At 36.1% G+C, this 72,089-nt stretch overlaps 4 protein-coding genes and 1 non-coding gene across 5 annotated transcripts; 2 read left to right on the top strand and 3 right to left on the bottom strand.

The window, feature by feature from the left end:
- Positions 1–30,472: 30,472 nt before the first annotated feature.
- Positions 30,473–31,133, top strand: LOC127108476 (histone H3.2). Its single transcript, XM_051045947.1, has one exon. It carries the CDS (start codon positions 30,542–30,544, stop codon positions 30,950–30,952), a length of 411 nt encoding a protein of 136 aa, XP_050901904.1. The 5' UTR covers positions 30,473–30,541; the 3' UTR covers positions 30,953–31,133.
- Positions 31,134–35,602: 4,469 nt separating this feature from the next.
- LOC127108475 (pentatricopeptide repeat-containing protein At3g54980, mitochondrial) lies at positions 35,603–38,845 on the top strand. The gene has a single exon (XM_051045946.1). It carries the CDS (start codon positions 35,821–35,823, stop codon positions 38,296–38,298), a length of 2,478 nt encoding a protein of 825 aa, XP_050901903.1. The 5' UTR covers positions 35,603–35,820; the 3' UTR covers positions 38,299–38,845.
- A 236-nt stretch (positions 38,846–39,081) lies between these two features.
- TRNAK-CUU (transfer RNA lysine (anticodon CUU)) lies at positions 39,082–39,154 on the bottom strand. Its single transcript has one exon. It is a non-coding gene; the product is annotated as a tRNA-Lys (tRNA).
- A 281-nt stretch (positions 39,155–39,435) lies between these two features.
- LOC127104739 (uncharacterized) lies at positions 39,436–41,829 on the bottom strand. Its single transcript, XM_051041906.1, has 4 exons — positions 41,685–41,829; positions 41,353–41,435; positions 40,162–41,227; positions 39,436–40,016 (listed from the first exon to the last, which is right to left on the bottom strand). Exons 1-4 carry the CDS (start codon positions 41,827–41,829, stop codon positions 39,436–39,438), a joined length of 1,875 nt encoding a protein of 624 aa, XP_050897863.1.
- Positions 41,830–56,317: 14,488 nt separating this feature from the next.
- Positions 56,318–64,789, bottom strand: LOC127104738 (WAT1-related protein At1g43650-like). The gene is made up of 7 exons (XM_051041905.1): positions 64,575–64,789; positions 61,561–61,629; positions 58,253–58,369; positions 57,932–58,166; positions 57,690–57,848; positions 57,441–57,592; positions 56,318–56,480 (listed from the first exon to the last, which is right to left on the bottom strand). The coding sequence occupies exons 1-7, from the start codon at positions 64,784–64,786 to the stop codon at positions 56,318–56,320; spliced, it is 1,107 nt and encodes a 368-aa protein (XP_050897862.1). The 5' UTR covers positions 64,787–64,789.
- Between the last annotated feature and the right edge of the window lie 7,300 nt (positions 64,790–72,089).

Genomic DNA, 72,089 nt, shown 5'->3' with positions numbered 1-72,089 from the left:
TGGACATGAATGAGACCTTTCTAACCATCTCACACCTTCAAATCCCTTATTTTATGCACAGTTGACCACATTTGACTTTGCTAGGGTTTCAGTTGACTGAGCCATGATCTGATGAACTTCAAGCCTCTACCACTTGAGATCTTGACTCCAAATGATATTACAATTCATATGAACTCTTGATGACTGATCATGGTGCCCAAATTCTCAAGAATGGCCACCATCTATGGCTCAATGAATGATTTTGACTGTCTTGACCTAGTGTTGCTTCATCTGCAAGTAACAAGGTTAGATGACAATATTTTTGTACTTTTGGTTAGTAAACAAATGAAAAGCAATGATATACAAATGCTAGACATGCTTGGTGATCAAGAACCACACTCACAAGATGACCCACCCACAGGGAAGGAGGCAAGGTGCACAATGATCCTTGAGGCAATGATATGATATGATATGATGCCATGAGGGATCTTATGGACAAAATTGGGGTCTTACAGATGCCCCTATTTAAGGTCATTCTAGCCGGAGAAGTGAAGTTTAGAAATCTTCATCTCGACGCGGTAGAATGGGCTTAAATAACAGTAATGAGACAAATTTTGGTCCCTAAGAGACCTCATGATGCAGATGTATGCATGTAAAAGACGCAAACTCTGTGGGGATATGATTCACACAGAAGAAAAGACGATCCATCGAAGTAATACACTCACCAAGAACAGAGACTCTAACAGGACTCTTATGGGGATGATAATAAAAGAAAAAGAAATGCGTGAGCAGGACACGACTCTGAGTTGGGGAAAACAGAAAACAGACTGGAGACTTTACTGGGGAAGTAAAGGACTCAAACTGAGGTTCAGACGAATTCCAAAGGATAACACATCCACTGGAAAGACACAAGCTGACTCAAACTATCCACAAAGGATACTTCGGATAAAAATCCGGACTCGGACCAGGAAAAGATTCACAAAGAATCTCCCTGCCGGGGAAAATTGCATATATTGGGGAAAACGCCAATACAACAAAGGGGTAAAATCACAACAGGAATTCCACTGGAGAAGGTCTAACAAAGAGACTCTCACGGGGAAAAGCAACAAGATGAGATGTTACCGGTATAAGGGTAACAAACTCAGGAAGAATGAATATCTAAGACCGGTATAAGGGTGAGAGATATCAATCAACCAACATCTGAGAAAGACCTGAAAAAGGTACATCAACTCAGGAAAATATATGACTCCACAGGGGACCAAGGTCATAATAGGGAGCAGACAGGAAGGAACACCAGGGATACCGAGGTATATAATAGGTGACCGACCGAAGCGTGAATTGGTATATATGCCAAAACACTCATCATCTGAAAGAAGGGCTTGAAAAAGCAAATCGACTTACAGGATGGGCATTCGAATCTAGAATAGGAAGACGAATCTTACTCAACTGGGGACACAAACCCAAAGAGTGCATGAGATATAATATCCATTACCGTCAGAACGTGGATAGAGTACTCGCATGAGATATACTATCTATTACCGTCAGAATGTAGATAATATGCTCGCATGGTAAGAAACACCAGAGATACCAAGGTATATAATAGGTGATCTACCGAAACGTGAATTGGTATATATGCCAAAACACTCATCATCCGAAACACAAACTGGTTAAAGGATGGATATTCGATTCTCCAAAGAATACGAATCTTACTCTATTGGGGAAAGAAAGATCAACAAAGGACTCCAACCAAAGAGCGCATGAGACATATTATTCATTACCGGCAGACCGTGAATAATACACTCGAAAGGAAAAGACACCAGAGATACCGGTTAGGGCATATAATAGGTTACTAACCAAAAAAGAGGGAAAATCGATACCAAGCATCCGGGTAAACGAAAGATAACTCAAAGGGATAAGTTGCAAGCATCCGGCAATTATCCAACAACAAATATTCGACTCCGCAAAGGGAAATAACGAATCTTACTCGACTGGGGAAACACAAAAGGCTTCGACTGAAGAGTGCATGAGATATATTATCCATTACCGTCAGAACGTGAATAATATACTCGCATGGAAGATTATCCACAACCGGTTACTGGGTTAACAAAGGATAAATCAACCGAAAAGAAAGGCATCTGGATACCAAAACTAGGTATATAAAGATGACCAATCAAAGGGAGCAACAATCATTACCAAGCAAACGGGTAAATGAAAGAAGACTCAACTGGGGATGAATTGCAAGCATCCGGCAATTACCCACAAGGACTAGCTGGGGATACATTGATAAACAATCAATGATTCGGGGAACAAATCACTAGCAAATGGTGACAAGACCCACTGGCGACTTCAAAGGGATAAAATTGCAAGCATACGGCAATTATGCAGAAGACTTGCAGGGGATACAATTGCTAGCATACGGCAATTGTCCACAAGCAAAGGGAGGAATATCAACATCAAATATTGAATGAAGATAACCACAAAGAGTAACCATCATCGGTTAGGATGAACAACAAGGTTAACTCTGCAAAGGGGAGAAATTAGGGTTTACAACTACCGAATACGGGGTAGAATACCAAAAATCTGGCTGGGATAAAATTGAAAGCATCCGGCAATTATCCAACTGTACCACAAGGTACAAAACTCCGATGGGGGGAAAAACACCGCGAAAGGATTTACAACTACCGAATACGGGGTAGAAGACCACAGACTCCACTGGGGAAAGGGTGAATGAAGGCCAAATACTGAGCACTTATTCAACTTATTCCACAGGGAAACACAAACTTTGTTGGGGATAAGACCACAACAGCACAACATCCACCATCAACCAGAACGAACCACAAAGATTACCTCTGATAGGGGAAAGGAGATAGGACTTACGACTACCGAATACGGGGTAGTAGCCATACTCTAGTGGGGATAAACACGAATTAGGGTTTACATCTACCGAATACTGGGTAGAAAACCAACAACTCCGCGTGGGGATGAGAAGGATCATAAATCCGCACGGGAACAAATAATAGGGTTTATAACAAACCACAAACTCTGCTGGAGAGCAAGCAAACAGGATTTACGACCACCGACTACTGGGTAGAAAACCAACAACTCTTGCTGAGGAATAAAAGGTATATAACCATAAATTCCGCCAAGAAGCAAGAACATAGGACTTACAACTACCGGTATAAGGGTAGAGGCCCACAAAACTCCACTGGGGATAAGAGAATTATTGCCGGTTACTGGGCAGTTCATTCGTTTATTCCACAGGGAAGCCCAAGAACAGTTGACAAAACGCCAATTCGGGATTGATCCGAAAAGACAGACTGAATCAAGACTCGTCCTATTGAGGATATAACTCAAAAGGAATAATTCATCCCAATATATGTGTTAGGAGGAAACGGAAGAAACCGTCATCCACGAGGATAATCTCAGTGGGGAACTGCAGAAGGAAAAAACAGACACTTTCTGCTTATGGGCTGACTCTATATGGAGAGATTAACCACCCGACATCTGCTTAAGGAGATCTATAAAGAGATTTATATCACCCATAGCAGGAGAACAACAAACAAGCGATATATGGCAAAAAATGCAATATGAATATCTGAATGTTTATGAATATGCATGAATATGCGTGATTTATGTTTGATGGATGTTGACAAAACAAACATATCTAACACAACCAGGTCCAGGAATCACACGCCCGGTACTATATTTCCAGGGAGAACCAAGGAGGTCCAACTGGAAAGCCAATCTGCTGGAGATCTTCAAGCTGAAAAGCAAAGATCTGCGGGGAGGCAAAAGATCGGAGATATCACAAAATCTCTGAGTGATGGATCAACAAACATCCCAACTGGAGTACAGAAAGTCACAACAGGCAACAACAGCCACAAAAGACAAATTTGTTGGGGAAGGAGAGTAATCCCGAGGTGTCTGCAGGGGATTCCAGTATCAAAAAGTTCACTGCTACGAAAGCGCATCCGAAAGGACTTCACTGGGGAACAACCCACTGGAAGAGAAAAGATTACACAAGTAGGTTCTGCAACAAGCCACTCTACTTGGGGGATCAAAAGCATCAGGAAATCAACCAAATCTCTAGATGATAGGCCACCAACACAACCTACTGGGGAACAGAGGTTTCAACATGCAAAACTGCCACAACAACTCCTCTGCAGACTAAACTGGGGAGAAATGGACGAAATGTTGGGATATCAACCCAATCAACCACTGAATCTTCCAGAAAACCCCAAACAACCGCTGAGTAGGAACAATAAACACTGCTCTGCTGAAGGGATTAAGCACTCTGATGGAGAGCGAACAACTCTGCTGACGACTCCGAGGAGAAGGGTAAAGTACCGGGTGTTAACCCACCAACTTACCGAATCTTCTCGAAAGGAAATCGACTGCGCTGAGGATAGAGACAACTCCGCTGGCAACTGTACTAGGGAGTGACGGGGTACCGGGCTTCAAACCACTGACCACAAAATCTTTTGAAAAGGGAAACAACCATGCTGAGGAGAGACTACTGCTGGAGAAGCAACTGAGTCTTCAACAAACACTCTGCTCTGGGAATCAAAATATCAACAGAAGCTCTGCTTAGGGAACAACCCTAACAACAATCTCTGCTTGGGGAGCAACCCCAACAACAAAATCTGGAGAAAAGGATACAAACCCAGCCAGGAGTATGAACAAACGTCTTACCTGTTGGAAATCATGCCACCCTCGGGAGAGCACTGAGAAGCTCTTAAGTATCCTTTCATCATTGTGAATGTTCACTTTGTTTAAAACAATAGTTTTGAAAATTCTTTGTTTTAGAACAATGACATTTTATCAATTAAAACATGCAAAACATTTGTTGAATTGAAACAAATAAGAGTGCAAATAATTGGATAAAAAGGCTCAAATTTATTTGATGGAATGGTAGCCTGCAAATGGCAAGACTCCATAGATCTGTACAAATTTGAAATCAGTGATATATATTGGAAGAGGGCTACATTGAACATAATGATCCTTTCTCTACCAATTTGAATCTCGATGTATGCGAAGCCTCAGTTGATGACGAATCGAGAATCCCTGACGAACAGACAGCTGTGAAACCGAAAGCCTTGTCAGGACGCAGTTGTAGCACCTCAAATTTGCACCTGTCATTGTACATACATTTTCATATTAGGTCATAGCATAACATGGTCCACTGCATAGCATTGCATTGTCCCTTTGCCACAAGTGCAAGCCAATCAAGAAATTAGGTCAAACTGATCAGGAGATCAGTCAACCAAGCAAGCAAGGGTGTTTCTCAAGGAGCCAAGTCCTTAGGGTTGGTCCAACATGATCACATGACTTGGAGGTCCATTTGAAGTGTTTAGGTCAAAGATTGGGGGCTCAGAGGTCATCAGTCCATGCACAATCAGTCAGAAACCCTAAGAAGTCAAACTTGGTCAACTGTGGCTGATTTTATGGTTTTGATGGATGGATTTGGTTTGAGAGAGCTTATTCATGTCCCAATAGGCCTCATATATCATGGCAAACAATATCATTGAAGAATTTGAAGCCAATCAGAGAATTTCCAAAAATAGAAACTGGACCTGTAATTTTAACTGCCAAAAATGGAAATTTCTTGAGCCTAAACTTACATCATGATACAAGCTTCAAATGAATTTTTGCCCAACATGAAAGTTGAAGATCTTGTTCTCCCATTTCCAAAAAGTCCAAGAACTCTCAATTCCCATGTATGGTTGTCAAGATATGATCAAATCATTTTCACAAAATCTTGAACTTCAAAAGGCCATATCTCTCAAACCATTTGGCCAAAATTGGTGGGGTTTTTTCCAACAAACCATATTTAACCTCCTCTTTCCAAAAATGTAAATTTCATGTGCCAAAACATTGCCAATCAAGATGGCACTTTTGAACCTAGCATGCTTAATTTCAAGAATAGTGAAAAGTTGACTTTTTGAATTAGGCATTTTTAAACATTTTGGCCAATTGGAATTTGTTTGGAACATCATTTGTGACTTGTGCAAGGCCCAAACTCGGACAGACCTTACACCTCCATGTGCATTTGGTTAAAACTTAGCAATTTGGCATTTGGCTTCATTTAAGTTAAACATGTTTAGCACCTTCATTAGCAATGTTAAACAGCAAATATATAGTAACTTTTCTGCACAATTGAACCCTAGCTGCAGCCTCAATCGAACAGAAAATTCTCATTCTCTCTCATTTTTCATTTTTACATCTTTGCATTTTTTGCTCAAAACCTCCAAAGCACTCGAGCAATTCTTGTTTGCTTCATCATCTGGCCAACATTTGAGAGCCTTTTCGAGCACAAAACACCAGCTGGAAGTCCATTTTTGAGTTCTGTTTCTTCAAGACATTTCCATGGCAAGTTTTGATTTAAGTTGGATTTGGGTTTGTTGAGCTGAACTTCTTCAAGTATTCATCATTTCCAACCATAAGGAGCACCTGTTTGAGCTTGTATCATCAAAACAACAACTGTCTCCTCCATTTCTTCCAAATCAAGTAAGGTTTCGAGTTCTATTATTCTCAAAATGTTGCCATGTTTTGTGTAGCCCTTGCCTTGCTGAATATTGTGAACCTTGAATCACTTGAAATGGTTGAGTTATGCATGAGAAATCTGGATTTTAATTTTTATGCTCAAAACATGCTTTTGCTCGATTTGCTTTGCTTAGGATGATTTAGTGAAAATGGATGTCATATTCGTGTTGTGTGTTGTCTGATGATCACATTGATGTGCTTGCTGTTGATTTCTGGGCATAAAATTTTTTCGAGCTGATTGGAAGGGATGAAGTTACTGTTGCTATGTTGAAACCCTAATTATTTTCCAGAAACCTGATTTTTCACGTATGGCATGCGTTCGGTTACTGTTCTATTGGTGACAACCAATCAGAACATTTGGTTTTCCCTCCCTAAGCGCAGCGTTTTGGTTAATGAGGGTCATATTCACAAAAATGCCACTGGTCAACATGTTGACTTAGTAAACCATGTTATTTTGTTCATTTATTCCAAATTGATACCTCATCTTACAAAAATCATAACTCGTGCATTTCAAATCCAAATTTCATGAAAATTTTTGCATCATGTCCTGTTTGATGTCTACTATTTTATCATGATTTTTAATGATTTTTTGGATGGCTGGATTTTTAATGGCATTAGGTTTCTTGACATGTATGCATATTTTATACCTTTTGCCAAAACCATTGTGAAATGATGAGGATATATCCAATGACCCTGAAATTTTTTGTGGTTAGTCTACACTCATCCATGGTTATTTTGATGTAGAGTTCATGATTTTATCTTATCTGTTTGTTAAGATATGAATTTTTGAAGTAGGGTGTGACAATTTGTGTCACACCAATGATATGCAATTTCATGATTTTTGTTGACATACTTCCTGACCTCCAATTGATGTGAAATTTTGCATGAACCTACTTGTATATGTCTAGTTTATGTGTGATTTTTCTTGGAATTAATTATGCCATTTCCTAATTGTTTGAGATTTTTCTCCCCTGCCTAGTCAATTGTTGACTTTGTGTGACACATCTTGCCATTCCATTTGGGAAATTCTCATACTTTATTGGATGATCATGAAATTTTACATGTGCATACTAGACATCTTAAGCTTTGCATTGGTGTTGATCCCATTCATTTCTCATCTGTTGTCATTGAGTTATGATTTTTTGAAGTTGATACATGTTTGTTTGACTTCCTTAAGCATGTTCAAAATTGCTTTGACTTTCTGATTTTCATTGACTGCCTTCCACTTGTCCAAATGTGATGAAATTTTACATGCTTACCATGCTATGTGTTAGGATTGATCATGATTTATTTGGTAATTTTTGGAAATGTTTGAGTTGGCTTTTGATGCAAGTCATTCTGTTGACTTCTTTGAGCTATCCCTTGCCATGCTTTGACTTCCTTTGCTTGTGAATTGATGATGATGCATGATATGAACATGAAACCAATTGGGATTGCTCCTTATATGTTTGAACTTGGTTTTGATTGGGCATTGCTTGCTGTTTTGGTTTTTTCATTCTCTTTTGACCCTAGGCTTGCCCTAGTGGTCCTGGTACTCACTTTTTAGTTTATGTTTTCAGGTTGAACACCAAATGACCAATGAGATCAATTTCTTTTGATTGAGCTTGCTTGAATATCATTGTCTAACCTCTTGGTTTTGTAGGTGGCTTGACTCATATGATTTGAGTCTTGTGCTTTGCACATTGGTCCCTCTGTGTTGACTGTTGATTCTTTTCCTTTTGCTTTGACTGTTGAACTGTGTACTGATCTGTTTGACCATTTCAGGTACCATTAGTTGCTTAAGTTCTTTGAACTTGCTTTGCTTTGCTATTTAGCAACTTGCTTGAGGTATAATTCCTTTTTCTTCATGTAGTCTGGAAGACCTGGCCTGTTACTTGGCCAGGCAACTGTCTGGAGTCCTCCTTAAGAGGCAATGTTTGTGTATGTTTAATTTGTCCTTGTACAGAGTCAAAGACCTCCTAAGTGAAGAGGCAATTGGCAGAACCAAGGGATAAGCAACCTATCCCCTGCTATTCAGTGTGTCTTCTGTTTTGCTCACACCACTGTGTTGATGCATTACAGATAAAAACCCAAGATCTTGTGCAATTGCACAGTTGAGTCAGTATCAAATGTGTAGAAGGGTTCCCACTTTCTGAACCCACACATTCTTGTCAAATGCTCTCCCTGACCAGGGATAAGAGCAATGAGGCACACCCCTCATCTCCTTTCATCTGCTTCACCTTGGCTCTCAATGTCAAGGTTAAGAGCACACTTACCCAGTTCCAGAGGTTTGTTTGTTGAGGTTGATGTGACCCCTCGACTAAAACCTAACCCATGTTTGAGCCCCCTTGTTGGTGTGTTTACTTTATGCTGTATGTGTTTGTGTGGTGTGATCGTATCCCCTAGGTTTGTTAGACTCCGCGTAGTCTCGTTTGCATGTCAATTAAGGTAGCACGGTTCCTTCGTATAGGACTTCCTTTCTTGCTTGGCTTTCTTAAAACACAAACAAACATCATCCCCTCTTAAGGATACGTTAACTCCTTCTACTACAGATGAGTAAGTCTCCAAAGGTCGAGCATCAGGTAGATTGCGCAGTGACGTTGTCCACTTAAAAAACACAAACCAACAGTAATAGTTTGGCCGAACTACGGCAACTCTGATTCTCATGTTCAGATGAGATACGTAGGCACGAGATGCGATGTCTTGTCGAGTTTGACTAACCACTAACGCTAATTCTTTTCTCTCGCCCTCGTTGCGATTGAGACCTCCCCTTTCTCTTTCCCTAGTTGCAATCGAGACCCTTGCTTCCTGTGCAAGTTAGGTTAGTTGTGGCTTGCTTCCTGTGCAAGTCATGTTTAGGATAGGCTTGCTTCCTGTGCAAGTTAGCTAGAAACCTTAACTTAGGGACGACTTTGCATGACAACATCTAGGCTCGAGTCGTAGTCTCCCTAGTGTTGTGTCTCCCTCTGTTATCTGGTTAGGCTAGTCCTTTTTCCCTGCGTAGGGGAACTACATCGCCCTGATCTTCATACCAGATGAAGTATGTAGGCGGGAGATTGAGCTGATCTCTCCGGGCGCCCTTTTTTCTTCTTGTGTGTGTCGTTTGACAGTTGCTAGGCTCGAGTGCTTGACTCCTTAGCAATCTGTTGTCTGTTTGTTTGAGTGTGTGCTTGACAGTTATAGGCTCGAGTCCCCGACTCCCTATTAACTTGTTGTGTTGTTGTGTGCTTGGAAGCTGATGTAAGACCATCGAGTGGCATTCGGGTTCCAGTGTGGGTGTGTTTTGGTTCGGATGCTGATGTAAGTCCAGTGATTGGCATTCGGGCTCCACGTTTGCCTGTGTGTGTCTTGTTTGTTTGTGTGCGTGTCAGCCGAGCTACGAATGCTCTGATTCTTCTCTCATCCGAGGAGATACGTATGCATAGGATACGATATCCTAGCGAGCATGTGTCGTTTCCCCAGTCCGAACTACTTCGACTCTGATGTCTATGCCTGATAGACTAAGTAGGCCCAGGATACGATATCCTGCCGAGTCAGTTTCAGTCAGCTTCTTTTGTCTCTTTTCAGCCAGTGTGTGTGAGTTTGAGCAGTGTTTAGCAACCAATTTTTCCTTCCTTTTGTGCGTGGATCCCGTCGAGTACGACGGATGCGTAGGGGTGCTAATACCTTCCCTTCGCATAACCGACTCCCGAACCCATTCTCTTTGGTCGCGAGACCATGTTCTTTCCTAGGTTTACTCTGAGCGTTTCCTTTCCCTCTTTTGGGATAAATAACGCACGGTGGCGGCTCTGTTGTTTCTTCTTTTCCCGCCAGTTTTTCGCGTAATGCGACAGCAGTTACTTGCCAAATCCCTAATTTTTGCCTAGATTGCCTCGGGGTGAGGTACTCAATCTAGCGGGATACAAATATACTTTTTTTTCTCAAGTCTCTAATTTTTGCCTGGATCACCCTTGCGGGTTCTCCACCGAGACGCTCATTTTTGCCTAAGCCGCCCTTCCGAGTTTTCAACTTAGCGAGCTATTCTGTTTTTCATTTGCATATACCTTTTTTTTAGGCAAAGTATTTCTTGACTGCATCTGAATTCACAGGACGAGTGAAATCCTCCCCATCCATTGTCGTAAGCATCAAAGCTCTGCCTGAAAAGGCTCTCTTAACAACATATGGACCCTCGTAGTTTGGAGTCCACTTGCCCCTGGAATCGGGCGCGAAAGACAAGACTTTCTTGAGCACGAGGTCACCTTCTCGGAACACACGAGGCTTGACCTTCTTATCGAATGCTTTCTTCATTCTCTGCTGATATAACTGACCATGACACATGGCAGTCAATCGCTTCTCTTCAATCAAATTCAGCTGGTCATAACGACTCTGAATCCATTCAGCATAAGTCAACTTGGCTTCCATCAAGACTCTCATTGATGGGATCTCCACCTCTACTGGGAGAACAACTTCCATGCCGTAAACAAGAGAGAAAGGGGTTGCCCCTGTTGAAGTGCGTACAGATGTACGATATCCATGCAAAGCAAATGGCAGCATCTCATGCCAATCTTTGTACGTGACAGTCATCTTCTGGATAATCTTCTTGATATTCTTATTAGCAGCTTTAACAACCCCATTCATCTTGGGTCTGTAGGGAGAGGAATTATGGTGTGCAATCTTGAATTCAGCGCACAAATCATCCATCATCTTATTATTCAGATTAGATCCATTATCAGTAATGATCTTACCTGGCACACCATAACGGCAAATCAGCTGGTTCTTGATAAACTTCACAACCACCTGCCTGGTCACATTCGCATACGAAGCGGCTTCAACCCATTTGGTGAAGTAATCAATTGCTACGAGAATAAACCTGTGTCCATTGGACGCCTTCGGTTCAATCATGCCGATCATATCAATTCCCCACATGGAGAAAGGTCATGGTGATGAAATCACATTCAGAAGTGTCAGAGGAATATGAATCTTATCCGCATAAATCTGACACTTATGACACTTCTTCACATACTTGCAGCAGTCAGACTCCATTGTCAGCCAATAGTAGCCTGCTCTCAACATCTTTCTAGCCATGACATGTCCATTGGAATGAGTACCAAATGAACCCTCATGGACCTCAGTCATCAACAGGTTTGCTTCGTGTCTATCCACGCATCTGAGCAAGACCATGTCAAGATTTCTCTTGTATAGCACTTCACCACTGAGGTAGAAACTGCCTGACAACCTTCTCAAAGTTTTCCTATCTTTCACCGATGCCCCTGGCGGGTAGACCTGGTTCTGGAGGAAATTCTTGATATCAAAATACCAAGGCTTGTCATCATTCACTTCCTCAACTGCAAACACGTGAGCTGGTTTATCCAAGCGCATCACGACAATATTGGGCACTTCATTCCAATATTTCACAACAATCATCGAAGCGAGCGTAGCAAGAGCATCTGCCATCCGATTATCCTCTCGAGGAATATGATGAAAGTCAACTTCTGTGAAGAAAGTCGAAATCCTTCTTACATAATCTCTATACGGAATGAGACCTGGCTGATTCGTCTCCCATTCACCCTTGATCTGATTGACAACCAGAGCCGAATCACCATATACATCAAGGTGCTTGATTCTCAAATCAATGCATTCCTCTAGTCCCATAATACAGGCCTCATACTCAGCCATATTATTTGTGCATTTGAAAGTTAGCCTTGATGTAAGCGGAATATGCGTGCCATGAGGAGTAATGATTACTGCCCCAATTCCATTTCCATACTGATTTACAGCGCCATCAAACACCATCGTCCATCTGGAACCAGGTTCCGGACCTTCATCAAGTGTAGGCTCATCACAATCTTTCATTTTCAAATACAGAATCTCCTCATCCGGGAAGTCGTACTGAACTGACTGATGATCTTCAATCGGCTGGTGCGCTAAATGGTCAGCCAAGATACTACCTTTGATAGCTTTCTGAGCTCGATACTCGATATCATACTCAGACAACAGCATCTGCCAACGGGCAATCCTCCCGGTTAAAGCAGGCTTCTCGAAGATATACTTAATTGGATCCATTCTAGATATCAACCAAGTTGTATGATTTATCATGTATTGGCGCAAACGCTTAGCAGCCCAAGCCAAAGCACAACACGTCTTCTCAAGCATAGAGTACCGAGACTCACAATCAGTAAACTTCTTACTGAGGTAGTAGATAGCAGATTCTTTCTTCTCTGATTCATCTTGCTGACCGAGGACACAACCCATCGAGTCTTCAAGAACAGTCAGATACATAATCAGAGGTCTTCCTTCCATAGGCGGAGACAAGATCGGAGGTTCAGACAGATATTCTTTGATACTGTCGAAAGCTTTCTGGCAATCTTCGGTCCAATCATGAGACTGGTCTTTCAGGAGGAGCTTCAATATCGGCGCACATGTGGCAGTCATGTGGGATATAAACCTGGAAATATAGTTCAAGCGGCCAAGGAAACCTCAGACTTGCTTCTCAGTTTTGGGTGCAGGCATTTCTTGTATTGCTTTGACCTTTGCAGGATGAACCTCAATACCTCTCTCGCTGACAACAAAACCCAACAACTTGCCGGAACGGACTCCAAATGTACATTTGTTCGGATTCAGACGAAGTCTAAACTTCCTCAGATGCTGAAAAAGCTTCAACAAATGCTCAATATGCTCAACTTTCGTTCGGGACTTAGCAATCATATCATCAACATAGACCTCTATCTCCTTGTGCATCATATCATGAAACAAGGTAGTCATAGCTCGTTGATACGTGGCTCCGGCGTTCTTCAAACCGAAGGGCATCACTCGATAACAGAATGTTCCCCAAGGTGTGATGAATGTTGTCTTCTCCATATCTTCGGGTGCCATTTTGATTTGATTATATCCGGAAAATCCGTCCATAAGCAAAAAGACTTTGAATTTAGCTGTATTGTCTACCAACATATCAATGTGTGGTAGAGGGAAATCATCTTTCGGACTAGCTTTATTCAAATCTCTGTAATCAACACACATACGGACTTTTCCGTCCTTCTTAGGCACAGGCACAATATTGGCCACCCATTGAGGATATGTAGAAGTCACCAGAAACCCCGCATCAATTTGCTTCTGAACTTCCTCTTTGATCTTCACTGCCATATCTGGATGAGTTCTTCTGAGCTTCTGCTTCACAGGCACGCACTCAGGCTTCAAAGGCAGGAAATGTTGCACAATATCTGTATCTAAACCCGGCATGTCTTCATACGACCAAGCGAAGATATCTGAATATTCTCGTAGCAAACTGATCAACCTCTTCTTGACAGACTCTTCAAGAAGTGCCCCAATCTTCACCATACGAACACAATCCTCAGACCCCAAGTTGACTGTTTCCAGATCTTCAAGGTGCGGCTGAATGATCTTCTTCTCGTGCTCAAGGAGACGGGTAATTTCATCAGGAATCTCTTCAACATCATCTTCCTCTGCCTCGAATACAGGGAATTCAAAATTGGGAGATGGCATTGGATCATTATGTTCAATGGGTTTTAGAATCAACCTGCATAATGATTTTGGTTAATGAAAAACTTTAGAATTTAAACAAGCAAATCATTATGCAGATGAAAAATGATTGCTTTTATTCTTGTTTTTATGGGTTTTTTGTGATCACTGATTTCATGCAAAAAGCAAAAAGTGAAAACAAATGGAAAAACAAGTGTTTAACAATGCATTAATTGAATGAAAACATCATTATATATATGCTTTGCCAATAATGTCATCACTTCTCCTTTTGGCATGGGAGAAGGGTTTTAAACAAAGTGAAAAATTACTCTGATCTATGGATGACTGTAGGAACATCTACAGCGACCCAATTGTGGCAGACACCACCAGGAATGACGAAATTGTTCATATCTTCTGCGTCCTCTTCTAAGATAGCAGCAGTCTCTTCCTCAGGTTGATCATCATGGATGAAACCTCCACTTTTGAACAAACCTTGCTCATTATATGCCCCAGAGGAATAACCAATGCCAGCCCGGGATCTATTGTCTTCCAGCTCAATCATCTTCCCCAAACCAGCAACTGCACCACATTCAATGGCCAACTTTGCATCACGGTAGGAAGCAAATGAAGGAGACTTCTTCTCAATTGGTTCATCAATAGATAAAGCTTGGAACGGCGTTCCAACTTCATCCTCAGCGTCAATATATGAGAAAGAAGACAAGTGGCTAACCAGGAGAGCCTTTTCTCCCCCTACCACAACCAGTTTCTTGTTCTTGACAAATTTCAGCTTCTGGTGTAGGGTGGATGTCACGGTGCCAGCCTCGTGAATCCATGGTCTGCCAAGGAGACAGCTGTATGATGGGTGGATATCCATTACCTGGAAGGTAACTTGAAAATCACTAGGTCCAATCTTGATTGGGAGATCAACTTCTCCAATCACAGTCTTACGCGACCCATCAAATGCCTTCACAACAACACCACTCTGCCTCATGGGAGGCCCCTGATATGACAATTTGGAGAGTGTGGATTTTGGCAATACATTCAGAGATGAGCCAGTGTCCACCAGCACGTTGGACATGGCATCAGATTTGCAATTCATGGAAATATGTAAAGCCATGTTGTGATCTCTTCCCTCCTCAGGGAGATCAGCGTCACAAAAACGCAAAGTGTTGCAAGCAGTGATGTTTGCAACTATACTGTCAAACTGTTCAACAGTGACGTCATGATCAACATACGCCAGATCCAAGACTTTCTGCAGAGCCTCCCTATGGGGTTCTGAATTCAACAGCAGAGATAGAACGGAAATCTTGGATGGCGTTTGTAGAAGTTGGTCTACAACATTGTACTCACTCTTTTTGATGAGCCTTAGCATCTCATCAGATTCTTCATTCATAATGCCACTCGGGCCAACAGAAGAAGCAGGAGTCTTTTGTACAGAGGAGGGTTTGGCAACATCAAGTGCTGGATTCTGAATATTCACAGCTGTCCCAACAGGACGTTCAACGGTATCAGAAACAACAGGAGCCTTGGGGGGTGCAGAAAACACGCGACCACTATGGGTCAACCCGCTCATATCAGCAATGTTGGTTACGGTCGTTGAAGGCAAAGGCACTTCTACCCCATCTTGCACAGCAACGGGATTGTATCTGAATGGCACAACTCTGTCGGAAGAATAAGGCACAGGGCCTGCAGGCTTGATGACTAATGACGGAGAGACCTTCGGCTTGATGCTATCATAACGAATAACAACAGGCTCGGGTAATTTGAACACCGGTGAAATAACATTCACCTCCGGTTCATCTTCATCAACATTGCGATTTTGCAGAATCTCAATGGTACCCTCATCCAGCAACTCTTGAAGTTCTCTTCGTACCTGATTGCAACCCAGACAGTTCACAGAGCAGATGCGGCATTTGTCGTGGTCATGCTCCATGTGGCTGTACTGACACAGCAACCGATGTAATTCGACCAATGATTGTCTAATATGGCTTACATATTTGACCTTGTACTTCCCAGGGCACCCCTGGACCATATTAACAGATTTCCCATGCGCGGGCAATGGGTTCTTGGTAACATTCGGGCCTGAATCTTCAAAGCTCAGAATTCCACATCTCATAAGGTCTTGAACCTTAGTCTTCAGTGGGTAGCAGTTTTCAATGTTATGACCCGGAGCACCGGAATGATAAACGCAGTGTTGGTCTGGTTTATACCACCATTGAGGATTTGCAGGAATAGCAGGAGGATCCCAGGGTGTAACCAACTTCCTTTCCAACAAGGAAGGATAAAGCTCTGCATATGACATAGGAATTGGATCGAAGCTGATCTTCTTCCTATCATAACTCAAGTTAGCTTGGTTGGTGGTACTGCCACAAGGCTGGTAAGCCTGTTGCTGTGGACGCTGCTGTTGCTGATACTGAGGCTGTTGATATTGCTGCTGGTGTTGATATTGCTGAGAATTGTCTTTGAAGACAGGTGCTATATGAGCCACCTGGTGCTGATTATTGTTACGCCGTGCTGGCTTCCTCTGAACAGAGGGTCTTCTAGGCTTAACATGGGATTGCACGGCATGTGCCTCCCCATCCTTCTTCTTAAACGCCTCATACCGTTTAGAAGAAGAGCTCTCATCCTTTGCCAATCGTCCTTCACGGACCCCTTCCTCGAGACGCATCCCCATGTTCACCATTTCGGTGAAATCAGAGGGAGCGCTTGCTACCATCCGCTCGTAATAAAAAGAACTAAAAGTCTTCAAAAAGATCTTAGTCATCTCTTTCTCTTCCAGCGGGGGAGTAATCTGAGCTGCCAGCTCTCGCCACCTCTGGGCGTACTCCTTAAATGTCTCCTTATCCTTCTGAGACATGGCCCTGAGCTGATCACGGTCAGGAGCCATATCAACATTGTATTTGTACTGCTTGACGAAGGCTTCGCCAAGATCGTTGAAGGATCGGATATTAGCACTGTCCAAACTCATGTACCATCTGAGTGCAGCACCGGACAGACTGTCTTGAAAATAATGGATCAAAAGCTGATCATTATCAGTTTGGGTAGACATTTTCCTGGCGTACATGACCAGGTGAGCAAGAGGGCAGGTGTTCCCTTTATATTTTTCAAAGTCAGGCACTTTGAATTTGATCGGAATCTTGACACTGGGAACCAAACACAACTCGGCAGCAGACTTGCCGAACAAATCCTTCCCTCTGAGGGTCTTCAGTTCCTTTCTCAGCTCAAGGAATTGGTCATTCATAGCGTCCATCTTTTCATTAACATCCGGACCTTCAGACGGCTCGGAATGATAGATGGTGTCGTCTACCCTAGGCATGGTATGCACGACAGGAGGAGCAACAACAGAGACCGGGCTAGATGCCGGCATATGAGAAAAAGTTGGGGCAGGAATATCAGGCATGAAACCTGGAGGCATTCCCCAAGGGAACCCGACTGGCATAGCATTGGGCACAAAGTGAGCACTGGCAGCAGGCACTGTCGGAGCTACAATCTCAAAAATGACCGTCCTCTGAACAGGAGTTGCAGGCGGTTGAGCAGGTTGATTCCGGGCAGCAAGAAGTTGCTCCATCAAAGCACCAAGTCTGGCGACCTCTTCTTTCAACTCACGGTTCTCTTGCTCTAGCTTATCCATAACTCTTGCAGAATTGGCTCGAGTATAATACCGGTGAGTCAGCTTGTCTCAAAATAAATGAAGAGCACAGAGTTAGGACAAGAAGACCAGAAACAAGGTACCTGCTTATGCGGAATGATGCATGAAATGCTTGTGCAGATGCTTTGTTTATTTTCAAGGAACCTTTAGGGCATTATTTGCAATTTCTTGAATATTTAAAGCATTTTGATTTCATATGGAAAATATCTCATTCGATATATTCAAGACAAAGAAGTACAGCATTTTTTGTCATTACAAAGAGAAAAGGAAAACAACATCCTATGGATCCCTAGAAGCTCGGGATGCTGGAAGACGAGAGGCACACAGCTTCTTGATCTCTCTCTCATAGGCTGCTTCCATATCCGCCTTCTCCTTAGCAAGCTAATCATACTTCCTCTTCCAGAACTTGGAAGACTGAGGGAGCAGAGAAGTCCAAGTGTCGTTCGGATCGTCGATCACCCGATGCTCGATAAACTCAATCAGAGCGTCCTTCTCTTTGATCTGCTGCAGCAATTCCTCTCTTTCACGGATCCAGGCACGTGAAATGTCTTCTTCTCTCAACTCCTCTACACGTTGGGTAGGGAGGGTTGAAGGCCCAACCACATCCAACGGTGTAGGTCTCGGATGGTCGTACGGCATCAAGTATACGACAGCTCTCTGTCTGACCCAAGAAGTATATGGCTCCAAAGCAATGCAATTCTTTAGACCCAACTCGTTCATACTCTTTTTGCAGATCTTGCGCCAAGCGCGGACAAATCTGGCTTTCAGGCCTTGGGGATCTTTACCCTCCTGAAAGAATACACCTTCTAACAGAATGTTATGAGGTTTATCCTTTAGGGGGAACCCAAGCTGACGACGTGCTAGTATAGGATTGTAGCTGATCCCACCACATGTACCAAGAAGAGGCACATTAGGGAATTCACCACAATAATCAATAATATGCACTGTATCATACACGCGATCATACCAAGAGATGTCATCATTAGTGAGAGACATAAGTCTCTGGGACCACCGTAGACATCCCTTGTTCTCCTTGAAAGCAACTGTCTGCGGCAAGTGCGAAATAAACCACTTGTACAGCAAAGGCAAACAGCATACGATAACTCCTCAACCCTTTGCATTCCTCAGATGCAAAGAGACATAGGTATCACCCAACAGAGTCGGAACGGGATTAAGAACTGAGAAGATCCTAATGGCGTTCATGTCCACAAATTTGTCGATGTTGGGGAATAGTACCAACCCATAGATGAGCAACACAAATAAAGCCTCAAAGGCATCCTCACTCTTGGCCTTCCCATAAAAGGTAGCTTGAGCTATGAGGAACTCGGAAGGAAAACCCTGAATTCCGCCTTTGGTAGTCAGATTAGCTTTAATCAACTCTTCATCTATGTGCAACAAGCTTGCAATCTCTCGAGCAGTCGGGATACTCTCTAGGCCACTGAACGACACCTGATCCAGAATCGGGATCCCAATAAGGTGAGAATACTCCTCCAAAGTAGGCAGCAACTGGAAGTCCGGAAAAGAGAAGCAGTGGTACAGAGGATCATAAAACTGAGCCAGGGTACTCATCAGTCCCTCATCAACCTGAGTAGTCAGCAGAGGCAGAAGCTTCCCATAGCGAGCTTTGAAACCCAAGGGATCTAATACATAAGATGTCAGATTCCTTAACTCTTTCACATCAGGTTGTCTAAAGTTGTACTTCTTTGTATGCCTTTTTGGTCTATCCATGTCTGAAAATTTTGCAAATAAACCCTTTTAAGTTCCTTGAAAATTTTCTCTTTTTCTGATGACATGAATGCAGATGAATGCATGAATGCATGAATGCAACAATCACACTCAAGGATCAAGCAAGTCACACCAAACAAAGGTCATGGGAAAGCTCATTGTATCCCTAATATCAATCATCCATTTTGGTGGATTTAGGTTTTCACCTTATCAACACCCAAGTTCCATTGATATTAACGGTACATGAACCGGCTCAATCATCCTTAATATCAATCATCCATTTTGGTGGATTTAGGTTTACACCTTATCAACGCCCAAGTTCCATTGATATTAACGATGTTTGAACGACTCAACCATGAATCACGGGTTTGCTGAGAGTCACGAGCATGGATTCTCGGTTAAGAACCACCCAAAGGGAGTGTACTAGGGTTTAAACCTGCCAGACATGTTCTATCAGAGGTTCCCATAATCATCGTCCCATCTTTCAGATATTATCGGAGGAACAAATACTCGTATTCCAAAAATATTCTCAAGAGAGACTCTTATGAGTGTAGTATCGCGTAACAATCGCATCAGATCTGACATCTGAACGACCTCCGCACTACGTCCTAAAAATAGGCCAAGATGGGCTTGGTAAACTACGGTCCTTGGCTTCTAAGGCACATGATTGAAAGAATAATGCCTAACCACAAATAACTTGTGTGACATTATTAATCCAACATGACCTCCACCAAGTGAATGGACTCGCAAATCAATTGGCTAAGGAATACTCCACACCAGTCAACAAGACTATGCCATTCTCCTACCCTAGAGTGCACTCGAGTTCGGGTATAGAACTCATCTCACAGAGATCACCAAGCAAACAACAATTGTATATCAAGCAATTCAAACATTACAATCAATACAGTTATCCCAAATTGTACAAAAATATGTCAAATAACACATAAACAAATATCATACAACAAGGGTCAAAAGTAGGCAATACCACCAGGGAAGGTCTAACCTCTGTTCCCCAGCAGAGTCGCCACTTTTCTGTAGCGGTGTATTCGTCGCTATATGATTTATTGATTAAACCATAAGCAAAGTATACAAAGAAATCGAGTCGCCACCGCACTTTTATTTATCCAAAGGATTGGCTAAAAAGCGAACAAAAGCCTAAGAAGTTTTACACATAGAAAACTAATGAAAAGATCGGAGAATCTGGGTAAGGGGTAAATTACGCAATGGGAAGGTGTTAGGCACCCAAAACGTCCTAGGTACTCCTAGGGAGCCCTTTTCACACTTGTTGAATGAAAATGTTTATTTGTTTATGACATATTGTGCAAACATGAATGGGATGATGAGAAAAGAATGTACAATTTTATTATTTTTGTGTTTGAACGGATGAACCCGTGGCCTAGGTACCTTCCATGAAAGGTAAGGATCAAAACGCCGTAGTTCGGCTAAAAGATTTCCAAAAATTAGTGAGTTCATTTTAAAACAAGAGCACTAAAGCTTTTCATTACCAATGGGAGAAAACTCAACCTGAATCAACAATCCACCATGCGAGGACGGCTTCAACATACTAGTGAGGGGTTAACCCTATAATAAGTATGGAAGGCTTACAATCAACTCACTAAGGATAAGGTAAGATTTACATCAACCACTATGGTAATTGAAACCTATGGCTAATGTATGAAAACATATCAACAATGGACCAAGCCACGAAACAATTGAATGGGTGAAGTTAATTGATTAGGAGTATTCACAAAATATGGTCAAAGTATGATTAAGATTCAATTCAAAAAGAAGTGTTATGAAATGGAGTTTGAAAAGTCAAGGACTTAGGGTCCAGGTTTCTAATTTGAAAAGAGATGAGAATGTTTGCACAACATGTATTTACAAGTTTTAAAATCAACAAGTGAAAAGGGGTTTTGAAACAAAAGGATATGGATGAAGGAGTGTAAAACTTCCTAGAAGTTCACCTCTTGAAATCATATAGAAGATGATTCAAGTGTTTCCTTTGGAATGACGCAACAAAGCAAGTAAGCAAAATAAAGGAAAGGTGATACCGGATGCCATCAATGGACTTATACCAATCTCACAAACAAAGGCGGATACCGGATACCAATAAATGGATTTACACCAGTCTCCTAAAACAAAACAATGATACCGGAATCCAATAAATGGGCTTACTCCAATGTCACTCAACAAAATAAAACATGGATGTCAAATGCCAATCTATCTGGGCTTACTCTAATCTCCAACAGATGATCATGGGAGTACAAATGCCAACAACATGGACTTATAATTGCATCCTCACAGACAACAATCAAACAAAAAGATGGATGTCAGATGCCAATCTATCTGGACTTATACCAACCTCCAAAGGATGATCATAGGAGTACAAAGGCCAACAACATGGACTTATAATTGTATCATCACATACAACAAACAAGATACAAGCACTAAGCAAAGAGGACATAAGTGGCCAATGAAATGGTCTTACACTCAATCCCTTCCAAATCATAGGAACAACGGCCAATGAATGGACTTATAGTTAATTCCTCAATGGGCAAACTCAAACAAGTCACAAAGATATGAAATGATGATCATGCAATAATGAACCATTAATGATGATAAATGCACCAAGGTATGCAAGCAAATATGTACATATGAATCAAACAAAGTCATTTAGCACACACTATAACCAAGCAATCAGGCTCAAGCAAGGGTTAGACTTTAAAGTCAACTGGAATGGGGTAAGTGGTGCGCTTAACCTTAACATTGAGAGTTAAGGTGAAGCAGATGAAAGGATATGAGGGGTGTGCCTCATCACTCTTATCCCTGGTCAGGGAGAGCATTGAATATCAGAAGGTGTGGGAGTTCAGAAAGTTGGAACTCTCTCCACAAGTTAATGACTCGATAGATCTTGGGTTAAGATCCACAATGCTACAACATGTAATGTGAGCAAAGGGAAGACACACAGAATAGTAGGAGATGGACTACACATCTCTTCTATCTACCAATTGCCTTATTCAAAGGACTTTTCCTGCTTGGGGACAAAGATAAACAATCACAAACATTGCCTCTTAGGGAGGACTTCAGACAGGTGTCTGGCTAAGTAACAAGCCAGGTCTTCCAGACTACATGAAGAAGAAGATGTTATACCTCAATGCTAATGCTATAAAGCAAAGCAAAATCAAGTTCACAAAGGAACTATAGCAACTAATGTACCTGAAATCAATCAAATATAATCAGTATACCAATCACAAAGTCAAAACAGACAAGATAAGAACCAACAGTCAGCACAATCAATCACATGTGCAAAGCACAAACTCAAATCAAATGAGCTAGAGGCATCCTACAAAATAAAACAAGTTAGTCCATAACAATCAAGTAAACCAAACTCAATCAACTTGAATTAATCTCCTTAAGGCAATTGCTTCTTCAACCTAAAAACCAACTCAAACATGAGAAGTAGACCACTAGGACAAAGCCTAGGGTCAAAGGAGGAGCAATAAACCAAAACAGAACATGAAAGTTGATCAAAGTCAAGATTAATCAAATAAGAACAAAGTCCAATTGGTCTCATGTCAAAACTATGCACCAAATCCATTTCACAAAGCAAAACATGTCAAAGTAAGCACATTGGAATCACATTGGAGCAAACAGAATGAACACAAGCATATCAATACCAAAATGGCTCAATAAATTCCAAGAAAAATCATGCCTAAACAGAACACATTCAATGAGCAACACACCAAAAATAATTGCATTTGGATAAGTGGAAGTATTGAAATAAAAATCCCTAAGTCAAAGCATGTTCAAACAAGCTCATACAAGGCACCAAATCAAGCATCAACTTCAAGCAAGCATAAAACAGGAACCAAACATGATAAATGAATGAAACCAAAGCCATGGCAAACTTAAAGATGTCTATAATACACATGCCAAATTTCAAGTCCATCCAATAAACACCAAGGATTTCACAAATCATATAAGATCATGACTCACAAAAGGTCCACAATTGGTCAAACAGAGGGAAAATTCTCAAACAAATAGAAAATGCACTCAAAAATTCCAGGAAAAATCACAAGCAAACTTAACATCCATAAGTATCAACATGCAAAAATCCAGATCAATTCAAGTTCAATAGGCATGGCAAAGAAATTCCACAAGTTGGACAAGAAATGGTGTGACATACATTGTCACACCTCCAAAGATCAGGTCATATCTCACAATCCAGAAATGCAAAAATAGCAAACTATATACCAAAATGACCAGGAATGAGTCTAGATTATGCATGTAAAATCTCAAGAATTTTGGATCAAGCATCATGATTTCACAAATGAAATGGCAAGCTATGTGCAAGAAATGACATGTGAGAACAAACCCTAGGCAATTATTTTTTCCAGCCGTGCACAAATTCATTAAAAATCAACAAAAAATAGAAGACATTGCAAGGATCATGGTGGAAAAAATCTCATGTGATTTGGATTATTATTGAGAGAGTTATGATTTTTTAATATGAGGAAAAAATAAAAAAAGTGAAAGGAAGCATGTTAACATGGAAGCACAATTGAAAATAAATGCCAAAAAGCAAATATGAAGAAACGCTGGAATCCGGATTCGAACTGCGTGCGTTTTCAAATAGGGCGCCACTTAAGTGAAAGGCTGTGTTTCACTTAAGTGCGTGGCATGATGCTATTGGACGCATGGCTCACAAACAGAAAATTCATGCAAAACAAAGGCCAGGCAAGATCTACACACGATCTGGAAACGAAACCTAAGCATTCATCATCATCTTCATCGTGTTCATCATCATCATGAACTTTTGGTCACAGAAATTTATGAAACTTATATCAATCGAACCAGCATTCATCATACATCACTAATCTAGCATTGATTTGTCCTAATTCTACGCATGGCAAAAGAATCGATCCAAAGAAGTTTCAGCATCCAAGATTCAAATCCACATATCTTGCTCAAAACTTAATGAAATTACACGATCTAAATTGCAGAATGATCTACATGCTAGGATCTACAAGAACCACATGATAATTGCAAGAATTGAGAGTATCGAGTTCCAACCTCTTTGAAGATGCAGAACTTGATTCGTGTGTTTCAAGGCTCCAATTATGAAAACAGATGCTCAATGATGAAGAGGAAGATGAATGAATGATGTACTTTAGCTCAACAATGCTCAGATTCGAAGAAAACTCCAAATGCCATGTGAATGCTCAAGTTTCAACAGCTGCAAATCTTCAAGAATTCTCCAATCTTTGCTTCAACAGATCTTCAATACTTCCTGCAGATGATGATTAGCATAAGAACAAGCAAAAGGAATGGTGAAATTCGATGAAAAAAGTTGAAAAAGTTTGAGAGGATTTGAGATGAAAATGAGTTTGGATCTGAAATTGTGAATTGTTCTTGTAGAATTCTGTTATGATTAGTGCTTTATACCACCTGTTAATCCAACTAGTTAAACATGATTAGCAAAATGAAAATGGATTAAGTGAAATAAGCATGTTATGCCAAAATGTCAAAACCACCCTTATGATCATGTGTCAATGGAACAGTGCGAAATTCAGTTGCAGCAAGTCCAAAATCCTGTTTTAAGGCAATTGGCATTGGTTTGGAGTGAAAATTGTGCATACTTTTCAAAATCACCTTTTTTCCCACCAAAATTCAAATGAAGTCACTTGAAAAATGCACTTTTTGTATGATGATTTTTGATGAAATGTAATGAATGATTATGATAGTTCATGTCAAATGGAGATTGTAGCAAGAAACCCCACTCAATTTGGCCAAATGGTGTGAAAGTTATCCCACTTTGAAGTTCAAAATTTCTTGACAATGATTTGATCATAACTTGCCAACCACACATGAGAAATGGATGTTCTTGGACTTTTTGGAAAGGTGAGAGCAAGATCTTCAACTTTTATGTTGGACAAAATTTGATTTGAAGCTTTCTTGATGATGTAAAGTTGAGGAGAAGACCTTTCCATTTTTGGCAGTTGGAAATTACAGGTCACTTACTATTTTTGGAAACTTTTCATCTGACCTCACATTCTTCAATGATGATCTTTGAAATGTCAAATGAGACTTGTATGGACATGAATGAGACCTTTCTAACCATCTCACACCTTCAAATCCCTGATTTTATGCACAGTTGACCACAATTGACTTTGCTAGGGTTTCAGTTGATTGAGCCATGATCTGATGAACTTCAAGCCTCTACCACTTGAGATCTTGACTCCAAATGATATTACAATTCATATGAACTCTTGATGACTGATCATGGTGCCCAAATTCTCAAGAATGGCCACCATCTATGGCTCAATGAATGATTTTGACTGTCTTGACCTAGTGTTGCTTCATCTGCAAGTAACAAGGTTAGATGACAATATTTTTGTACTTTTGGTTAGTAAACAAATGAAAAGCAATGATATACAAATGCTAGACATGCTTGGTGATCAAGAACCACATTCACAAGATGACCCACCCACAGGGAAGGAGGCAAGGTGCACAATGATCCTTGAGGCAATGATATGATGCCATGAGGGATCTTAGGGACAAAATTGGGGTCTTACAACATAGTGCATGATCAACTTTATAGTAATGAGAGAAAACTTGTTTCGCTTCAAACAAAATTCCAAGAAATCCCAAATAACATGATCATATGCCTTTTCAAGATCTATTTTAAACACCATGTCAGAATTTTTTTCTTTTTAGATCTGCGCATAAAATGAATTGCTTCTTGGAGGATAATAACATTATCAGTTATCCCTTTACCAAGCAAAAACTACTCTGGAAGGGTCCAACTATTTGATTTAAATAATGACGCAATTTGTTAACCTTAATATTTGTAATAAGCTTGTAAATATAGTTACACAAGCTAATGTGCCTGAATTCCTTAAAATTTTGGGGGCAATATACCTTAAAAATTAATGCGATAAGAGTCTAAAAAAGATAGGAGTGAAAGTTACATGTACAAAAGCATCTGATACAAGTTGGACAACACCATCTCCAACTATATGTCAAAATTTTTTAAAGAAAATACCATGGAATCCATCAGGGCCAGACGCCTTAAAAGGGTGCATTTGATTCAACACATAAGTAAATTCTCCCTCATCACCTTCTAAGTCAAAGAGTGTTGGGCTTCTTCAGTAAAGATCAAAGACATAGTCGAGTCACCCATATAGCGATGAGTATATGAGGTGTAGGGTAGAAGAAAACATTAAAAAAAGTTAGTGCTTCTACCCTGAGCATAGTATCATCATTGCACCAAACACCATTGGGAAGATGAAGGCCATGGACTTTATTTCTCTTTCGCCTGATTACTATCTTGGTATGAAAAGATTTGGTGTTCCGATTTCCCAATTTAAAATCCAATCATATATATCCTTTTGGTACCAATGAATTTCCTCTTGTGCAAGGATCTCATCATACTCCCGTTGAAGCTCTTGTTGGAGATAAAATAGTCTCGACGAATCTACTATCTCCAAAGAGTGTTGGATACCCATGAATCTTTTCTCTATGTCGTGCTTCCGTTTGTTGATATTGCCAAAAATTTCCTTATTGAAAAGGATAGAATCGTGTTGCACATTTTGGAGACAAGTTACAATGCCATATGGGGATTTCTCCTAAGAAGTATGGACTATATTGGAGTATTTCGAGTGAGTGAGCCATGCTACTTCAAACCTAAAAGTACGTAATTTGTGGTCTTGAAGAGGAATGCCACACCTAAGGAGAACGAGGTTGTGATCATACTGAAATTTACACAACATGTCAACATATGCATCATGGAAAGCCATGCGCCAAACAACGTCAAGCATGGCTCTATCCATCTTGCGATAGGCCATTTAATTACCAACACAAGGCCCACTCTAAGTGAATTTTCCACTCGTCATGTCAACTTCAACTAAGTTGCATTTATCAATGACATTCAATAAAACAATTGCCTTAGAATAATTAAAATTACCTCATCTTTGTTCAATTAGATGAATGATGTCGTTAAAGTCTCCAATCAGAAACCAACGACAATAAACAATGTTCCTCCGGTCAATGAGGTTGAGCCACAAGTTAATACGAGAAATGTACACATGACTAGCATAAATTTTAGTTACATACCAATAGGAAGTTTCCAATGATAGCTTGATAGTGATTGTATTTATAAAGACATCATGCACGATAGTTACAACGTGACTACAATTATGCTTTAACACAAAGTGCCTTCAAATGACCACACACATCCACGTAATGAATACTCATATATCTAGCTCTATCCTATAAGGATTTGGTTTTATGAAAATCAATGTGTGTTTCCATAATAATTAAAAATGTTGGAGAGTGTTTTCTAATCAAATCCATCATACGTATTTTATCTTTATTATTATAGGCTCCCCATATATTCCAGGAGAGCACGATGACTTCTTTGAAACCTAACATAACTAGTCAAGTTCATGGAGAAGTCCCAGACACAAGATAATTTACGTAGCTGACTCCCATTCAATGGGAAATTCACACAACTTCCTCTTCTTGAGTAATACCCTCATCCATAACGCATTAGTTATTTCCATCTTCTTGATTTACTGTCGGCTCAAAAAGTGGAACATTGTATCTTGTGATGGTCTCTAAATCTAAATTTGCTATGGGCATAATGGAGGTGTATTTAGATGTGCTACACACACCCTTTTATGTTGGGCATGTATTAAAAGTTTGCCCAATTTTATCCGAATGCTCACTAATAGAAAGATGTGGTTCTAAAATGGCAGACTTGTTCTCGGCGCGTGGGTCCCTTCCACATGCAAGCTGACGCACGTATGGGGTGAGTAGGCTCTTATCAAATCTCTGTTTCTTAGAAACAATATCAAGTTGATTTGGTCCACCAGTTTTGATGTCAGTGCTTATTCTTTTTAAGGAAACATCAATCCCCTTGAATTTAGAACTCTCTGAATCTCTAGGCGCATTATTGGATAAAAAATCCTCTTGACCATAACTCACTCTTTTGTTGCATTTTTTCCTCTATCCCACCAGCCAATCATCGTGAACTGCATTTATTCTCTAGATTCTTTTGCTACAATTTTGGCGCTATCATCGTCCACATCCTGATGCAGTTTCGTAAGTCTTTGCTCATGGATAACATTGTTTTCCGGCAGACCTATTGGTTGTGTTACTGTAGGAATGTATGGTTGCGTCAGATTATATGGTGTTTTCTTGCAATCACGAGTGTGATGTCTATAACAACCATAACTGGAAAAAAATAATGTGAAGACCTTCATACTGGACGTTGCACCAATGACCATTAACATCAACCTTTCTGACAACTAGCAAGGTCAAATCAATCTCCACACAAATTCTCACAAACCTTCCCCTTTCTGCATTCAAAGTGTTAGTATTTTCCTTAACAAGAGTATCCACAATAGATGCCAAACCAAGAAGGACGTTTTCATCATAATACAATAAGTTAAGCCCTGAAAATCAAATCCAAACCAAAGTCTTCTCCATCTTTGCGAGAGGAGATTCAAAGTCTGAAGTCCATCGAGTCACTGCCAAATAATGGTCAAACAACATCCACGAGCCTTCTGACACAATTTTGTCCCTATTTGCGAGTAGTACGCACCTGACCATAAAGAAACCATTGTCAACGTCCATGATCTCAAAGCCTCTGATAAGTTTCCACATATTCTTAAACCTATCATTCATCAAATGATAGCTCACGTTCTTTCCAATGAGTTTAATGACTAACGTCTCCCGCTAAGAATGACACATTTCCTAAAAAACCTTCTCATCCATCATGACCTTTGGTAACAATCAGTTTCGTCATTCAAAAGAGACTTTTATAAGCTATGAAACGACATAGACTCCGACACGAACACCGTGACACGACACAGACTCAGCCACTGATATATCAAAAACCCTAAGACATCGTAAGTGCTATATATGTCATAATATTTGAGTTTCATTTAATCATCAAAAATCAAAAGCGTTAAAAATATTTTAACCAAAAATAATATCTTTAATTCTTCATCGACAACATAACTTTAATATATGTTTAAAACTCTTTTAATCGTGCATGACATTTGTCTAGAAAATGTATAAATGTGTTGAGTAAAAGAAAAACAATTTTTTTTAAAAGAAAACTTGTTTGAATTATCAGACTACATGTTATATGAGTGTTATAAATATCAGACATCGGTTCAAAATGTGTCGAACTATGACAATTGTCTGACTTTTTTGACACTTATTTGACTTTTCTGACACGTGACGTACATTTGTGTGACATACAAATGTCAGACATCGTGACACGCCAACTTCTAAAAATCTCCGTAATTCATAGTTCATAGATCTCTTTTCAACCCGATCCACTCTTTCTTTCACAATAGTGACTCCTTAGCCAATAAATAAATATTCGAAAGAACAATTTAAAAAAGACTTATATACATGTTAATCAAACTTTCATGCAAAAACTTATCCATTATGCAAAAGCTGCTCATATTAATGTGACTAGAAAAAGTTCTCTCTATAGAAAACTAGGGGTGGCAAAACGAGCTCGGCCCGCGGGGCATGCCCGTTTTGCCCGCACTTTTGTGCGGGGCGGGCCAAGGATTTAGGCCCTCACCCTCAAATGTATCCGTCCCGTCCCGCCCCGTTTTTTTCGCGGGCTTTTGCGGGCACGTGTATTTACATAAATTTTTGTATTTTTAGGCTTAAATAGTGTAGTGCCCGCGGGCTTTCCCCGCCCCGCCCTCACTTTTTTGCGGGGCGGGTCTAAGTTTTAGGTCCACATTCTCAACTATGACCGCCCCGCCCCGCCCCGTTTTTTTGCGGGCTTTTGCGGGACGGGCCTAAATGGGGCGGGCATGCCCGTTTGCCACCCCTATAGAAAACTAAGTATGTTACCGTCTTTTTAATTTTTTTTCCAAAAATATATAACAGTTTAAAAACAATTTGAATAAAATAATGCTACGTTGTAAAAAAATAAATAAAAAAAATAATTGTAGTACTAGGCAGTTTCACAAGCCACGGATCGCGATCCTAAAACCTTCCCGCAGACACTTTCAACCGTAGATATCCTTCTTATCGACGATCACGATCTTCCCAAATCTTCTCAAAAGTTTTACAATTCCCGCATTTTATTCATTCTTCTCCTACCTCTTATATATTACCAAACAAACCATTCTCTGTAATCACTCTTCAAAGTAACTATCAAACAATCTGTTCGAAATGGCGCGTACAAAACAAACCGCACGCAAATCCACCGGAGGAAAAGCTCCACGGAAGCAACTAGCAACAAAAGCCGCTCGGAAATCCGCTCCGGCGACCGGCGGAGTGAAGAAGCCACACAGATTTCGTCCAGGAACAGTCGCTTTGAGAGAGATCAGGAAGTATCAGAAGAGCACTGAGCTTCTCATAAGGAAGCTTCCGTTTCAAAGATTGGTTAGAGAAATCGCGCAAGATTTCAAAACGGATCTGCGTTTTCAAAGCAGTGCTGTTTCTGCTCTTCAAGAAGCTGCTGAAGCTTATCTTGTTGGTTTGTTTGAGGATACGAATCTTTGCGCTATTCATGCTAAGAGAGTTACTATTATGCCTAAGGATATTCAACTTGCTCGCAGAATCAGAGGCGAGAGAGCTTAGAATAGCTTTATAGGTTTACGTTGTGAAGTTGATGCTCTTTTAGGGTTTGCTTTATTTGTATTGGTATGTGTTTAGGTTAATTTTTCACCGTTGTTTGGGTTTGATTTTTTCACATTCACATCTAGTATTGTTAATCTTGAGTTTCAATGAATCATATTTCAAACCTATTCATAGTTTTTCACTTTGATTTTTTGAGCATGTTCCTTATTTACATTTATTGATGAAAAGTTCAGAACTAAAGCAGTTTTCCACTTTTGATGTTTGGCTCTTATAAATCAAGCTTGCTACTTAGTTACATTTATTGATGAATAGAATAAAATAACGTGAACTTATCCACTTCACTGCACAAATGATGCATCTTAGGAATTCCATATAATGGTTAGGATTCAATACCTGAAATATTGTGTTTTGCAATCTGATATTGGTATTGAACTTATCAGCACATCTTTTTATACTCCGATGCAAGATGGACTTGTGGAAAGAGAGAATACATAACTTCTAGAAGTTCTCTGCGCCTCTCTTCTCTTTTCCTTGGGATAAACATGCGTCACTTACTGGGAGTGAAGCAATAAAATTAGCTGTTTATCTTAATAATCAGACTACATCACGAATCATAAACTTTGAGTATCCTATGCAAAATACAATTTCTTTACTTTTGGTCTATCATCTCCCAAGTACTATGTGGATATTTCTAAATTTCTTTACTTTTGGTCCATCATCTCCAAGTACTACTTATGTGGATATTTCTATAAGTGTTTGGACACTTCATCAAATTTTCTTTAAAGTTAGATTAATGAAAAGTGATAATTACGAACTAATAAAACATAGAGATTGATAATGGAGTACGACCAAATATGCTTACGTCTTAAGACTACTGCTGATCTTTCTATTGAAAAGGGAAATTTACACGGTGTTTACAAACACTTACGATCTCTTGTAATGTTTTTCTCTCTCAATGTTGAAATGAATTTCAATGTTCACCATCACGTCCTATTTATAGATAATCTCGTTCTTGAATACCTTAATGTTCAAGTTTTCTTCATGACTAAGTAACTTCCTTCTTTACCAAGTAATCTTGCTAGCTAAGTATCAAAACTTGGTGGCCAAGTTTTGACCAACACGACCAAGTTATCTTGGTGACCAAGAAAACTAAATTGCTTGCTAATTCTAATCTTGCTTCTTGGTTAAAGTTGCTTCAAAATAGGTAGCTAGTAATATAATTAACAATCTCCTATTTAAAGATTGATTTCAATCGGTTTTCACACATCAATCATGTAACAACCTTCTCTGGTCTGTTACTTTAGCAGGCCTGCTGAAGTTGAGCATATCTATAGTCTGTTACTCTAGCAAGTCTATTACCACATTTGTCAAATTGTCTGCTAGGTTCTTTCTTCCTTCAATCTTCTTCAATGTTAGTACCTCATCCTTAAGAAGAGATACAATGAGGTGATAACAAAGATCGATGTACTTTGTTCTTGAATGAAATGTTGAATTCTTTGCTAGGTGTATTGGACTTTGTCTGTCACTATATAATGCACTTTGCTTCTGGATGAAATTCAACTCTGTCAACAACCCTTGAAGCTATATCAACTCTTTGTTGGCTTTAGTTACTGTTACATACATAATCTCTGTAGTGGATATATCAATAATTTTTTGTATAGACAACATCCAACTAACTACTATAGTACCAACAATGAATATGTAACCAGTAGTACTTCTTCGGTGATCGATCTCACCTGCAAAGTCTGCATCTACATAGCCATGTACTTTAATTTCTCCTTTATTAAAGTACAAACACTTCTTTGTGGTGTCTCGTAGATACCTCAAAATCCACTTAACTACTTCTCAATGAGCTTTATCTATATTTGATATAAATCTGGTAAAAACTCCCACTGCATACTAATGTTTGGCCTCGTACTAACCATTGCTTACATTAAACTTCCCATATCTGAAGCATAAGGAATCTTAGCCATGGGTTCTTTCTCCTATTGTCTGAGGTGATTGTTCCTTAAATAAGAGAAAATGAGTTTCCAAAGGTGTGCTAACCTGTTTGGTGTTGCCCATGTTGAATCTTTGCAAAACACAACTGATGTACTATACCTGAGATAATTGTAAAACTCCTTTTTTCTTATCTCTCTTGATTTGCATTCCAAGGATCTTCTTTGCAGGACCCAGGTCCTTCATGTCAAATTCTTTTGACAATTTCATCTTCAAGTTTGTGATCTCGTCCATATCTGAACCTGCTACTAACATATCATCGATATAAAGTAGCAAAATAATATAACTAGAATTATATCTCTTGAATAAGCAACGATGATCAACATTAACATGACCATTGCATTTGGTCATGTTTTTCATCAGCCATAAGTCATCTGTATGCATTAGCTTGGATTTGAAGAAAGTCAAAGTCAAGAAGTTTGACTTTTGATTTTGACCTCTTTAAATCTTAATTGCATTTTGTTTTTGGTCTTTCCTCTTAAGTTTGTTTAATTTGATGCTTAAATTCATTATTAGTCAAAATTGTTTTGATCGCAGATACAAAAGTATTTCAAAATAAGTTGAATAAGAAATATATTCAATATTTTTTTTTATATTATGTTGGTAAAAAATTACAAAATACAAAAAAATATTTTTAGTCATCCAAAAAAATATGTAAAATTGCATTACTATTAATAAGGTATTTTCATTACAATGCATAATACATGTTTTTACATAAAGTACAAAAAGAGAAAAAGGAAAAAGAAATACAAAAAGAATTTATATTTTACAAAATTCAGAAAAATGAAGAAAAAAAAGGATTCCAATCTCTGTGTAAGACCACACGCATGACCTCCATGCTCCTCATCTCATCAGCCCATCATCACTTCATCATTATCATGTTACTCATGTCCTGTAAGATGAAATACATGTAAGCCAAGATATACAAATCATGGTCAACATCACATACCAATACTAACATCGAAACAAATTCATAAAATTGAAAAAAGCAGAGTGCAAATGCGTGAACTTATATCATGTACCCCATCCATCCACATCCAAAATAAACAAACTCAGTAAGTAGTGTAATGCCCCAGATTGCTTTTAGGATTACCGACTGACCCCACAAACCAACACGGATCTTTTCAGCATGCTTTGTCCTCAGTCACACGCTTTTAAGAAAACTTCCCAGAAGGTCACCCATCCAAATACCACTCAAAGTCAAACACGTTTAACTATGAAATTCTTATTTGTTAGGCAACCGAAAAGAAGATGCATCTTGTTTTCGGTAGCTCAACAGATAAGAACTCCATAGTTAAGCGTGCTTGACTTGGAATAGTATTTGGATGGGTGAACTTCTGGGAAGTTTCCCAAAAAGCGTGTGAGTGAGGACAAAATATGCTGAAAAGATCCATGTTGGTTTGTGGGGTCAGTCGGTAATCCTGAAAGCAGTCAGTGGCGTTATAAGCAGCATGCCATACACATCCATACCATGTTCATTAAAAAAATTCAAACAACTTCACAAAAGAAAGCAATTCAGTCACAAGCAACACAACAAAGTGTAAAAACGCGTGCCACTCCACTTACCTTTCTCATTCATGAATTAGACAATCAAGTAACACAAATTATAACTAACTCTATTCTCCAAATTGATCCTCAACTTTCATCCATAAACTCACAGATTGCAACAATTTTCTTAGTCAAAATTTCACTCACCTCATCTTAATTCCCTCATAAACCTCACTACTCCATCCCTATATAAACCCTCCCACACTCACTCACCCAATCATCATCAACAATCATAACACTGAATCGTTGCAAAAATCCCTCAAATCCTCTACACTAAAAACTTTCAAAACCTAACACTACTCAGAACTTCACACTAAAGCTCTGAAGTAGTGGAGCTAAACCCCTCTCACAGTTATAAGAACAACACACCATACACGAACAAGAAAGAAAGTAGAAAAAGGAGAAAAGTAAAGGAAGGAGAAGAAAAGGAAAGTAAAACTTACTCTCGTCGGAGAAGACGGTGGTGCTCCGCAACAGGTAACACCCTTTCTCCCTTTTTGCTTGCTTGTTGATACCATTTTGTTCATGGGACTTGGGGAGTAAAACCTCCATGGTCTTCAACCTTGATTGCTTTCATTGCCATTTAATTTTAGTTTTAAGTAGTTAGGGTTTTGGGTTCTAAAGATAACAAACTGACCCAACTTTAAGTCATATAATGAACTTTGGATAAAAAACTACACAATTGAGACCAAGACAAAAAATAAGACATTGAATTAATACAATAATTCAATAACTATAACATTTGAAGTCATAAAAGGTGTCCAGAGAGTAAGTCTCAAACAAGGGAGGAACTATCAAAGTTTAGACGATCGAATTAAAACTAAAACGACTACGTAAGAGAGAGATCAGAGCAATTCATCACTTATTCACAAATAAGTCCGATTGAGACTTTTTCTTATCCATCGCAATTAGAGTCACAATATTCTTATCCATGACAATTAGAGTCGCATATATTGTCATGAGAGCAAGTAACTTACCAAATTAATGTTAAAGTTAAAAAAACAAAAGGAAAACAAGTAAAAAAAAATATAAAATATCAAAAGCGAATATTAAGAAAAATGAAAAAAGAAAAATCATGAAAATTTTATTTAAGCCATGAAAATTTGATTGAACCTTCTCATCGATAACTCACTCTCCTTAAACAATACTCGTCCCCGCCGATCACACTCAGATTGAAAAATTGAATTCTTGTCCCCGCCATCTCTTCACCATCTCTAACATGTCACTGAATCATTAACGTTGTTGCATTCCGAATTGCCAACAAACAATGAAATAAATCACTATTATTTCTGAAAACTTCAAATTTATTCTCAGTCGACAACATGCGAATGAGGTTTTCCAACAACCTTACCTCAATCCCTCCGAACAATCTCCGCCGCCTCTTCTCCCAACTCTCCACCAACCCACCACCACCACAACATTTTCCCGACAAAATCAATTCACCAAAACCTCATCCCTCCACACGCCTTTCTCAGAATCACATCTTGGAAACCCTCTTAACCCACAAGTCCAACCCCAAATCAGCTTTCAAATTCTTCAAAACCGTTGAGAAAAAACGAGGGTTCGTTAAAACCGTTGATGTTTTCTGTTTATTGATTCATATTCTATCTTCCACCCCAGAAACTTACAGCTCTGTTCGAAATTTACTCAACGTATATGTTTCTAGTGATTCCAGTCCTTCTGCTAAGATACTTGTGGAACAATTGTTGGAGTGTTCAGGAAGGTATGGTTTTGAAACGGATTCGAGGGTTTTTAATTATCTTTTGAATAGTTTTGTTAGAGCTAATAAGATTACAGATGCTGTTGAGTGTTTTAGAACTATGTTAGATCATGATGTGGTTCCTTGGGTTCCGATTATGAATATACTTTTGACTGCGATGGTTAGGAGGAATTTGATTCGGAGTGCACGCGAACTGTTTGATGAAATGGTTGAGAGAGGGATGTATGGTGATTGTTATACTTTGCATGTGGTTATGCGCGCGTGTTTGAAAGAAGGGAAGTTTGAGGAGGCTGGGAAGTTTTTTGAAGAGGCTAAGAGTAGAGGGTTGGTGCTTGATGCGGCTGCGTATAGTATTGTTGTTCAGGCGGTTTGTAAGTTACCGGACGTGAATTTGGCGTGTGGGTTGTTGAAGGAGATGAGGGAGTTGGGGTGGGTGCCGTCTGAGGGTACCTATAGTGCTGTTGTTTTTACTTGTGCAAAGCAGGGAAATGTTAAGGAGGCGTTGAGGGTTATGGATGAGATGGTGAGCGTTGGTTTACCTGTAAATGTGATTGTTGCAAGAAGCTTGATGAAAGCACATTGTGTGCGGGGAGATGTGAATCTTGCACTGAAGTTGTTTGATGAGATTGTTGAAGGTGGTGTTGCTCCTGACGTGATTATGTTCTCGAATTTGATTGATGGGTTCTCTATTATTGGGAATATGGAGAAGGCGTATGAACTTTACAGTCAAATGAAACTTATGGGAATCCAGCCAACTGTCTCAATTTTGAATTCTCTGCTGAAAGGCTTCCGGAAACAAAATTTGCTTGAAAATGCATATAGGTTGCTTGATGAGGCGGTTGAACTTGGTATTGCTAATGTTGTTACTTATAACATTGTTTTAATGTGCCTATGTGAATCCGGTAAGGTTGACGAGGCTTGTAATTTATGGGACAAGATGACGAGTCAGGGTATTACACCTTCATTAGTTTCGTACAACAACTTAATACTTGGTCACTGCAAAAAGGGTTGCATGGATGATGCATATTGTGTGTTGAATGATATTCTTGAAAGGGGTTTCAAACCGAATGTGGTTACGTACACTCTTTTAATAGATGGTTTTTTCAAAAAGGGTGACTCGGAGAGAGCCTTTGTTGTGTTTGAGCAAATGAAGGCTGCAAATATTGCACCCACAGACCATACATTTAACACCGCTATAAACGGCTTGTGTAAAACTGGCCGGGTGTCTGAGACATATGACAAGTTGAACAATTTCATCAAGCAGGGTTTTATTCCTACTTCCATTACTTATAACAGCATCATAAATGGATTTGTCAAGGAAGGTGCGATTGATTCTGCAATGTCTGCCTACCGAGAGATGTGCGAAAATGGAATTTCTCCTAATGTTATCACTTATACTAGTTTGATTAATGGATTTTGCAAATGTAATAAAATTGGTATGGCTTTGGAAATGCATAATGAGATGAAATACAAGGGTATGAAATTGGATGTTACTGCATATAGTGCTCTCATTGATGGTTTCTGCAAAATGCAAGACATGGGAAGTGCAAGCAAGTTTCTCGCTGAACTTTTGGACGTTGGTTTGACTCCAAACACAGTTGTCTATAACAGCATGATTAGTGGCTTTCGATATTTGGATAATATGGAAGCAGCGCTTAACTTGCACCAGAAAATGATACAGAATAAGGTTCCATGTGATTTGCAGATATATACCTCATTGATTGGCGGCCTTTTGAAAGAAGGTAAATTGAGTTTCGCTTTAGATCTTTACTCAGAGATGCTTTCCAAGGGTATCGTGCCTGATATCATCATGTATACAGTTCTTATAAATGGACTCTGCAACCATGGACAACTAAAAAATGCAGGCAAGATTCTAAAGGAGATGAATGGGAATAACATTACTCCTTCAGTTCTTGTATATAACACTTTAATTGCTGGACACTTTAAGGAGGGTAATCTGCAAGAGGCTTTTAGACTGCATGATGAAATGCTTGATAAAGGTCTTGTTCCTGATGATACTACTTATGATATTCTTGTTAATGGAAAACTCAAGATATCACATACTCTTGCTGGAGCTTAATTCAAATAAACTCTATTGCAAACTAGGCTTGAAATATGTCCAATCTTCCATTGTTTACAATGCACCACCGACACGTTAGATTGAAGACATGTCCACTATCCAACACTTGTCAGGGTTTGGCACCGACGTGTCAGTATCGTATCCGTGTTAGTGCTTCATAGATTGTTTACCTTATGGACTTGAAATTGTGGACCAAAACGCCGTTCACGACATCTTCCATAGAAGTTGTATTTCTCTCATTTTATTTATAGGTATCATTTTGTTATCATAGGAAAAGTAAGTTCTATCAGTTAGGTTATTTCTTTGGCAAGAGCATAATAATGTCATGGGCCAGATATTGGGCAGAGAATCAAGCTTTTTTGGTAGAAGCAGTTTCATATAGCTGCAATGTGGCACAGATTGTGGCTATTAGACATGGGAAGACACATAATTCAGGTGTGACCTGAACAGTCTTAGTGTTTCCTTTTATATATGGATTACATTTTTCCTTTCATTTTGTATGAGAGAGGAAATGTTCTAATTTCTATTGTTTGATGTTCTTGTTTTAGTGATTGTAACATATGGATTATTGTATTAACCATATTGATTTTAGCATTAGAAATGTGGATTATATAATTAATTTCAACAAAAATATTTATTAATACCAGAACATTAAGGAATGTGAATTATATAATTAATTTCAAATAAAACACTATTGTTTATTGGTTTAAAGTTTTCGAGTTTTATCAAAGTTAAATTTGGCCTTTTTGAATTTCAATCAATAAGAAAAAATAAAAACAAAGACGCCCACCGTGGGGCTCGAACCCACGACCACAAGGTTAAGAGCCTTGCGCTCTACCAACTGAGCTAGACGGGCTTGTTGATGATTGACTCAACCCAATTAATTAATCATTTCTAAAGTTAACAATATTCATGAAAAATTATAATGAAATAACTCAAATGAAAAGATTCACACAGCTTAAATAAGTAGTTACAATTCACCTTAATCACTTTACTTGATCAACTTATTTTTCAATGAAAATTAGTTATTGTTTAAAATTAGTAAATATTTCATACTTCTAAACTAAAAAAACAATTGATGTCAAAAGTGAAATGTACATAACTAAGAGAAAATTTATTATTGTTTCAATAACTATCTCACAAGCAAGCTAAATCCAACACAATTTCCTTAAGTAGATCATGAAAAATCATGTGATCCACCTCCAAACCAAAACATTCATCATAAAATTGAATGTTAACCCACCCATCATTTTTTGCTAAATCCCTACTTACATGATCATCTATCTTTTGACCAACTTTAAATCTCAAACACAAAGACTTACTCATATGAGTCCACACTTTATGGAGAATGTGACACCCTACCATAGAAGAGTAACCATATGACCTACCATAAATTTCCAACATTGTTTCATTAATCAAATCAAACAATACATGGTGATTACATTCACCACCTATTTTGCCACAAAATTCAGGATCATTTTCCATTTCTTCATATAGTGATGGATCAAGTGGAGTGTCTTTAGAATGCCATAGTGAGATGCTTTCATTGCTAGTGAATCCAGATATTTCAAGTACATATTTCACATAGTTGAATTCTTCTTTGAGTTTGGTGTCTACATGAATTTGAGGAATCTCATAGTTCAACTTCTTGGTTTGAATCTCCATTTTTTGAACCACATTGGTCGATTTATCACTAGACCCCGGCTTAGATATTGAACCTATCAACATTAAATAAAAAAAGTAAGTAACCGCAACACAAGCCCGTATTTAAGGGTGTGTATCGAGGGTTACTGCAAAGAGTCTAAAATTTAACACAGTTTATATGAGAAGTAGTAATAATCTCATAAATTATGAATATCATACCTGATGATTTGACAATATTACTAATCACCAAATCTTTTTTATCTATGATGGCAAAATTTTCTTGAGTCCAATCAGAAATATCTCCCTTCTGAGAAGCATAGGAAAAAGATTGAAGATCAGGTAATGAAAGAATTCTTTGAAGAGGTATCATCATTCTCAAGGGAGAAGGCTCCGTTGGTTTTCCGAATTTTAGTTTCTCTGATTGAGAGATTCTTGCTTCTGTTTTAAAGGTGTTCTTTAGCGTTTCACAATAACTTTCGAGCGGTTCTTGAAGAGACACGGACCTTCTTATGAAGCTTTTGTGTTGAACTTCTCTTTTACTAATAGGTTCTGTCAATTTCTTCAAAATTTCATTCTTCAATCGATCCGATATCCCTTGTCCTTGAGGAAGTTTATGAATGACCGAATCCATTGCAACGCGGATCTTTTCTTTACCGCTTTCGCCAGTTACATGCTCAATTTTTTGCTTGAGACTATTTTGACCCTTTGCAGAAACAGAAGAAAATTTAACATCTCTTACTATTATAAATGCTTCGTTCATATTGAAATTTCCATTTACTTTCACTTTTGCCACCGACGGCACGACCTGTTCACATGCTGTTTTTGTTGAAACAAATTGAACCGGCTTTTTTGTTTCGTTGTCGCTGTATAATCTTCGTTTCGCTTTTGTTTTTGATAATGAGTAAGGAAAAGGAAATGATTCAGACCTAGTTAGTGTTGTTTTTGCTCTTTGCAAATGCTGTTGTTTATGGAAGTGATAGACCAAAGGAAAGACGGGATCGTGACGAAATGTTAATAGTATTTTCTTGTTCATGTTGGTTGTTTCCAAACCGCCAACAAAATGCTTGCATAGATGAGTGGAAACACCAAATATATTCTTCCTTGCATTACTTTCCACTCTAAGTTTCTTTTTATCTGTAACTTGTGGCACAAGTAATTCGTTTTTCGCCGATTGTTGATGCTTGCAGCATAAGTTACATTCCGAGTAATCGCTGCTAGATGTAGCAGCATCACATTGTGACCATCCTTTTTCAACTGGAGAATGCTGTGTCACCTTTTCTTCAACCTGTCATGCTTCAAATTAGATGCTACTGTTAGAAGACACATTCGAAGACTAAGCTAACTGGCATAAGATACATTTGATGACCAAAGCGGAACGACAAAAACAATAACATGATGGTTAGAACTTACATTTAAGATGTTTAACTTGGCAAGGCTTAGGTTCTTCCTTTTGTCACAAGAGAAAGCTTCATTCCTTTGTGCAAGTACGGTTCCTACAATGAGTTTGAGTAATAAGTTTTCAAATGCCGGAAGGAAATGACATCTTTGATGTCTTGCACCATTACGATGACAAAATAAAATCTCTATTTGATTTGTCAAATTTAAACTGTCTTTAAATAAGGTCTCAGAAAACTTAAGACGACTCTGTGTTACATAACACAATCGATCGATTGAATTCCATGGCCAAATCTCAGGTGTTCATCGTTGATGTTGTAAGAGACGAGATGTAAAATTGTGCTTACCTGTAAGAGTTCTTTCGGAGTCGTCACAATTGTTGTATGCATGTCTTTTTTGTATGAAATGGTGACATAATGGATGGTGCTTAATAATATGAAAGAGGCTTTTACTATACTCAGGATATGAATCAGAATGCTTCTGCCTTCCCATGGTTCACAAGATTCACCTTTTGAAATGATCAACATTCAGATATCAAACAACAATGAAGGAAGAAATCAGATTTCATGCAAAATGAGAAGAAAAGGTTAATTACTAATTACAAATTCTAATGAAAAAAATTTTGTGATTATAAATAAACATTTACCTTTCTCTATGTCCTTTTCAAAATTTGATTGTTGATTGCATGTTACAGAATCGTCATCTTTTGGAAGAGAAAATAAAGGTTGATGATAGGTTTGTTTTACGATATAAAAAGTCAAAAATAACATGTATTTCTCACCAATGTTATCGGTTTCTTAATGATCTCATTGCATTGCTTTGATTCTATTTTTATTTGTTTTTACTTGGCAGTGATTTTATGAGAAAAAAAAATATGAACCGAAAGAATAAAATATTTTTATATTGTCAATCAATCAACGTATATTCCGTCAAATCATATGTTTGATTTTAAAATATTGGTATCATAGTATAATTTTATAATTATATCGGATGATGGGGTACAATTAATTTACACTAATACTATCAATTTTTTTTTTTAATAAATTTTTTCATTTGTTATTATATATCCGTGCACCAAATCAATTTGGAAACCCAGAACTAATTTATAAAATGAATCCAAATTAAAAATAAAAATAAAAATTATATATCAAAATTATAATTATATGTTAATTAAAAACAAATCTAATTATAATTACTTTAACTTTTGATAAATCTTATTTTTTTTCATGTTTTGAGTTTAGCATTTTTTTTAATTTATTGAATTTTTATTATAACAATTTTTTTGTTATTGTCTATTAATATTAATAAAAAAATTAGAGATTCCAAAATGTAAGGGCCTTTCAAAATTTGAACAGTACAGCTTGATGCTCCTACCCATGATCGGTGATGCTCGCACATATTTAAAGAATATAATTATTCTCTATTTTTTTATTATATGAAAAAAATTGTATCAAGGTAAATAGTTAGTGTAATGGGGTGATTTTTTTTTTTAATTTTAAGAATTGATTATATAAATTTGTTTTTAATTAAAAATGAATCGAATGTAAAGTGATTTATATTTGAATAGATTTATGTAAAATTAAGTTGAATAATAAATTTTAATGTAAAAATAATGTTTACATTCATAATGTAGTTTTTGGAAGAGTCAAATATAATTGATTTTAGAATGATTTTGAGGTATTTGATTTTTTAAAGTAGAATTGTTTTTGCATCCTGAAATGATTCAACTTGAAACTAAAATTTATAACTTTTGAGTTTGAGTTTGATTTTTAAGCTAAAATTTATTTTTCAACTCGTTTTTATATAAATGCATTCAATCATAAATCACTTTACATTCAACTTACTTTTAAACAGAATCAATTATGCAAAATCAATTCACTCAAAATCCATTCTCATCAATGCATAACCAAACACACAAAAACTACAAATTATAACTTCAAATGAAATCAATTTTGAAGACTGAATCAATTCACTTCGCATATGTTTGATTCAACGGTAAAAAAAAATTGATTTTGACTGAAATGATTATGTAAAATTGATTTTGATTAAAAATGATTTGAATATAGTGATTTATTTTTGAATAACCTTATGCAAAATTAAGTTGAATATGAAATTTCAATGTGAAAATGTTTAAACTCAAAAGCTACAAATTTTAATTTAAAGTTGAATAAATTCTAGAGGCATAATCAATTATAATTTTAAAAAAATCAAATAATTCAAAATCATTTCAAAATCAATTCTACACTTTTAGAATTGTTTTTGGGTAGCTTTACATAGGCATGAGAAAAGTGCAGGGCAAAAAACATTTTTACCTCCATTATATCCAAATCTAAATCTCTAAATACTCTATGTTCTCTACTTGATCCCCGACGGTAGGGATGAAGAATTCAAATCTAAATCCGTCTAAAACAGGTTTGGGTATCCCGATCCCACCACCATCTATGTAATGAAATCATTTTTAAAAAAAATATTTATTTTTTCCAATATTAAATTACTTTACAAATAATAAAATAAAATAATATAAAAAAATTACATACATACATTTCAAATAATAAATTACAAATTAAAATATCAAAGCATTAAACATATATTTAATATTCCAAATTATCATAACTAAATAATAAAATATATAATAAAATAAATTAAATAAATTAAATAAATTTAAGATGGATATTAGTGTATCAATTATCCAATCCATCCTATAATTTATAATAATAATAAAAAAAATCAAAATCATAATTTAAATCCAATCAAATCAATATAGGTTTTCTCCATCAAACTCTAACGAATTAGAGTGGATCTCCACATTTATGAGTTATATGAGTTATATGTTATTAACTATATCCAACCAAAGTGTCATATATCATAATTTGCTTTGTATCTTTACCATCCATGTCATTAACACCATAATAGTTTATAATATTAGTAAGTTAATTTGTTTAATTGAAAATATAATTTATTTAACATGTAACCCTTTTTCTTCTTCTTCTTTTCTTTTCTTTTTAGATATATCTCTTAGAAGTTCTAAAAATAAAAGAAAAATACACTCTTTTGTTTAACATAACCCTTCTTCTGCATTGTTTTGTATCTATATACAAGTTCAAAATATCTATTTTTTTTAGAAATTCATCCATTCAACCAATAATAAACTCTAAGATAATCAAGATTTAGGTAACAACATGATCGGCAAAAGAAGACGAAGTTTATTAAAAACTCCTAAACTCTTTCCTCTTTAATTTCACCTCTCCAATCAAGACACATACAATGTAAGGGTGTCGAAAAATTCATTAAGATGATGATGATGAAAGGGAATACTTTAGTATGTGTTAGGATGGATGCAACGCAACAAGACAAAAGACGGAGGTTAAGTACATCATCTGATCACTATTATAAGCCAAAAAAATATTTTTTTAGATTTTTTGAATAAATGATATATCTAATCATTATTATATATCAGATACATCAACTATTTAATGAACTTAAATTTTTTGTTGTTGATTATAATAATGACCATCAAATACCTCAAAGTTGAAGACAAGGAGGTTCTGTTGTTAGTAAATCCAACATTAAATAGTTAGATTCATTTAGAATAAGTTAAGAGATGTTAAATGTGGAAGATAGTTAGTTGTTTCACATTCAAGTAACTTCACACGTGATATATATAATCACTTTGGTTGTAATATTTTCATAACACTTAAGTTAATACATCATTATCACCAATATACCTTTATTCTCTCTACACTCTACTCTGTCAATTGTCTTTCTCTCTCACATTTGAGTGCAATTGAAGAGTTTTCACTAACAAATCGAGTATATAAAGCCCTTTGGTTAGTGTGTGAAGAAATAACGTATTCTAGGATGGTGACTTGCATCTGCTTCATGATGAATGCTGAAATGACATTCCACATTCTTTTCTAATTTTTTATGGCAAAAATTGGGACCGCTGACATAAGTAGATGAAGTCCCTGTTTGATTTTCAAGAGACTCTTGAAGTGGTGATCAATAACGTCTTTGAGCTTACAACTTCCGCAAATGATGGTCAACGAGTTTTTCATAAATATTTGAAGAAGAAATATTGCAACGTGTTATATTGCATTCAATCCGTTATTGGTGGTGCGAAATTTGATTGAATTGCTCATGCTGAATCCGCAAAGAAAGCATGGGATATTCTTGTAAAATATTTCGAGGGAGGTGAGAAAGTTAAAAGTGTAAAGTTGCAGTCATTGAGGAGGCAATATGAGCTACTGCATATAGGAGAAAGTGAGAAGGTTGCAACCTATGTGTCGAAGGTGTAAAATCTCGTACATTTGATGAAGATTTATGGAGAAACTATGTCAGACAAGATGACTTGGTGCGCATGATCGTGAGAAGTGGATGACGATTCCTGATATGAGTTACCATATTGCTTCTAGATACAGTGTCATATTGGGCTCGTTGTCCAGGAACCTTAACATCACTTTCTTCCCATTATTGATATCTCCATGCATAGATGTGAGTAGAAAGAAAATTATTTCAGTTGATTTTGTTAACAACAATCATTGGGTTCAAGTGAAGTTGAAACCCATTGCCTCCCATCACCGATTGATGGAACATAACTGTAGTGAAAATGCAAGAGCATGGGAAACAACATATGTGGGACGTATAATGCACTGTGAAGAAGAAGTTAGGAAGTCAAAATAATTTGTTTTGTATTGATATTGTAACACTTTTTACATTATATGTGTATATTTTATCGAATATATTTTGTTAAAATTATCAAAAACTTATGAAATTTTCAAAACTCACCATTTCCTATCGATTTTTTCATATATTCGAAAATTTTGGTATGTTCCAGATTTTTCAAAATATCCGGTACGTTTTATAGGTTATCAGAATTTTCAAAATATCCGACATACATGCATTAGATATTTTTAAAAACTGGTATTCTTCATTCAATTATTAGAAAATAATGTTTTTTTTATCGGAAATTATTGATATTTTTCCCAAAGATCTCAAAATATCTGGCATTTTTTTATAATTTTCGATATTTCTTCATATAAACAAAAAAAATCCGATAACCTTTTGAAAAATGTGATAATTACCTGTACTTTTAAAAATCTCGAATTATTAAACAAAGATATAAAGATAAACGCATCGCTTATGTGAGGGTCTGAGGTCAAACTTGGAGTCACATGATATATTCTCAGGTTTAATTCAATAATTTTAAGGCCGAGTTGTCCATCTTTACAACTCTAGTTTAATTAAATAATTTTTTTTATCGATTGAGCCACTTTTTTTATATTCTTAACATTTGTTTCATGTTATAGTCAATTGTATAGTTAACACTCAATATTTGAATCAAGATTATCGTAATTGCGAGACATTGATAGATTATCTCATATAATGGAAAATATCCAAATAAATAAATTTAAATATTTGGTCATTTTGCATGTTTTGTATAGAAATAGAAGCGATCTTTGAAGATGTGAAAAAACACAAGAAATGGGGGTTTGAATTGGATTTTATAAGCAAAAGCTTTTTCTAAAACAAGAACACCACTAACAAGTTAATAACAAAGAGATAAAAACACAAGTATTTTTATCCTGGTTTGCTTGAAACTCAAAGCTAATCCAGTCCACCCGCCAATGTGATTTTATCTTATACACAAGGACTTAATCTACTATAATAAACAGATTACAACAAACACAAAGAATAACCTTGTTTGTCTTCTCAAGGATCCAACTATACCATAGTCTCCTTAAGGACTCACAAAGAAAAACCTTCTTTGTCTTCTCAAGGTTTTCCTCCTTAAGGAATCAAACAAATAGTTTGAGTAAGATTTTATGTGTTACAAGATGCTCATATACAAGCAGATTTTACACAAATGAATAACAAACACTTAAAGAAAATCTGTGTACAAAAGAATAATAGTTTTTTCACAAAGAAATATACTTGTCAAAATATTGTGTCATCGACGTTTTTCTCCAACTCTCCAAGTCTTACTTATATAACATAAGCATAAGTCTGTTGGAGGGAAAAATGGAGAAAGCTCATTTGAGCGGCTGTCCACTATTGGATGGGAAAAGAGTGATACTACGTACTGTCCTTCGCCCACAAACTCAGTGACAAGTGGGATGTATAATACTGTCCTTGCCCATGAAATCAGGTAGTGGAAAGGATGTTCGATTTGTACTATGTACTATTTGATCACGTTCCTAGTTTGATCTTATCTTCAAGTTCATTGGCTTCTGATGAAAGTTGATGAAGCATGAAATGAAGAAACATAAAGCTGGATTCAGAAACTTCAGAATCTTTGGTCAGAACCTTGACAATGTCAGTAGTCTGGCTTGAGATCTTCAGAATCTTCAGAGTCTTCAGAATCCTCAGTCAGAACCATGATAACTTCAATTGTCTGGCTGAGATCTTCAAAATCTTCAACTGTATACCACAACATCAGAAGCTTGTCATTCTTCAGAAGTTTGGTAATCAAAGTCACGTCCATAAGCATGAACTGAGAGAATATTGCAACAACAACATAATGTCTCCTCAGAAGCCTCTCATGAGTGAATCAACACAGAATCATAAAGATCATTGCAACAACAATATTGAACATCTTTCAGAACTTTTAATAGCTGGTGCAGAAGCGAATTTGGAATACATCGTTCAGAAACTGATGACATTGCACATCATATATTCAGAATCGGAACTGGTTGTTAAAGCTACACAATAACAAACCATTAGGGTACCAAAATTACTCTCACACAAATACAACATTGTTATCATCAAAACTCAAGGTATAAATGCATAAACAAATCTTGTTCTAACAATCTCCCCCTTTTTGATGATTACAAAATATGTATTTTGATGAACAGTTTTGTATAGGGTAATCACCGAAGAATACATCTTACAGAAGCACAAAGCTCCCTCTGAGATGCATAATCCTATAAATATAAAATCATAATGAAAGAATACTTTCTTGATTAACCTTTTTGAAATACCAGAGTGAATTTTCTGTCAAAATCTGATTTATCTTCAAAAGTTGATTGATGTTGTCCAGAGTACTGGTTTGATAACATCATCATTCAGACATGATTTACTTCAGAAGCTATGTTGAGTTAGTTTGAAGAAACTTTAGAGATGGTTATCTTATTTAAAATAGCTGGTTTTCTTATCAGAACCTTAATTTTTCAAGTCTGGTTACTATAGAAGAAAATCTCCCTTATAGCTGGATTCTAAAACCATGATTTTCAGAAACAACTATTCAGAAACACTTCAATGCTCAGTACTCAATGTTCTAGGTTCAGAACATGAATATTAGTTCTTTGAATATGATATTCAATTATTAACATGAAGGAGTTCAGACACAGATAGAAGACCATTTCATCAGAAATTGGTAACTTATATTCTGATCTTTGATACTTTATGATATCTTTAGATGTTTGATTTTAACCACTATGATTCTTGAGATATGACCCTGCAAAACACTTAAAAAACTCTTTTCGAAGTAGTTGTTAGCAGAAAACATTAATCAACGTTTGAGTTTTTTAATTAAAGAAATTAGATATCAAAATAAACACTAATTCTTCCCCTTAGACACACTATGTTTTCTCCCCTTTGTCATAAATCAAAAATACATAAGACAAAATAATTAAGTAAATGAAGAGAAACAAACATGTTTCATTGAAAATGCCAAAAGGTAGTGAAAGATACAACTGATAAAACAAAATAAATTTAAGAAACTAAAAAAGGCTAAGGGTTCTGAGGAGGTGGAGGAAGTCTTGAGATAATTAACTGAAATAAGAGATTCAGTTTGTCTAGATGCTCCCTGACCCTTGCATTGTCAGCCTTGATTTCCTCAATAGTCTTCAGAAGTGCAACAGGAATAGGTTGAGAGGCAGAAGCTTCAAAAATGACAATTTGAGTAGCAACTTCTTCCATAGCACAGTCTTGCAGTTCAGAAGCAGCATCAACTTCTGGAGTAGACTCAGCGTGCTGAACAACCAAAGTTTAAAGAACAACTTCTTCTTCCATAACTTCAGGAGTAACTTTCTTGATTTCTGGAGTAAGAAGACAAAGTTGAGAGTTTCTTAACTTCTAGAGTTCCATTAAGGGAACAAAACCTGAACGAAATTTTCTTTCAGCAAGTGTATACCCAAAATTCTTCATATTAGAAATCTTGGAATCCATCCAGCTTCTGTAAGCTTCCCATGCCAAATCACTTGCATCCGGATTCACTAAGAACAACTGATAGCCATTTCTTCATGCAGACGACTTTTAGATTCTGACTTAAATTTCCTCAGAATCTTACCAATGTTAGGGGAGAAACTTTGGTGGTTGTTTGAGGCAGTTAACAGTGAGGTTGATTCTAGAATCATCAAAGTCAAGACCATAGACGAAAGGAAATGACATGACAATAATAGGAGGTGATTCAAGGTCAGGTGAAGTTGGTTCAGGTTCAAAGTTGAACACACCGTCGGGAGTTCCATCAGAAACTCTTGAAGGAGTTGTTCTGGGGGTTGTGATATTTGGATTTGTTGGTTGGGGAACATAATACATGGTGGTAAGATGGGTGAATTTTGTAATTATGAAGGATATGATGGTAATGGCATATGTTGTTGGTCTATCAAAGGTTCATAAACTAAAGGGATTTATGTGATAGGATTTATAGTGGTTGATTGAGGTGGTGGAAGTGGGGTATGTTTAGACATAATGCGTTGAGATGAAGGAGGGGGTTGGATTGGTAACATCCTTTTAGAGAGAATTGAATCAGAATTAAATTAAGTGTTATCAGAAGGAAGCTTACCATATGCCATATCAGAAGCTCTTGAAGTAGACTAGACGACTCTAGAAGTATCCTTCAAAAGCCTTGCTTTCTAGCGCCTACTTAGAGGCACCTCGTCTTCATCCAGAAAGACAACAATCTTCTTCTTCTTATGAGACCTAGAAGACCCTTCTCCTCTGAATTCCTTCTTCCTCTTTCCATGAATATCTGGATAAGTCTCATGAAAGTTGAATGGATCCACCATTGGTTCAATTCCATCCCTCAAATAACTTTCTAGATATGCCATAAGAACCTCTAGAGGATCAATATTAGTGAAGATTAGGTAGTTGTCAATGGGATTCCTTGTTTCACAGATAACATCTTTAGAAAGAATGAAAGTTGGCATTTGAATTCTAGAAATGAGACTTATACTCTTCATATTCTTCCCCCAGAATACCTTCCCAGCATCCCTCACAAGTTTTTTCTGTTAATCCACTGACCAGAAGGTCATCTACTAGACCATTCTCCACGAGAATGTCAAAAATTAGTCTACCTTTGGGAATGAGCTTGCTCTTTGTCTTCTTCGAACATCCACCAGTTCTGGATTCTCGGATAGAAACCCTCATGAACTTGAACAAAATGGAGGGAAGTTCCAACTTGACACCCTTCTCTAGACAGAATAGCATGAACTTCTGACGAGTGTTGATGTAGTCAGAACTATTGGTGCTAAGACTGTGATGAATGCAACCCAAGATAATTTTGAACCAAACTCTTAGGTGCTTAGTCAATTCCTTAGCATTGGGACCATTGTCATCCTCAAAATTTGTTTCTTCTTTGAAGATAGTTGGAGCAATAACAACTTCTCTCCTAACATTAATATTTGCACTATGTATCATTTTCCGTTTACCATCGTGAGAGATTAAATCAGCGATGGACTTCTCAGTAATAACTATTTTCCTTTTCATGACATAGGAAGTAATAGTTTCCTTTTCAGCAATGACATGAACCCAGAACTGCTTCACTAAAACTGGAGGCATGTAAGTCTCTCGAAGAAGGTTTTCCAACCTTGAAGTTCCAAAGTTTTAGAGAAATCAAAACCATTTTCCTTCAAATTCTTGAAATATAAGATTATTTCTCATAAAACCATTAACTCATTAACATGATTGTGAAGAGTTAATTCTGGTATCCTGTAAGACCCCAATTTTGATCCCTAAGATCCCTCATGCCATCTCATAGCTTTGCATTAGCATTGGGATCACACCTTGGTATTCTCCTCACCTATCATTCATTGGGTTTGCATTGGAATATATAACCAAGCATATATAATTTTATCATACTTTATTTTCTTTGTTTACTAACCAAAATACAAAAATATGTCTAATGTAACTTTGTTTCTTTTGTAGGTAATGTGTGTGTCCATCTGTGCCTCACCAAGCCCACAACTAGGGTTTGAGACTCTCAACATAAGATATCAATCAAGAAAAGGTACAAATTGGTTCCAAGAATTATAAATGGATCCCCATGTTCTTTATTTGTCATTTTGATCAAGAATTCATCAAGAGTTTGAAGCTTGTTTGTCAAGGAAGCCCTAATTCATCTGGGCATCTTGTGTGCCTTCCTCAGCAAGTTTATTCAACATTTGGTCAAATATATCAAGGGATACTTAATTTTACATCATCATAAGCATATATGATCCTCCATGAGCCTCTAAGAGCAAAGGAACTTCAAGTGTACAAGATGGTTCAAGGAAGTTGATCAGGAAAGTCAATTGGTCAAATCTAGGGTTTCCTAGACCCTATCTCCTACACTTTTTGTCATATGAAGATGATTCCAAGAGAAAATTTACTATTTATGGCATTACAAACATCTTTCATGTTGTTCTCAAGAGCTAATTTTGATTGGAAAGTCACTTTTTATGGTGAAAGCTTATAGGTCATTTTGTCTGTGCCCTAGATAGGAGATCAACTTCTCAGAACCATAACTTCCTCAATTTTTATGATATGAAGATGATCCAACTCTCATGATTAATTTCAAGATGTATTATTAAACTTTCATTCTTTTATAAAGATCATATTCTACTTGAAAGGTCATGTACCATGAGGAAACATTATAGGTCCATTTTGGTCCTCATCATTGAATAATCAAATTTCCTTAATTTCTAAAATCCATAACTCCATCATCCAAGTTCCAAATGGTGTCAAATTTGTGATCAAATTGAAAAGGCTACAAATTTTTAGAAGGAACCAAATTAATTTGAAGCTCACATCAAAAGTTATTCAAGGTGGAAAAAGGGGTCATTTGACTTATAACTTAGAAAAATTTCTAAGTATGTTTGATTCTTCCAACTTTAAGGCCAACTTTCTCCATGTTCCAAGCTTCAAATGGAAAAAGTCCCAACATAAAAGTTGTTCCTTATGATGATAACTTTCCAAAAACTCCAAGATCACTTTATTTGGACGAGAATTTAAGGAGTTGCATAGGGGTTCTGTTCATGGCTTGATATAGCAAGTTTCAAACTCCAAGCATGGTACAACTTTGCATGGCTTCATGTGATGACTTCAGCAACCATTTGGCACGAATTTGAGTGGATTTCAATAATTGTTTGGGCCTGAATATGCACCCATGCACCAAGATTACTCAATTTTTGTCCAAATTTAGAAAGGTGTGGAAATCATTTCCTTGGCATATAAATTGAAGTGCAATGGCTCATAATCAATGGGGAACCCTGCCCAAGCTTTGCCAACCATTTCCATAACCTCATATCAGAGAATACCATGAAGATTTCTCTTGAAATCGAGTTTTTTTCAACTCCAGTTTGTGAAGAAAAACTCCAAGGATTCAATCCCTTTTTCATTCCATTGGACTTCTGCAAACAAGAGGGGAAAATCACTTGGGATTGCATCAAGAATCAAGCTTAAAAGCTTCTGACTGAAGGTGAATTTCATCAAACTTCTTCTCTTCGATTCTCCCTCAATATTTTAGATATGGACTCAATTTTGTGATGACTGAAGTCCTACCAATATAGGCAATGTGACTGAGTTGCTTTGAGCTTGAATCGAAGCAACTAAAGTTGGACACCTCGATTTTCATCTCCACTTTTCTGATAGAATAAATGGAAGTGATATTTGTGATCCTTGCAATTTTCTCTTTAAAATGATGTATGATCCATGAACTTCGGTGCACCTTTGGTTTGGACAGTCCGGTGACCCTCACCGGAGAAGATGACCGGAGCTAGGGCTCCGGTGGTGTTGTGACAAGTCTCTCACCTTTGGATCTTTTTCCCATATTTGAATCATGGCCCCTGCTTTTGATTACCACACGTGGGTGCTTTGACTGAGGCACATGTGGAACGCGCGCTAGTGGCCATCAGATCTGCCACCTCAATTAATGAGGGAGATCTGATGGCTCTTGTTTTTTCTGCTTTTATTTTATTTTTAAAATAGCTATTTTTACAAAATTAATCATAAATTCATTTTTGATCCAAAAATTATGGGACCGACACCAAAAACTCACAAATATTTTCCTCTTCACATTTTTGATTTAAAATTAAGTTTTGGATTAAGTTTGATATTTTTGGTGAATTTTATGATTTTTAACTTGTTTTAATTAGTTTTTAATTACTTCTGAATTTTGAAAAATGCCAAAGAAAATTAGTCAACGATCCTTTGACTTTGTTTGACCTATGATAAATCCCTTGGCCATTTCTTTGGAGTTTTGAAGGGGTTTTAGGTTTTTAATCTCTTAAAATTTACTCTCTTCATTTTTAAAATTGTTTTAATTTGGTTTATTTGATTTAATGTTTTGTTGAGCTTTTGTTTTGACTTTGTGTTGACCTTACTTCTGTTTGGCCTTGGTCTTGGTTGAATTGGACTTTGATTTGGTCATTATCATTGGATTTAGGGGGTTGATGAAGTTTGAACTTTATCCCTCATGATGAATGAATGGTATTGATCAAGTGAGGTTCATCCCTTGACCAATTTGGTATCCTTTTCTCTTCATCTCTTCATCTTCATCTCATTTCTTTCACAATCATTTCTTATCCAATGACTTCTCATGGATCAATAGCTAATTGATTCATCAATGACCTTGTGTCAGATGAATCAACCTGAGTTTGATTGAGATATACCCATCCCCTCTTATTTTTGTGTGTGGTATGCTTTAGGAGCTTGGTCTTGATACCTTGTCTCTAGCATGCATTAACACCAACATTATTATTGACCGATCTTAGATAGTTGTGACTTCTACATAAGTCCAATTACGATTGCTTAACATAACGCTAAATTTGTCCCAAAGGCAATGACATTTTTGTAAGTGAGATTGTAAGTCTCATATTCCTCATGGTATTGTGTGACTACTGATAAGAAAAAAAATTATGAAGAGTATATCTTCTTTGATAACCCGGGAACGTGTAACTACTGATAAGCAAGATATTGCTCATCACATTCTTAATCACTTTACCAATATTTTTATCTCTAATATTCCTTTGATATATGATATGGATCGGGTTGATAAGGGGATACCTAGCCTCATTGATAACAATATAAACAATAGCCTTTCAATGATTCCCTCCAATCTTGAGATCAAGGAAATTGGTTTTTGCCTAATAAAGGAGAGTGCACCTGGGCGATATGGCTTTGGTCCTTATTTCTTCCAAAGTTTTTGGAATATTATCCATCTGGATGTGGTGTAAGTAATCATAGAGTTCTTCACAACTAGTTGTATTTTATCAAATTTTAATGCTAACACCCAAATTCTCATTCAAAGGGACAACACTCCAAATGCTATTGATTACTATAGGCCAATTGCAATGGCAAATTTCAAGTTCAAAGTAATATGAAAAATCTTGGATAATAGACTTTCTACCATACTTCCCATAATCATCATCTTAATTATGTCGTTGGCAAACCTTGAAGTTTTATCATCTAATTCGATTGGCCCCTTTGCTAACCTACGGTTAAATGATCTTCACATATCGTTCACATATTCATCGATCTTCAACTCAATAAGATTGTATTTCACCATTCTGTCAATATCAATCAAATCTTCATGAAGCTCGATCTTTTTCACTTTTTTGTTTTCGTATCAGACAACAATTCATTCAACTTAGGCGTCAAAGCGGCGAGAGATGTGGTGCCATCTGGAAGCCAGAACTCTACGGGAGGTGAAGCTCCGTTGAAGTACACTTCTGCCTTAATAAAAAATTGAGGAAGAGACATTTTGAGACATTTTTATCAAACAACAGATGACTCCCTATTTATACAACTTTACATTTATTCTGGACCACACAAAACTGTTAGTGCAACCACAGTCGTCCAAAACTACCGGCAAAATCTTGAGCATTTAAAATTTCAAACAAATAACACTATCAAAAATTTCACTTTGGTTGAAATTTCCAGTATAAAATGGTAATTTTAGAATTTTCGGTATGATTTGTAAATTCACGGAAATTTCATAAATTCCAATTTATCACAAATTTAATATACACTATCGAAATTTTAGTTTGTACCACAAATTTTGATTTGTCTATAAAAAGTTTTGCACAAAATTTTGATTAAAATTTTTGTCAGAGACAATTTTAAAATTTTAAAACTACGAAGGATGCCAAATATAACTGGGGATGACAAGTTAAATTCTCCATCTTCCTATGTCAAATTGTAAAGAGTTTTGTTTGCGTACTGTTCTTAACCTTCATTTTGCTATAATATTTTCCATCATTAAGACTCATTATTTTTTTAATCAATTTTTCTAAGAGAGTTGCATACTTAAAATAACATGCTAAAAATATATTGTTCTCTTTGAAGGACAGAATTAAGTATTAAATTAAAATTATATGATAGTCTAAATGATTTTATTTTTACTAATAGTTAACAACCAAACAATCAATAACTTACATAATTTTACATAGAAGTCATGTCATGATCCCTGATATTTTGGAAAATCAAAGTTAAATGCCGTCTATAAAACTTTAAAATAGACAAACTATTATTTAAATTCTAAATTACAATGAAATCTTCACACATTTTAAGAAAATGCAGTTTCACTATATAGATATATTACTAATATTTTTATTATTTGAGGATTAGTTACAATACATTTTCTAAACCAACTTGAGTGGAGTGCTAATGCAAACTCGTTTTAACTTTGTTGGCTATGCTGACAATAATAACATCTAAAGAAAAAAGTGATTTGAGTCAAGTTTTACAAAGTACTAAGAATCTTAATTAAAGTAGGAGAATAATATTAATCTGTAACCGCAGTATATTTAGGCATGGTGGGGTCATCTCTCGTGCTTGTTGATAATTCCAAAATTGCTACATTTGATTGGATAAAATGAGGCATATCATTCCTTTTACCCCATAAAAAGGAATATAATCCCATTATGATTAAAGCCATGCCGAGTAACCTGCAAAAAGATTTTTGACTTAGTCATTTTTTTTAGAATTGATTAAAAAAGTAATTAGAATCATTGCATAAATAGTGTAAGTTGACAATATATATATCAATAATAAAATTTTGAATTATAATGAAAAGTTAAGGGGATAATAAATAACAAACATTATGATAATAGTGTCTAAGTTAAGTTAAAACGTTAGTTCAAATAAAACTAAATGTCATCCATCCATTAATATTATAGTTGTCAAAATGACTCTTCGATCTTAAATGAGTCTGTCATAAGCGGGTCTCCGGCTTTTAATATTGGGACAAAAATATTATGTTGTAATATAAATTCAAAAATTACTATCCAAATCCGTTTTAGATGAGTTTCGAACTATCCATTTCTAAATGGTTTTTTTTCATAAAAAATTAAAATAAAAACTTCAAATATTTATTATAAATGAAATTAAAAATTATATTATTTTAGACATAATATATTTTCAAGTACTCTATTATCTTTTATAACAATCATAATGTGTTTTTAAATACAACACATGTTTAAACTGTATAGATTTAATACTTGAATATTAACATAAGAGAAACTAATAGAATACGAGGAAAAAATATTGATTATATTGATATATAAAACTTAAAAAAGAATGATTGAATATAATAGAAATAAAATTCAATGATGTCATAATAATCAATATATTATTTTGGAATAAGACAATATGAATATTAATATATTTAAAAAAAAATTATAGTTATGCAGGGCTAATGGATCCACACTTCATATGAGTTATCCATAATGGGTAGCGGACTTTTTAGGATCGAACTAAAAAAGTTATAAAATATGGATTCTAGTTTTAAGATCCAAAGCCTATGATTTTTCGGATCTGACGGACCGGTCCATATAGACTAGACATTTTGACGATTCTAATTAATATTATGATAAAAAATAATGTGATGAAGGAAAAAGTATTCATACGTTCCAAGTTGTATTGGTTCACCAAATATAAAACTCTCTGATATGGCAACAAAAATAAGAGCCAATGGATTGAACATCGATGGATAAGTTGGTCCTTTTATTGTTATTGTCCATGATATTAAACAAAATGTTGCAGCAGTAGCCAATACTCCCTTCATAAATAAATTCAAATCATTAGTATTCATGATCCAAATTAATAGTACAGTCTCAAAATAAATCAAATAAAAGATATTACAACAATAATCTTACCGCATAGACTATAGTAATAAGTTGTAAATTAAATCCTAGTTTCCAAGCTTCCTTGTTGAAATTTATGCCTGCACCTATTACTGCTGACTGAATTGCTGTCATAAAGCATGATATCATTGTTGTCCAATATCTAAATGGAAATACTTTAGCCAACCGAACCTATTCATATTTAGATTCATATCAATTATTTGTTTCACAATAAATATTCACTACTTAGAAGTGTAATGGGAGGAAATACATACTTGCATGATAAACCAAGCTGTAGAACAACAGCATGATGCAATCAAAAAGAAAGTGCCACGAAGCATGTGGCTTTTATGTGCTCCAACAATAATAGTCTCATCATGGTGACTATGATTACCAATATAAAATTTCTTTCCTTTGTAAAGGCTTATAGATAATGCTCCACCAACACATAAAATTGCCCCAAGGCATTTAGTTATACCACCCCATGTCCTAATATTTAGATCTTCCATTCTGCAATACTCATCCATAATTTATATGCATATGTGAATTTTTTTTCATGAACATGATGAATTTGTCTTAATAAATTTTGATATTACCTTAAAATGATAGATATAAAAAATGTGAAAATAGGAATCATGTTGAGAAAATTGACAGAGTAAGTAGCAGATGTATCTCGAAGACCATAATAAAATAATCCTATAGCCATTGTCATCCTGTCATGTAGATAATATCACTTTATTAGAAATTAATATATAATTTCCTTTAATGAATCCAATGCTAAAATTTAATGTTACACTATATTAATAAATTCTTCTAACCATCACTAAGTTTTGTTATGACAGTCATTAAAGTGATATTTTGTAATATTTATTTCTTTTTAACTATTTGACTTAGTGCTCTAGGTCTAAGGACACTAATTAATTTACTATTTTTTTCTTCGTATTATGGTTTCCCTAATTGATGTTGTAAGAATCAGTTTAGCTGTAAATAGCATATTAGGATGTTGTCATGTTGACATGGAATAGGATTTTAAAATAATAAGAGCATTAATATTAGGAAACGAATATGCAGGGATGCAGATGACCACTTCACAACGGCTATGAAAGTGTTAGGACATCTTAATTTACTCTCTATAATAGAGATATAATGAATTTTTTAAATGCTAAACACTCGTAAGCTCCCCCTTCATCTATGCCGACCACTTTGTTCTATTAAGCTTCTTGTATAGACGAAGTTGATATTATTCTCAGGTGGATTGTATGGACAAGGTTTCCCAAAGATACATCATATAGTATAGATGGTTTGCGAGTCTAAAACACATTTCATTCATTGTGCGGACAAAGTTCTTATGAGGCAAGATATATTTTATATACAACCACTCTAGCTATTAACTTATGAATATGAAGAGAAAATGTGTAATGAGTTAGGAAGAGTTTGTAGCTTCCGCGTCCTTGACACTCTTATTAAAGCATTATGGTGGGATATGCTCTATTATTGTAGATTCAATTTGGATTCTTCTAATATCCAAGGTTTCTTATAGGGGATGATATTTGATAAAGATTTTATATAGGGGTTGTCCATGAAGAGAGTTATTAGTGATTTTGAATTAATGTATCTTCTTTCACGGTTAGATTCATAGAGTGATATTCTTCTAATTCAATCATGTATAGATATCACGAAACTATTTTTTGGCCTAAGAATGCGTCAATCGATTTACAAAGGAGAGACAAATATTTCTTTTATAAAGAGTTCTGAAGGGCGTTTAAAAACATCATGGTTGATGGAGGTGCTTTCTTTAGGGACATTCAATGGAGGATGACTTATTTACCTATTAGAGTTAGGGATTATAATTGTAATAAACTACATAGGCTATTGTGACTTCTAAACGCCAATTTTGAGTGTTACAAGAACATATATTGAGAGACACTGTGATATATGATATATACTATAGTTTTGACAAAATTTTGGATGGTCTTAGCTTTACAATTCCAAAATTTGAAATTTGAAGTTTTACTAGCAGGGACACCGTCCCCCTAAAACCCAACATATTTTTGTGAGTGATCTTTTTAATAAAAGTGTTCAGAACACAAAAGTAAAGATTGACATTACCACAAGACAAAAAAATAGTTTTGGTTATTTTCAAACAATATAAGCTCGTGATTTACTCCTAAATATTCCTAATGATGGGATATGGAAAGATAGGTCACTGCTAGAGTATCATACCATCCTTAGGTATCTCTTTCTAATTTCCTTATTTCTTATTGTTGAAGTTTGCTCAGTTTTTCGTAAGGATCTTTCAGGCTTCAATTAGTTACATGATTTTGTCAGGGATGTCTTTTTTATATATTTCAGTGGGTGAGAGTATCTTTGAAGAAACATTCATATGTAATTTCTTAATTGATCCATGAAAGGGAAGTTCAACACTTAGGCTAAAAGATATTCATGTGTATGGCTAGGTAAGAGGAAATCATGCATGTGTGGACTTAAGGGTAGTACAAAAAAATTGTATTCTCGCATATCTAAAGGATAATTTTCAAGAGAATAGTTTAATGTTAAAACTTTACTACTATTTCTATTTTTAACTATATTAAATTATTTTTAACCATATCAATAAAATGTATATTTGTTCATTAATATCAATAATATATATATATATATATATATATATATATATATATATATATATATATATATATATATATTATATATATATATATATATATATATATATATATATATATATATATATATATATATATAATATATATATATATATATATATATATATATATTATTTTTGTTGAGAATGTAGCAAGTGTGAGTAGTGTGGGTAATAGTCTCACATTGATTGGAAATGTGGAGACTTGAGCATTTATACATGAGAGAATCCACTCACCTATCATCTTAAAGTTTTTGGTGAATATGTAGTGTGTCTCTCACAAAAGTGTTGCTCTAGAAAAAGAAGTCCCACAATATTCAATGCTCCATTATGAAAAACTCCTCAAACACATGGTATCATGAGTCTTTGGTTCGAGAAAGAGATATGCTTACTTGTATCGAAAAGTCAATGGCACCATAAAGGTGACGAGTAAGAAACGTTTTGTTGAAGAGTGTCAACAGTGTCACAAGGGTGGTGAGTAAGAAATGGAAGTAGTACAAGAGTTTGTGGAAGTAAGAAGAGCTTCCACTTAAGGGGGAATATTATGGACTCACACTTGAGGGAGAGTGTTGAGAATGTATCAAGTGTGAGTAGTGTGGGTAATAGTCTCATTGATTGCAAAATATGGAGACTTGAACATTTATAAGTGAGAGAACCCACCCACCTATCACCTTAAGGTTTTGGATGAATATGTGGTGTGTCTCTCACAAAAATGTTGCTACAAAAAACATCTCACAATGTTCAATGATCCCTAGGGAAGAACTCCCCCAACATATATAATGGACACATTAATCACACTACAATATAATGGACACATTAATCACACTACAATCTCAAAACTGAAATAAATAAGTGTTTGTATTTAATGAGAGAGAAGTATTATCGAGTGTTTTATAATATTTTATTATGGAAGACTTTTCTTTTTTTAAATCAAATACTCCCTCCGTTTCTTTTTAAGTGTCATTTTTTGACTTTTTACATATACCAAGGAAGCTAATTATTATTGTTACTTTTCAAACAATAATTCTTGTTTTACCTATAATATCCCTAATTATTTATTACATTTATTTTACTTTTTTTCTCTCTATAATAATTACCTAGGGATAATTTTGACAAAATTGCAATTAATACTATCTTAAACTTTGCAAGTGACAATTAAAAAGAAACCATTTTTTAATAAAAAAATGGACACTTAAAAAGAAACGGAGGGAGTACTAAAAAAATAACAAGAAATATTATACTTACCCCACTAATGCATTAAGGAAAAGCCAGATCCAAACTTTCCAATTGAAATTGAACGTCTTCGCATGTTCTCTGCAATCATAAGTAACCAAAAAAATATCATATCACTATACTCATCTTAATTATTTTTCTAAGTTTCCTAATAATGGTCTTAGTTTATCATTTCACTATATAATAATATATGATAAATGAATGAAGGGAAAACATAAATATACCCTAATACTTATATTAACTATTAGTATATTTCAATTGTCATAAATGTAAATCAACTATGCTATGAGGAAATTTATTGGGGGAAATGTGCTTTGGCGATTTTTTAAGTGACCCTAGTGACATAGACCACACCACCGAAACCTAACTTCGTCTTCTCCATCATCCATCATCATGAATACTTTTATCAATACATGGACATGTTTAGATAACCACGAGATGGATGGCACAATGGAAAAAATCAGGGTGATAGAAGGGAAACAAATTGAACCAACAAAGTCAACCAAAACATTTGCAGTTACCTCAATGATGTCTAAAAGGGGGTAGATTTCCCTTTCGCAACTACCTCAACTATGTCTAAAATAGGGTAGATTTCTTATTGAAATACCATAGGATAGTATTTGAATGGAGTTGAAGCTTTTAAATACTATCTTCATATACGTGTTGTATGGCCGAAAGGGAGTATACCGTTGACCGTGAATGCCTTGAAGAACAAGACTTCACCTATGTGGAAGGGCATCTCAAAATGGGGTATCATTTTGCTGGGAAAATGGTTGTATGAGTTTTCCTTCACTTCGCTGGAAGATGTCGGGTGGGATAGGTCTTCTCCATTGTGGAATCTTGACCCTGGTTACTTGAATCTTTTTGCGTGGTCAAGAGACTTTAACCCTAATTTATAGAAAAACTCTTTAGCTCGAGTTTAGGTTTGAATGTATGGCTTGTCCCAAGAATACTAGAGACCGGGAATACACTTTTCCATTACTAGCAGCATAGGCACCTCTATTTGCACTAATTCTTTTGCCTCAAAGCCAATGATGGCAGAATAATTGGAATTTTTGCTCGTACATTGGTGGAATTTGACATGTCTCAACCTTTAGGCTATAAGGTCTTCGTTGAAAGAAATAACTATGATTTCTTTATGGAAATGGACTATGAAAATTCCACTCATTTTGTAGTCATTGCAACGTGACTATTTATAACTTAGACTCTTGCTTCAAAAAGGAATAAAAGGATCCAAAACAAGCACACATGCCTAAGACTAAGAATAAGGTAGAACCTAGTAAAAAAATGTTCAAGTTAATGACAAAAGACAATGGGATAACCAGGTTAGTACTGGTAACTCTTTTAGGGAAGACATAATTGAGGACACTAGATTGGAAAATCAAGATAACCCATTGGTGGACTTTGAGCTAGAGGCCCATTTGGAAAAGACTAGTTAAAAAAATGTCATAAATATAAAGTGGGAGACTAGTGATATTTATAAATACTAAATATTTTGGAATAGAAACGATAACAAATAGATCTGATAGTTCTTATTTGGTAGATGGGTTGATGGGGCTTTAACTCAGAACTTTTAATTGAAATGATCCATTTTCTACTATGAGTTAGATTTGATTAATGACCTTATTCTGATTATCACATAGACTATTTTTTTTTATTATAATCGCTAGTAATGGCCTACAAAGAAGGTGATGACTACTCTACTTTATCTACCTATATTTCTCTTTTTGAGGAAAGTTCTATATTACTAATATCTCATATAGTGGGTTGGGAGATATTATGGTTTCAATTTGATGTAGTTCTCCCTTCTCCCTTAAAATTTGGTTGTCTTCTTTCGTCATTCTCTCCAAGATAAAATCACCTATAGAGAAAATCTACATAAGAGATAGATTATTTTTTACTTTTTTGGTCTTACTGTTAGGTTAAGAGTCCAACCTATTGAATTTATCTCCCACTTGTTTTTCACTTGTAGTATTGCAGGAAACATATGGTATATGATCTTCTAATGGCTAGGGAATGTATTAGTTTTGTCGATAAATATTACCTAACTTTTTAAGGTTTTCTTCTCCATAGGAAGACTGGTTAAGATTATAGGAGAGTTTTATCATGATTTGGTACTCAGTTGTGCGGACTATCTGGAAATTCTAGAATGACTACGTCTTTAAGAATTCACCAATTAAGAAGGAGGGCATATAAGATAAGGACATATCTCTTTCCTAAAAAAGGTATCTTGGCAGATTGGTGATTAATTCTTGTTCTTTTTCTAACTGCATAATGAATCATGTTCCTATTTGAACCAAGAGCGATTCGAGAGTATGATCTAGTTATTTTGAGGCACATTCTTAAACAATTCTTAAAGGATGTTTCTATGTTGATGGTGATTATGTTTCTGAGGCTCTAGCATATTTTAACTAGTGGTCAATGTATTTCCCAAAACTTTTCTTTTGACTTTGATATATATAATATATATATATATATATATATATATATATATATATATATATATATATAATATATATATATATATATATATATATATATATATATATATATATATATATTATATATATATATATATATATATATATATATATATATAATTTACATAAAATTGTAGTATTTTAATGTTATTGAATGTGTTCAGATCAACTATTAAATTCAATATGTTTATATTAGTATTGAACATAAATATAAAAAGTGTAAACATATATGTTACAAATGGTTTATTAAGTGTTTATATATGTGTAACTTTATATATCTTAATAAGTGAGACTATTTAATAATCAATATAAAGTAATCAAAGCGTATGTTATTATTAGTTAATAAATTATACATGCAAGGAAATTAAAGAAGAAGTAAAAATTGAGATAAAAAATACACTAACAAATATCAAACTCAAAGAACAAAAGAGAATTCTGAAGTTCAAGTTAAAGATTAGTGCTACTAGAAATTAAAACAACATGTATAAAGGATTATTGAAACAATTTAAATAATAATTATTATTATAGAAATAAAAAATGAATTACCTTTCAAAATAGAGTGCAAAGGGAACAACACAAATAGCACCAATAATATATCGATAAGTAATGAATGCAAAAATGAAAGTACCCCGAACCAAGATTACCCTTGACAAAAGTTGCATTCCAGTTGAAATAATTTGCACTAACAACATACTAAGAAGTGGTTTAGAAGGCATAAACCATTTCTTTACATTTTCAATTTTCTCCATGTTACTCATATTTGTGATCTTTATCTGAGAAAAAATTACACAAAATAACATTCAAATAAAAGTGTTAAAGAGTAACAAAAACTAAAACTAAAATATAAAAAAGCTGATACTACTAGTTCGCGTTTATCCATTCATCTATTTCTTCTTAAGATAAAAATATAATATAATTAAATTTATGATCAATAACCTCTTTATTAACCAACATTTTAAATATCGTCAAAAATAAATATGTTTCTTACGTTAAAAAAATGTATACATAAAAAATTAAATGATTAATTTAAATACTATATGATTATATTACTTTTAAAATTTTCAATTTATAGTTTTTTAGTGATATTCATTATAACCGTAGATGCATTATCTCTTCCGTTGAAAAATTTAAAAACATCTTCAATGTCATTATACATAGGAAATGTCCATAATCATTGCAATGAATAACAACATGCAAATGAATGAATTAGATTCTCACCTTTTAATTCGATTGTGGCGCAACACTTATGCTTTTCATTGTTTCCTTTGTGTTTCTCCTTTATTGTTGATATTTTATAGCTACTTTTCTCCTTTTAACATATACACATATATTTACCATTCAAAATTGATAATTGAAGGAAACTAGTTAAAATTTGTATTATAAAAACCAGTTGCATATATGATATTAGAAAAGATCAAAAATAATAATTGATTTGAATGTATTTATAATTACATATAGATTAGATGTAGTATATATTATTAGGTCTAATTGCCAACTTTATTAACAATCTATATCTTGTTAAGTGTTTCATTGACAACAAATTATCTATTATGGTAATATTGTTTTCCATATGTAATTGAACCCATTTTTCTCTCCACTTTGTGCAAATTTAGGTAACTATCTTTAAATGAAGTTTTGAAAAAGCTCTATTGACACCTCCATAAGATAGACTATATGGAGTTTTTTCTGCATCTAGGTATGGTTCTTATCCTTGATGTTGCTCTAAAATATTCCTTCGTCAAAACTCATTATTTTTAAATCATTTTTAATAAGTGTGGCCTTTTTGTCCTTTTTTTATATGTTGAAAGACAACACTAGCAATTAATTTTAAATTACATAGTACTCAGTATCATTGTATTTGTACTAATAGTAAATAACAATTTTGCTAGATTATAATAATCCTTGTATTGAATCAATTCATACAAAACTCTGATTTATCTTTAAATAAATCTCCACTAGTGGATGGTGGAATAGACCCGTTGAATTAGTCGGTCTCAAGACCGAATATCAAATTTCAAAAAAAGAAGTAAATAACCAAGAACAAATAAATAATCAATCAATAGTTATTAATAGCGACACATTCAAAAACTAATATTTTTCAAATATGCAGTTAGGGAGAGAAACTCTAATCTCTCTCTAACTCTCTCTAAACAAATCAATCGACTTCAACCTTAAAAAAAATAAGTAACTTGCAATCATCAACGACCAAATGACGAAACAAGATGATGAAGGGTGGGAGTATGTTCAGAAGCACAAGAGGAGAAACATAAGATTTACAAATGGGAAAATGTGGGAGATCTGTGACACATAGATCATGGGGATATAACACCAAGAACATCCTTATTTTTAAATTCAATATCAGAGGATTGTACATGGATGGAAGGACATATGTAAGGAGTTTATGAGATATGACGATATTAACAAAGTGTTGATATCAAACAAGAGATACGTAAGGGGTAGGAGGTACGAATTTGTTAGATTCTTCAATATGTTGAATGAAAGAATGTTAGCTACCAAGTTGGATACCATTTTCATTGACAAGAGAAATATATTCCTAAATGTCCCAAGGTTTCAAAGAAGGCGATATAAAAGAGACGAAAAGAGTAGATAGAGGTAGGGTAAGTATGAAGGGGAATGGGAAATAAGACTCCTTGAACAAAGACATGCAGGGCAAAGCCAAGTATAAGGGATAAACATCACACATAAGGAATAGAGAACCACAATAATATGTAAATATTCTTAAGAATAACAATGGCAATTCTAGGTCAAATCTAAGAAATGATCAAAGAGCGGAGGAATCAAAATCGATATTCGCACATTTGGATTATAAGATTGAAGAAGATGAGTTGAGCATATTCAAGAAAGCTTATATTGGGACTGTGGAAAATCCGATAATGTCATATAGCATCCAAGATATCTTAAACTTAAAAGGGTTATTTATTAATCCAAGTAATTACTTTGGGTGAAAATCTATGCTTTCTCGAGGAACCACTACGCCAAAAACTGGAATAGACAGCGCCCCTTAGAGGGCGCTTTATTACAAAAGCGCACTCTAAAGTGAAGAGAAAAAATAAGGAGCGAACAACTGGAATAGACAGCGCACTTTAGAGGGCGCTTTTGTAATAAAGCGCCCTCTAAGGTGAAGCGAAAAAATAAGGAGGAGATAGAGGGACAACAATACAGGGCGCTTTTTAGAAAGCGCCCTCTAAGGTTACCCTTAGAGGGCGCTTTTAAAAAAAGCGCTCTATAAGTCCATGTGCATTTCCAGTTTATAAAGCGCTTTTGGAAAGCCTTAGAGAGCGCTTTTAGAAGCGCCCTCTTAGGCCCCCTTTAGAGGGCGCTTTTGTAACAAAGCGCCCTCTAAAGTGAAGCCAAAAAAAATGGAGGGACAACAATAGAGGGCGCTTTTGTGAAAGCGCCCTCTAAGGTTACCCTTAGAGGGCGCTTTTGAAAAAGCGCTCTCTAAGTCCATGTACATTTCCAGTTTATAAAGCGCTTCTGGAAAGCCTTAGAGAGCGCTTTCATAAGCGCCCTTTTAGGCCCCCTTTAGAGGGCGCTTTTTTTTCCACAAGCGCCCTCTAATGTCTCCTTTAGTAAACATTAAAATTATAACATACTGCGCGTTTTGTTATTTCACTATCTGTTATTAGCGTTCTTTTTCACGTTAGGGTTCTGAGGCGTTTTCCTTCCACCTCTGTTAGATCTACATGCGCGTTTCCTCCTTCTACCCATCAAAGGTACACGCTTTTCCCAATTACTGTTTTATGTTATTGCTTTGTTTTAGCTTTGCCCAATTTCTGTTTTACCTTATTACTGCGTGTTTCCTCCTTCTACGTTTGTTTCGACCATGATAGCGGATGCACTAGGAAATTGACGGTTGGTTTTTAGAAACCTAGGTCCAAATGTGTTTGAACTCTTCTGAAATTGTTTTTTATTTATTCTAATTAGTAATGGATAATACATGGATGTCTTCCAATCGGTTGTCGAGAGAGTACGAGAATGGGGTATCAGAATTCGTTAAGTTTGCCGTTGCGCACGCCGAAGACCCCAGTAGAATGATATGTCCTTGCTTGGGTTGTTGTTATGGGAAACGGGTTGACGCAGTTCAGTTGACATCGCATCTAATGAGGCATGGAATTGATCGAAGTTATACATGTTGGAATTTGCATGGTGAGAAAAGTAACGAGAATGTTGAACCGGGGGATAGTACGACCTATGCCTCAAACTATAGTGGCGCAGATACATACGATTGTGATCGAGTTGAAGAGATTGCAGAAGCACTTGAAGGAGATCTTAAGGATTGTCCCGAAATGTTTGAGAGGTTGGTAAGTGATGCAGAGAAACCTTTGTATGATGGTTGCACTAAATTCACAAGATTGTCTGCGGTATTAAAGTTGTACAACTTAAAGGCGGGCAATGGGTGGTCGGATAAAAGTTTCACAGAGTTATTAGCCCTTTTGAAAGATATGCTTCCTGAGGATAATGTTCTTCCCAATCGAACATATGAGACCAAAAAGATGTTGTGCTCTATTGGCATGAGCTATGATAAGATACATGCATGTCCAAACGATTGCGTTTTGTTTCGAAATGAGTATGCATCGTTAAATGAGTGTCCTAAATGCGGTGTCTCGCGATATAAGAACAAGTTGTCTCCAGCAAAGGTCTTGTGGTATTTTCCTGTTATTCCGAGATTTAGACGCATGTTTCGTAGTGAAACCGATTCAAGACACTTGACCTGGCATGCAGATGAAAGAATTATAGATGGAAAGTATCGACATCCGGCAGATTCACCACAGTGGTTGAAAATTGATAATGATTATCCTGAATTTGGAGAAGAATCAAGAAACCTTCGCTTGGCATTATCTACTGATGGAATGAACCCACACGGTATCCAGAGTATCTCACACAGTACATGGCCTGTGATTATTATGATTTATAACCTACCTCCATGGCTATGTATGAAGCATAAGTACATGATGTTGTCTATGTTGATTTCTGGACCTAAACAACCAGGGAATGACATAGACGTGTACTTGAAGCCCTTAATCGAAGATTTAAAGATTTTGTGGGAGACCGGTGTGGAGGTTTATGATGGATATAGGAAAGAAAGTTTCAACTTGAGGGCGATGTTGTTTGGCACAATTAATGATTTTCCAGCATACGGAAATCTATCAGGGTATAGCATAAAAGGTCAATGTGCGTGTCCTGTTTGTGAAGATAAAACAGATTGGAAGCGCTTGGAGTTTGGTCAGAAGAATGTCTTTCTCGGTCATCGGAGATTCTTAAATTCAAATCGTCACTACCGTGGATGGAGAAAGGCGTTCAATGGAGAGACAGAACAAGGCAGAGCTCCACCTATATTGACGGGTGATCAAATTTTTGAAAAGGTGAAAGATTTGGATACTCAGTTTGGCAAGCCTTTTGCCCACACACTTGTCAAAAGTGGGTGGAAGAAGAGGTCAGTTTTTTTTGAATTGCCGTATTGGAAGTCCTTGTATGTGAGACATTTTCTTGATGTTATGCATATTGAAAAAAATGTATTTGAAAGTGTTATTGGCACGTTACTCAATATACAAGGAAAGTCTAAGGATGGCCTTAAGGCAAGAAAGGACTTGATAGCGATGGGAATAAGAACTGAATTAGGACCCTTGAAGAAAGGAAAACGAACATATCTACCGCCTGCTGCTTATACTCTATCTAGAAAGGAGAAAAAAACATTGTGTAAGTTTCTAAGTGAAGTTAAAGTTCCAGAAGGGTACTCTTCAGATATTAGAAGACTTGTGTCTATGAAAGACCTCAAGTTAAAGAGTTTAAAGACCCATGATTGCCATGTTATAATGGAACATTTTCTCCCAATAGGTATACGTTCTATTCTTCCAGAAAAAGTAAGAAGCTCTATAACTAAGTTGTGTTCTTTCTTCAAGTCAATTTGCAGTAAGGTGATCAATCCTGCGATCTTACCAATGTTGCAAAAAGAAATCGTTATTACTTTGTGTGAGCTTGAAATGTTTTTTACTCCATCATTTTTTGACATAATGGTACATCTAGTTGTTCATCTTGTGAAAGAGACACAATTGTGTGGACCAGCTTATATGAGATGGATGTACCCTGTTGAACGTTATATGAAAATATTAAAAGGGTACGTGAAGAACCGAAGTCGACCAGAAGGTTGTATGGTTGAAAGATACATTGTTGAAGAAGCGATTGAGTTTTGTACTGAATATTTGTCTAATGTTCAGTCAATCGGACTCCCCAAGTCTCAGCTTGTCGAAAAGAAAGAAGGAAAAATCTAATTGGAAATAAAATCGTGGCAGTATCAAGGGTCGAACGGGATCAAGTGCATTTGTATGTTCTGCACAATGAGAATGAGGTTGAGCCGTATGTTGAAATTCACAAGGATGTTCTCCGAGGTTTAAATCCCAATAGAAATGAAAATTGGATAGTACGAGAGCACAATCGATGTTTTATACCTTGGTTTAAGGATCATATTTATTCAAAGTATTATTCAGATCCCGCTTCAATAACAGAAAGGTTGAGATGCTTAGCATATGGTCCAAGTTTCCATGTTTTTTCTTATAGCGCATACGCGATTAATGGATACACATTTTATACCAAAGAACAAGATGATAAAAGTACTATGCAGAATAGTGGTGTCACCGTGGTAGCTGAAGCAATGCACATATCAAGTGTGAAGGACTTAAACCCCAAATTTGCAAATCTGTCGTATTTTGGTGTTATCGAGCGCATTTGGGTGTTTGATTATGAGAAGTTTCAGATTCCTATATTTGGTTGCAAGTGGGTTGAAAATAATAACGGCATTCGAATGGATAAGTCAGGATTTTTGCAAGTGGATCTTAATAGGGTGGGATACAAAGATGAGTCTTTTATTCTAGCCTCTCAAGCTAGACAAGTGTTCCATGTCAATGATCCGAAAAGTACGAAATGGTCTATAGTTCTTTTTTCCAACAAAGTAATTGATGAAAACACTGGAGATCAAGGTGATATTGATGTTGAGATTGAATCGTTTACCAGAAATGATCAAAATGAGAATATTATATCAAATGATTCATATATTAGAAATGATCATAATGAGGGTATTTGGATCAATCCAACCGTCCGTGTTGTTAAGAGACATGTAGAACATATTCCAACCAAGAAAAGAAAGAGAACTTAGTGAAAAAGGTACAGGTCAAATGATTTTAATTGTTTTCTTTATTACAGGTAAAATGACTTTTATGATTTTAATTGTTTTTACATTTGTCATCTGATTTTAATTGTTTTCTTTTTTACAGGTAAAATGATGATGCTGGATATTTGTTTAGATGGAGATGCTCTATTGTCGTCAAGCCTCATTCGCGTAGATGATGATGCTGGATATTTGAAAGTATCCCTCTACGACAATGGAACATGTCCATCTAAACATATATCAATTCTATCTTCAAAAGATAAGGGTTCAATGTTGGCAAGTTACATTGGTTTCCTTGTTCGACAACATATTCCGATTACATGTGATAATTGGAGAAGTCCGGACTTGAAGGTTGGCAAAGAAAAAATATGGTCGGAGATACAGGTACTTACCATATATTGTTATATGTTTTTTGTTGCATTAACTTTGCAACCCTGTATTGTAGGCAGAATTTAGGACTTCTCAAAGTTGATTTCTTGTTACTTTGTCGTTCATAAAATACACCACTAAATTCTATGCGTTTAATTTTTAATTTTTTTTCATCAGGCTTGTGTCTCAATAGAGGATGGGTATCTACCTAAAGTTACTTTTGTAGTGGTCCAAAAGAGACATCACACCCGTCTCTTTCCTGTCAACCCCAAAGAGACCGATAGAAGTGGAAATATTATGCCAGGTTTTTCAATATATTTCTCAACGCAGCTGGTATATATTATCATTTGAATTTATCACTTTTTGCTGATTTTGTTGTTCTAAATTGTCAAAGGAACCGTGGTAGACACCAGCATTTGTCACCCTAGGGAATTTGATTTTTACCTTAACAGCCATGCAGGAATTCAGGTAATATTAGCTATGTCATTTAACTTTATGCCATTGTT

This window comes from Lathyrus oleraceus, chromosome 7 (assembly GCF_024323335.1).
Source record: "Lathyrus oleraceus cultivar Zhongwan6 chromosome 7, CAAS_Psat_ZW6_1.0, whole genome shotgun sequence".
NCBI lineage: Eukaryota > Viridiplantae > Streptophyta > Magnoliopsida > Fabales > Fabaceae > Lathyrus > Lathyrus oleraceus.
This window is presented reverse-complemented; position numbering and strand designations above follow the sequence as displayed.

Excerpts from the sequence above, each read along its gene's own strand:
- LOC127104739 (XM_051041906.1), bottom strand. The coding sequence starts at position 41,829 with ATGGGAAGGCAGAAGCATTCTGATTCATATCCTGAGTATAGTAAAAGC. Across the intron at positions 41,228-41,352 it reads CCAAGTTAAACATCTTAAAT|GTTGAAGAAAAGGTGACACA; the intron begins GTAAGTTCTAAC and ends GAAGCATGACAG. Across the intron at positions 40,017-40,161 it reads TAATATTGTCAAATCATCAG|GTTCAATATCTAAGCCGGGG; the intron begins GTATGATATTCA and ends TAATGTTGATAG.
- LOC127108476 (XM_051045947.1), top strand. The coding sequence starts at position 30,542 with ATGGCGCGTACAAAACAAACCGCACGCAAATCCACCGGAGGAAAAGCT.
- LOC127104738 (XM_051041905.1), bottom strand. The coding sequence starts at position 64,786 with ATGAGTAACATGGAGAAAATTGAAAATGTAAAGAAATGGTTTATGCCT. Across the intron at positions 61,630-64,574 it reads TTTGCACTCTATTTTGAAAG|AGAACATGCGAAGACGTTCA; the intron begins GTAATTCATTTT and ends TTATGATTGCAG. Across the intron at positions 57,593-57,689 it reads TTATTACTATAGTCTATGCG|GGAGTATTGGCTACTGCTGC; the intron begins GTAAGATTATTG and ends TTATTTATGAAG.
- LOC127108475 (XM_051045946.1), top strand. The coding sequence starts at position 35,821 with ATGCGAATGAGGTTTTCCAACAACCTTACCTCAATCCCTCCGAACAAT.